The sequence below is a fragment of the Prunus persica genome, chromosome G8 (assembly GCF_000346465.2).
Source record: "Prunus persica cultivar Lovell chromosome G8, Prunus_persica_NCBIv2, whole genome shotgun sequence".
NCBI lineage: Eukaryota > Viridiplantae > Streptophyta > Magnoliopsida > Rosales > Rosaceae > Prunus > Prunus persica.
Genome location: NC_034016.1, coordinates 926,368 through 995,941, shown reverse-complemented (window position 1 = coordinate 995,941; position 69,574 = coordinate 926,368). Strand labels below are relative to the sequence as shown.

At 38.4% G+C, this 69,574-nt stretch overlaps 10 protein-coding genes and 1 pseudogene across 13 annotated transcripts; 5 read left to right on the top strand and 6 right to left on the bottom strand.

The window, feature by feature from the left end:
* Positions 14,651-17,815, bottom strand: LOC18766736 (putative disease resistance protein RGA3). Its single transcript, XM_020570170.1, has one exon. The coding sequence runs from the start codon at positions 17,813-17,815 to the stop codon at positions 14,651-14,653; it is 3,165 nt and encodes a 1,054-aa protein (XP_020425759.1).
* LOC109950616 lies at positions 20,137-22,228 on the top strand. The gene is made up of 2 exons (XM_020570169.1): positions 20,137-20,452; positions 20,574-22,228. The coding sequence occupies exons 1-2, from the start codon at positions 20,137-20,139 to the stop codon at positions 22,226-22,228; spliced, it is 1,971 nt and encodes a 656-aa protein (XP_020425758.1).
* LOC18766989 (probable disease resistance protein At4g27220) lies at positions 31,999-36,503 on the top strand. Its single transcript, XM_020570167.1, has one exon. The coding sequence runs from the start codon at positions 33,024-33,026 to the stop codon at positions 36,501-36,503; it is 3,480 nt and encodes a 1,159-aa protein (XP_020425756.1). The 5' UTR covers positions 31,999-33,023.
* On the bottom strand, positions 37,337-41,147 carry LOC18766212 (probable disease resistance protein At5g47250). Its single transcript, XM_007200857.2, has 2 exons — positions 41,045-41,147; positions 37,337-40,529 (listed from the first exon to the last, which is right to left on the bottom strand). Exon 2 carries the CDS (start codon positions 40,526-40,528, stop codon positions 37,529-37,531), a length of 3,000 nt encoding a protein of 999 aa, XP_007200919.2. The 5' UTR covers position 40,529; positions 41,045-41,147; the 3' UTR covers positions 37,337-37,528.
* LOC109950615 (protein DMR6-LIKE OXYGENASE 2-like) lies at positions 41,642-44,123 on the bottom strand. The gene is made up of 6 exons (XM_020570166.1): positions 44,102-44,123; positions 43,554-43,853; positions 43,156-43,509; positions 43,010-43,083; positions 42,300-42,942; positions 41,642-42,186 (listed from the first exon to the last, which is right to left on the bottom strand). The coding sequence occupies exons 1-5, from the start codon at positions 44,121-44,123 to the stop codon at positions 42,757-42,759; spliced, it is 936 nt and encodes a 311-aa protein (XP_020425755.1). The 3' UTR covers positions 41,642-42,186; positions 42,300-42,756.
* Positions 43,851-45,686, bottom strand: LOC109950614 (annotated as a pseudogene).
* LOC18767945 (protein MAK16 homolog) lies at positions 45,797-49,395 on the bottom strand. 3 transcript variants are annotated; one of them, XM_020570884.1, is made up of 9 exons: positions 48,995-49,395; positions 48,761-48,870; positions 47,906-48,024; positions 47,695-47,792; positions 47,415-47,502; positions 47,176-47,325; positions 46,919-47,030; positions 46,578-46,774; positions 45,797-46,234 (listed from the first exon to the last, which is right to left on the bottom strand). In XM_020570884.1, the coding sequence occupies exons 1-9, from the start codon at positions 49,054-49,056 to the stop codon at positions 46,190-46,192; spliced, it is 981 nt and encodes a 326-aa protein (XP_020426473.1). In that variant the 5' UTR covers positions 49,057-49,395; the 3' UTR covers positions 45,797-46,189. The 3 variants fall into 3 exon arrangements, with proteins under 3 accessions (XP_020426473.1, XP_020426474.1, XP_007199059.1); XM_020570885.1 differs by having other exon boundaries at positions 46,919-47,027; positions 48,995-49,394; XM_007198997.2 differs by having other exon boundaries at positions 46,578-46,708; positions 48,995-49,392.
* On the top strand, positions 57,841-60,216 carry LOC18766760. Its single transcript, XM_020570883.1, has 2 exons — positions 57,841-58,975; positions 59,790-60,216. Exons 1-2 carry the CDS (start codon positions 58,044-58,046, stop codon positions 59,848-59,850), a joined length of 993 nt encoding a protein of 330 aa, XP_020426472.1. The 5' UTR covers positions 57,841-58,043; the 3' UTR covers positions 59,851-60,216.
* On the top strand, positions 61,676-64,388 carry LOC18768081 (DEAD-box ATP-dependent RNA helicase 47A). 2 transcript variants are annotated; one of them, XM_020570881.1, is made up of 2 exons: positions 61,676-61,901; positions 62,427-64,388. In XM_020570881.1, the coding sequence occupies exon 2, from the start codon at positions 62,490-62,492 to the stop codon at positions 64,143-64,145; it is 1,656 nt and encodes a 551-aa protein (XP_020426470.1). In that variant the 5' UTR covers positions 61,676-61,901; positions 62,427-62,489; the 3' UTR covers positions 64,146-64,388. The 2 variants fall into 2 exon arrangements, with proteins under 2 accessions (XP_020426470.1, XP_020426471.1); XM_020570882.1 differs by having other exon boundaries at positions 61,714-61,901; positions 62,396-64,388.
* Positions 65,638-69,316, bottom strand: LOC18768415 (protein DMR6-LIKE OXYGENASE 1). Its single transcript, XM_020570886.1, has 5 exons — positions 68,860-69,316; positions 68,070-68,284; positions 67,278-67,516; positions 66,309-66,403; positions 65,638-65,896 (listed from the first exon to the last, which is right to left on the bottom strand). The coding sequence occupies exons 1-5, from the start codon at positions 69,034-69,036 to the stop codon at positions 65,648-65,650; spliced, it is 975 nt and encodes a 324-aa protein (XP_020426475.1). The 5' UTR covers positions 69,037-69,316; the 3' UTR covers positions 65,638-65,647.
* Positions 65,807-67,059, top strand: LOC109950775. The gene is made up of 2 exons (XM_020570887.1): positions 65,807-65,888; positions 66,323-67,059. Exon 2 carries the CDS (start codon positions 66,492-66,494, stop codon positions 66,990-66,992), a length of 501 nt encoding a protein of 166 aa, XP_020426476.1. The 5' UTR covers positions 65,807-65,888; positions 66,323-66,491; the 3' UTR covers positions 66,993-67,059.

The window sequence follows — 69,574 nt, the reverse complement described above, 5'->3', positions numbered from 1 at the left end:
AAACATAAAGCTCTGCCAAAATCGAACTTTGGTATCGATTTATAGCTCAGCCTAGCATCTGAAGTCACGAAGCAGTACGGACCGACCCAGGCGCGTCCAGTCCAGCCCAAACCAGAGCCTTCCATCCAAGCAGAAACGGAGTTCCGGCCATCTTTTAACCTTCCTAGCGTCGATATGCATATTTATTGTTTTGTAAAAGGCAGTTCTGCCTAAAACAGCCCAACTTCTATCGAATATTTCTGGCCAGAACAGCCATTTGATACTGAGATAAATTATGAAAGTCCTCACCAGTCTGAGGCAAGAAAAGAACTTACTTGGGAGATATTCCTCACCCAAATTCACAATCATTTGTTTTAGAAGTCAGTAACTTGGGGCGCAAGTTATCCACTCTAAAAAGAAGTCTGCTAGGATTTACATTGCTAGCAGTGGCACGCTCACACACCAAAGAAAGCTGACTTGTCGACCAAAAAATGGTCTCCAAGCCAGTGGGGAACTTCGCCTTTCCACCTCAGGAGTAAACACGAAAACGGGTGAACAATTTGGCACGCCCAGTGGGACTTCTCAGTATACATACTCTGACAGAATCATTCACAGATTTACAAATACCGGAAGCTCTGGCCAGAACCCGCACAAGATATGGAGAGAAACAAGATGGCTCTCAGGGAAGGCCTCGAGTCAGAAGAAAGTGATGCTAGGCAATCAGCCCACGGCAGTACAGGAAGTAGACATTCCAGGACTGGCTCCAAAAGGATGAATCAAATACAGGAGTCAGTACTCCGACAAGAAATCACAGTACAAAGGAGCCAGGACACTCTTAATAACATGACAGCCATGATGCAATGACAGGTTGACAGACAGTTCCGGAAGGACCGAGAATCCGCCATGGCCAGAATCCCAAACCCGGATGCTGTAGTCCAGCAGTTAGATCTCCCTTATGGCCCTCCGCCAGGACTAGCATGGCTATACCAGGAAAACCCCCTAGTTGCACAAATGGCTGGAGTACCAGACCACAGAGAAATTCAGGCTGGTCCGAGGGAAGGAGCCCTTCCTAATCAAGAACACGAAGCCCCAGCCCGACCAGATGACCTTGCACTAGCTCAGCAGAACCAGCCAGAACCTCAGCCCATTCCACCTCATGTGGCCCCGCATGATCAACCTTTGGCACTTCTGCCTGAACCACCAGCAGTATTGCCATATAGACCCAGAAGGATGGACCCTAATCCATTCTCTCCACCTGCAAGAGGAAGAAGAGGCAGAGGGGGAAATAACCTTTTTGCTAATCATGACAGGAATAGGCCGGGGGCAAACGGGAGGAATCACCCAGACATCGAAGAGCAGGAAGAGCGCAGGGAGGAAGCTCCACTCAGACCATACAGAGCAGAGCCTAGGATCGATTACGTCCAGCCAGAACAGGGACAAAATCTTCCCCCCGTCAATGCTTTGAATGACATAGGAGCATTGCAAAGAATGATAAGAGAAATCATGGAGCCCGAGGCTAGAAGAGGGGAAAGGCCTACTTACAGAAAGCCATACCCAGCCTATATCGATCAAATACCGCTGTCTCCAGGTTTCAAAGTACCAAACTTCACTTTGTTCAACGGGGAGGACCCCCATGCTTCCTCAGTTGAACATATAGGCAGGTTCTCCGTCCAATGCATAGCTATTGAGAACAACCCTCTGTTGAAATTAAGGCTTTTCGGCAATTCTCTCTCTGGACAAGCTTTTACCTGGTACACCAGCCTGCCAGCTAACTCTGTTCAAACATGGGAACAGATGGAAAATGTCTTCCATAACTACTATTACAGGATTCAGCCAGAAGTCACCATCAGTGATCTAGCTGCCCTCAAGCAAAGTGAAGATGAACCGGCCCAAGATTTCATAACCAGGTTCAGAAAGCTCAAAATGAAGTGCCGAATCCCTATGGAAGAAAGACACTTCATCCAGATGGCCCAAGTTGCCCTTAAAATCTCTCTCAGGAAGAGGTTCGACGGAATGTTGTTCGGAGACCTGGCAGAACTTGCTGATAAGGCATCCAAATATGAGGAGTTACTCAGGGAAGAACAGCAAAGGAGGAACTCCTCCAAAGGTACATACTACAAAACCCCTTCTTCTTCAGTCCACCTGATCGAGGTGGAATCACAAGAAGATGCAGAAGAATCAGAAGAGAAAGACGTTTCAGTGGCAGAAATGGCAAAACTAAAATATCTCATTAGTTGCAAAGCCCTTACAAAGCCACCTAAAGACCAAAAGCCACCACCATTCACAGGAGGATTCGTCCCCAACAAGCAAACGCAAAACAAGGTTTACTCTTTTGATTTGACCAAGGTTGATGCTTTGTTTGATGAAATGCTACTGCAGAAGGCAATAGAAACGCCTCACAGAATACCCAAGCCGGAAGAACTCAAGGGCAGACAGTACTGCAGGTGGCACAACTCTTGGAACCATTCTACCAATAGTTGTGTTGTTTCCAGGGACGTAATACAAGAAGGGATAACGGCAGGAAGGTTGAAACTAGCAGAAAAACCTCCATTGGTCACGACGGATCCTTTCCCTCAACCACAAGTCAATATGGTCCACTTGAATTGGCCAGAACAAAGGGAAACTGAGCCAATGACAGATGCTGGTTGTAACAGAGGCAGAAGAATCATAAGGGAAACCAGTTAAATACCAAGAGCGACCATCTCAGTTGGGTTGGTGCTCTGTAGCAGGTGAAAATGTGAAACAGAGTTAGAGGTGGTTCTAGACAGACAAAATCAGCCCACACCTAGTGTCTTCGACAGGATTGGAACCTCATCCCGAGACAAAACAAGGCAGAAGAGTTGTCTTTGGCCTACACAATACAGCGAAAGGAGGACGGAGCAACCCAGAAAGGAAATACCAGTCAAGACACCCGGAAATGAAAAGCCCTTGGCAACGATCATAGAGGGTAGATGGTACTCCGTAGGAAAAAGCGGTAGACCAACTCTGGAGCTAACCAGAACTCAGAAAAGAAGAATCCAAAGGCAATACTGCAGATATCTTAAGAGCCAGGATAATACGCAAGTACGTCCAAAAACCAATTCTGTCGGGAAAGGAAAAAATCCTGAAACATTTCCCCAGACAGAACAGAAAGCTTGCCAGTCAAGGGAACTGTTAAAAACAGAACCGCCAGCCAGATCTCCTATCCATCTAACCTCGTCATCCGGCAGTCATCCAGACACCATACAGGCACCAGAGAAATCCGGGTCTACCACGCTACATGGAGAAGACGACTATACTGAGGAATATGAAGAAGAGCAATTGGACTACGAACCATCTGCAGATGATCGGAATGAGCCCCTCGGCGTTGTAGAGCAGGATGACTGGACGGAAGAATACGGGGAAGAATTAATGGAATTTGGTGAAGAATTGGACGCAGAAACAGAAGCTTTTGGCGCTGAGTTGGAAGACCTGCTACAAGGTGATCTGGAAATTAACATGGTATTCATCCTACCAGGAAAATTCAGGGCCGCCGAGGGACAAGAAAGCACTTTGGAAGAAGATGTTTTCTCTCAGGAAAGCTTTGAATGTAGATTGACAGAAGCAAAGGAGCCACCAGAACGACAAGTAGACAACCCCAGGACAGGCGGAACAGCCAATAACCCAGCTACAGAGCAACTTTGTTTCTCCAAACCAACCAGAGAAATGGCAAATCACCTCAGGCCTTTGTTTATAACGGCAAATCTTGGAGGTATTCCTATTTCCAAGATCATGGTAGATGGAGGTGCAGCCATTAATCTATTACCCCACAGAATGCTGACCAAGATGGGCAGAACAGAGAAGGATTTGATTCCAACACGTTTGACCGTCACCAACTTCGCTGGGGGCATCACAAAAATTCATGGCATCTTAGACGTGGATGTCATAGTCGGAAGCAAAGAGTTGAAAATAGCATTCTTTGTGATAGACACTACTTCCACCACCTACAATGCACTACTTGGCAGGGATTGGATTCACCAGAGCCTTTGTATTCCTTCCACCCTCCACCAGTAGTTAGCACTATGGAATGAAGAAGGCTGCATAGAGATTATAGAGGCCGATCCACGGCTATTCCTGCCCTCTGCCATGTGCTTTGAAGCAAGGTATTATCATGATGACCTCGGTTATTTCACTTTCCTTGGAGTCAACCAGAACGGCCGCCCCTATGGTGTCGCGGCCCAAAGGCTCATTGAAGAAGGTTTAGCCAGTTCTCTAGAAGACTGGAATAGACCTTTTTGTGCTGAACTACCAGAACTCTGATGTTTAGTCTCAATCAACTGGACAAGGATCGAGCTGCAACAATCCGATCCATCACAAAAAGATTGTTGATATACTGGGAAGAAAGGAGGCTTTTCATACAGAATCCAGCCATCAATATGGCAGAATTCACCCATGAAAGCACAAAGGAACAAGAGGAGGAAATTTTACAGAAGGAAATATTAGATTTTGCACCAGCAGCACTGGATGACTCCCTGCCAGAAGTGGAGGATCCTCTACAGGAAATAAACTTAGGGACAGAAGAAGATCCAAAGCCTACTTTCATCAGCACACTTTTAAAGGAACCACTCAAGACTGAACTCATGGCGCTTTTGCAGGAATTCAGAGATTGTTTTGCCTGGCATTACCACGAGATGCCAGGATTGGACAGGCAGTTAGTGGAGCACAAGCTGCCAATTAAAGATGGCTACCTTCCGGTTAAACAGGCCAGAAGAAGAATGTCTATGGACACGGAACGAAAAGTCAAAGAAGAGATAGAAAGGCTGCTCAAGGCAGGATTCATCAGGCCAGCCGTCTATGCCGATTGGTTAGCAAATATTGTGCCTGTTCTCAAAAGAAAAACAAGGGCAGTTAGAATCTGCGTGGATTACAGAAATCTAAATGAGGCATCTCCCAAGGACGAATATCCTATGCCAATGGCGGACATGCTAGTGGATGAAGCTGCTCATAACCAGATGCTATCTTTCATGGACGGCAATGCAGGTTATAACCAGATTATGATGGCAGAACAAGACATCCACAAGACAGCCTTTATGTGCCCAGGACATATAGGTGCTTTCGAATATACTGTAATGCCTTTCGGTTTGAGAAATGCGGGGGCCACCTACCAAAGGGCAATGAATTCCATTTTTCATGATATGATAGGACATTCCTTGGAAGTATACATAGATGACGTGGTGATTAAATCCCCCGAGGAAGGAAACCACGTAGCAAGCCTGAGAAAGGCATTCTTAAGAATGAGGCAGCACAAACTAAAAATGAACCCCAAAAAATGTGTTTTTGGAGTCCAAGCAGGAAATTTCTTAGGATTCTTGGTCCACCAGAGAGGTATAGAGGTTGACAGAAATAAAGCAAAATTCATCATAGAAGCCCTACCACCTCGGAACAAGAAGGAACTTCAGAGTCTTCTAGGAAAAATTAATTTTCTAAGGAGATTCATATCCAATTCTGCGGGAAAAATCCAACCTTTTTCTTCCCTGTTAAGGCTGAAGCAGGAACAAACATTCAAATGGGAAGAACAGCACCAACAGGCTTTCCAGGAAATAAAGCATTACCTCTCAAATCCACCAGTTCTGTCCCCACCAAAAAGAGGCAGACCACTCAAGCTCTATGTATCTGCGTCAGAAGTATCCATTGGAAGTCTGCTAGTTCAAGATAACAAAGAAGGAAAGGAACAAGCAGTCTACTATCTAAGCAGAACATTAACAGAAGTGGAAAGAAGGTATTCCGCAATAGAAAGGCTTTGCCTGGCCTTGTATTTCACTGCTGTAAAACTCAGGCACTACATGCACATACTATCTACATCATTGCCAAGACAGACTTAATTAAATACATGCTAACAAGACCAATGCTGAGGGGCAGAATTGGGAAATGGACTTTGGCTTTGACAGAATTCACCTTCAGGTATGTCCCCCAGAAAGCTGTCAAAGGGCAAGCTGTGGCAGACTTCTTAGCAGATCACCCAGGAAAGGAAATTGAAAACATGGATTCTTTGGATATAGCAAATGCAGATCTGCTAACTAGAGCTCATGTTTGTCTTAACAATCCAATCTATTCGATTCATCTCACACCTTGGAAATTATTTTTGATGGATCAAAAACAGAAAAGGCTTCAGGAGCCGGGATTGTTCTGGAAGAACCATTGGGGGTCAGACATTGCTATTCCTTCCAGTTAGATTTCCAGTGCACCAACAACATGGCCGAGTATGAAGCTTTGATTATAGGGCTCGAGATGTTGGTAGAATTAGGAATCCAATCCGTGGAGATCTTGGGAGATTCCATGCTTGTCCTAAAACAGATTGCTGGAGAATACAAGTGTCTAAATCCTTCTCTGGCTGTATATCTAGTAGCAGCTAGAAATCTGGTGACAGAATTTAGAGAAGCTACTTGGGAACACATCCCAAGGGAGGAAAACTTTGCAGCCAATGAACTGGCTCAGGTGGCATCAGGCATACAAATGCTCGAAGACTGCGTCCAAAGGATCATCAAGATAGGAAGGAAAAGTCTACCATCTGTTTTGACTAGAGGAATGGAGATAGAATTCAATTCTGCCTTGATCACTGAAGATGATTGGAGGGAGCCTATCATGACTTATTTAAGATATCCCATTATGCCCTCTAAGAAAAGAGTCAGAATCATGGCTACAAACTACCTCATGTGGAATGAAGATTTGGTCCGAAAAAGTAAGGATGATGTGCTATTAAGGTGCCTCGGGAAGACAGAATATATGAAGGTCATGGGAGAAACCCATGAGGGGATCCGTGGAGCTCACCAAGGGGGAAGAAAGATGTGCTGGTTAATCAGAAGGTATGGCTACTTCTGGCCAACCATGATGAAGGATTGCATCAACTATTCCAAGGGATGTGAGGCCTGTCAAAGGCACGGCCCAATCCAGCAGGCTCTTTTGGTTCCCATGAATCCAGTGGTAAAACCATGGCCTTTTAGGGGATGGGCAATGGATCTCATTGGCAAAATCTATCCAGCCAGCAGCCAGCAGCACTGTTTTATTATTGTTGCCACAGACTATTTCACCAAGGGGGTAGAGGCCAGGCCAGTAAAAACCACAACATCTCAAGAGATCATCACCTTTATAGAAGAACAGATCATACAAAGGTTTGGCATTCCAGAATCAATCACAACTGATAGGGGTTCTTCTTTCATATCTAGGGATATGCTAGATATGGCAGAAACATTCAAATTCAAACTGCTTCAATCTACTCCTTACTATGCTCAAGCTAATGGACAGGTAGAATCAAGTAACAAGGTGATTATCAATATCATCAGAAAGATGCTGGAGAAGAATCCAAAGCAGTGGCATGAGAAGTTATCAGAGACTTTGTGGGCATACAGAACTTCAAAAAGAGAAGCAACTGGCATGACCCCTTATGCTCTAACCTACGGTCATGATGCAATTCTTCCCATGGAGATAGCAGTCCAGTCTCTTAGAATTGCTCACCAGCACGGTTTCACTGGAGAAGACTACTCTCAAGCCATGTTGCTGGAATTGGAAGAATTGGATGCAAGCAGGATTGACACCCTCAACAAACTCTTAGCAGGAAAACAGGCTGTATAGAGGGCCTACAACAAAAGAGTCAGAAACAAGAGTTTTGAATAGGGAGAGATAGTCTGGAAGGCAATTCTGCCCCTTGGAGCACACATAGCTAGATATGGGAAATGGTCACCTACATGGGAATGCCCTTTTATAATTAACCAGATCCTCGGAATGGGGGCATACAGGTTGCAGGACCGAGATGGAATTATTCATACTGCCCCAATCAATGGTAAATGGTTAAAGAAATTCTATCCAACCATGTGGGATTCGCAGGCTGTACAGACAGATCCCGGGCTAAAAAACGGAAAAGACTGGCGCGTAAATTAATGGCAAAAGCATTAAGTCTGAAACCGTTCCAGTTCCATAACGATTCAGACTTAGGGGGCATTGTTTGGGCCTAAATTTGGCACGCCAAAGTTCAAAAGACAGGCCCATGGTGAAATTACCTGCCCAGCCCAAAAAGCTTAAGGATAACAAAATTAGGATCCAGACAGATTGGGCTTCACGCCAAGATGTCGAAAACAAAGCCTCCAGCCCAAGAAAGACCAAACTGTCATTTGGGCTTCAAGGATCAACCCGTAATTTTTGTTGGGTTCAAACCCAAGGGATTAAAAACATACCCACGTGATTGCCTCAGCTTTGAAAAGTCAGCAATTTCAACTAAGTTAAAAATATGAGAGGGACATCTCTGAAACACTGCCAGCAGAAGATCAAAACCCATCTGTGTTCGGAGATTTTGCTCCAGAGTAATACACCATCTTCCGAGGAATTCACGGATCACACTTTCCAAGTTAGAACGGGAAACAAAGAGTTGTTCAGAAAATACAAAAGAAAACCAACCTCCATGAAATTTAGCCCACACAGACTGTGGCGTTGGTTGAAATAGAAAGCTGCCACCCAGGAAACCAGGGAAGGGACTGCTTTAGGAGGTGACTACTGAGAGCCTATCTGCCATGATTGATAAAAATCCCTTTTACTTTACATTATAGGAGATCTTTTTACCGCCCATTATTAAAATTAAAAAGAAACCACCTCCCCAAGAGGGTCTCTTATAAAAGCAGAAGTAGGCAAGGAAGGAAAGGACACTCAAATCATCAATCAATCAAAAAAAAACAAACAACAAGGAAACAACCAAAAGCTCACTTGGATTCCAAGAGAAACCAGCTTTAGATCAGAATTCCAAAGTTCAGACTTAGAAAATAAGTCTTCTAAAAACGAGATCTCTCTCGTTACAAATTTGGTTCAGCAAAAGCCAAGGCAAGCAGAATTTGAGTTTTCACAAACGTGGAGACCTCAGCGAACTTATGAAGAGTCCTGCTCAAGCAGAACAACGCTCGTAGTGCAATCCCTAGCCCACCAAACCCTCGAGAACAGCCACTTCTGCCCCTTCAAACTGAAGAAGCTGCAGTTCTGCCCACTCAAAGGCCTCACGAAGCGTGAAGTAAACATAAAGCTCTGCCAAAATCGAACTTTGGTATCGATTTATAGCTCAACCTAGCATCTGAAGTCACGAAGCAGTACGGACCGACCAAGGCGCGTCTAGTCCAGCCCAAACCAGAGCCTTCCATCCAAGCAGAAACGGAGTTCCGGCCATCTTTTAACCTTCCTAGCGTCGATATGCATATTTATTGTTTTGTAAAAGGCAGTTCTGCCTAAAACAGCCCAACTTCTATCGAATATTTCTGGCCAGAACAGCCATTTGATACTGAGATAAATTATGAAAGTCCTCACCAGTCTGAGGCAAGAAAAGAACTTACTTGGGAGATATTCCTCACCCAAATTCACAATCATTTGTTTTAGAAGTCAGTAACTTGGGGCGCAAGTTATCCACTCTAAAAAGAAGTCTGCTAGGATTTACATTGCTAGCAGTGGCACGCTCACACACCAAAGAAAGCTGACTTGTCGACCAACAAATGGTCTCCAAGCCAATGGGGAACTTCGCCCTTCCACCTCAGGAGTAAACACGAAAACGGGTGAACATCTTGTCATTTGACATATCAAGAAGTTTCTAGGTAAAGTGTTGAAGCAGAATAATGTAGCTTCTAGTATTGCTCGTTTATCTTGTTCAACAAGACTAAGACAATGACGAACAATGTGTTTTACAACTCGTTATGCATTAGATATTTATGCATCAACTTGAGGGCAGTGTTAACATAGATTGTAAATATTGAACCAGTTATTTGTTACTTAATACTTATTTTGTGTAGTCTATTTGGGCCTAATTAGGTTCGATTACTTTACTTAAGGTCCACTCCTTTTATCACCTAGTTGTAATTATTTTCTCATCCCTGTCACGGATGTTCGCATCAAAACACCTACTTTCATAAGCAAGGTTGGAGCCCAAGGGAGCTTTCAGACAAATCCTCATACAAAAATGTTTGGGAGTAATGAATTTGAGGTGCCTTGTACAAATACTCTTACAAAATCCGTATCTTGCAGCAGCCTTCCGAAAAACTGATATCTCATTTTCCCCATTTTTTCAATTCCAAGGTCTCTCGATATCACTCTTTACCAGGGACCTCTATAATTTTTCGTGCTCCCTCATGCTCGCTTGCAATGCAAGAAAAGCAGTGGGCAACACGTAAGTGAATTTTTCTTCCTTTTCTGCTCCCCTCTTTCTCTACAATTCTCTCTCTTGGCTCTTGCACTTGTGCCCCCATTAACTTTTTTTCTCTGGTTTCGGCCCTTTATCCTTTCGGGTTCCAGTTTTCCTTGAGTTGGTTTCAAGCATATTGGAGGGCTTTCCAGTGAAGCAATATATGCAGAGCACCTTTGGTAGTTGAATACCGGAACACGCTTGGACATGGAATAAAACCATTTGTGCTCTACAGTATCAGTGTCTTCTATTTGATGAGCTCTCACAACCTCCACAGCCAGGCTATCTTCAATCACTGCTATCTTGCAAGGTATGTGCATAAGGTAAAATTCCAAATATCGTTTGAGGTGCCTGTTAAGCGTTGCAAGTTGTTATTTTGAAACCAAATGCAAAACAGACGGGAATTTACACAGGCAGGCATGCATGCATGCATGCACATTGCACACAAACAAACACATACTTGAGAAACAGATAAACAAATGGAAAATTAGATGTTAATTGTTTGGGATTTCTTGATTGTTTCACCAATTCATAATCAAATATGATAAACAAGCATCCAACAAAGGAATTACCTATCAAGTACAACCCAGGCTGCATTACAAGCCATAAGCTCTTGCAAAATAACCTGCTTAACTGGACAACCAGCAATAACTTTGACTTTGATGCTCACCTGAATATAGGAAGGAAACTCGCTTAGTGAATAAAACAGAACAGCAAATAATGGGGAGATTGATAATATTATAACAGTGATGATGTGGAAACTGTGCATGAATACAATAACAGAAAGCAGAATTTGAGCATAAATTTTCTTGTTTTCTTTTTTTTTTTTCCCTTCGTAATGATAATTTACATTACTAATCTCGGAAAGAAAATAAAACCAAGAATCGGACACCTTCACAGCTACTAGGTTGATTCCAATCTTATAAGTAATAGAATATGTATGACAAGAAATAGACCCCAACCTTTCAGATGCTGCTACAACATTTATCTCAAATTGTTAGATATATTGTTCTACTATGTATTGCAAGACCTTCTATTGTGATGATAGATCCAAAAAAAAGCAAGACAAAAAAAAGCATCTATCTGCAATTGATGAAAGAAACTATGTCAAGAATCAAGACACATATCTTGTTGAACAATACTGAAAGCACGAATCAATTAAAAGAGTAATGCACACTCAGAATATATATGTTACGTACCCTTTGATCTTCACACTGTTGGGCACTTCGAAGAAGCATGTTAACATACCCGTCAACCTTCTTTCTAACCGCTTCCTCCACTGCACGAATGCTGGTTTCAATAGAATCCAGGCGTGGTTTTGCTTGATATCCCACTGTACATTACAACAAAGGAAAGAAAAGCATAGAGGGTAATGATCAGTAAGAAACAGACTCTTGTGTTTATGAGATTATGCCTGCAGTTAACTATAGTTATACACCAAATAATTGTCTGCTACATCTTCGACAAAATGAAAGTATGTGTATTCCTACATGTTTATTTAGAATAGTTGTGGCATACGTACAAAATGAGAAATCCCTTAGCCTATAAATGGCGGATGATTTATGGACACAGATTTATTTTGCTCAAATAAACCATAATTTGATAGATGAGATTTGAAGATGCATATGTAGGAGCAAAGGTGACAATGTTGTCTAGCCTATATTGACCTCCTGCTGCCTATGATAATTCGTTAACAAGATTGAGAAATTTGCAGAACAAGAAAAGTGAGCAGTTATCAGAAGGTGGAAATTAGTACAATTAGAGTTCCAACTCAAAACCAATTAATAATTAATCGAGAGCCTCATACATAAGATAATAGAAGATTTTACCAAACCCTATAAAGACTTCTGATAGGAGAAAACAAAACAAACCAAAAGGCACAATCCATCAAATACTTACATGGGTGAAGGACCTTGTCCAAGACTCCAAGAAAAACGATGGTATCGCCCCTACTTAAAATGTCACCCCACTTTCGGACACCATTGACAGTGAGCCTAAGCTCATGCAGACCGCGGTCCTTGGTAGCATCATAAGCAATGACAACAAGGGATGGTGTCCTAGGACGAGCCATGGACAACAGAGTCTTGGATCAATTTCGAATGATTTTTTTTATGTTTTGGTCATAAAAATGCTATATAAAGGAAACTTGATCAAATGGGCTTGTAGTAGAAATTTGAAGGAGCGCGGAGTTAAACCCATTGTAGATTATGATTGGTTGTCCAATGCTACGCTTTAGTGAGAATTCTGAAAAAAAACTTTTTTTCAAAGCTATATTTTCAAGCGCATCAGAAAGAGAAGATTCTCAATACCAAAAAATATATGCTAAGAGCTCCCTTAATTGTACCGATAAAATCAAGGGAAATTTGCCTCCTTCAATAGGGCCAATCAGATTATTACAAGGACTTGGCGACTGTATTGGCTTATGCTTTTTAACTGCAAGTGTTCGTTCTGCAAATTCAATGATTCTGAAACAATGGGGACAATGCTTGTATGTTATAATTTCTGTCTCAGTCATGTCCTGCTGTCTTGCCAAGAGCATGCAATAAATCTTGCACATAAAATTAAAAACATGACACATAAAACAAAAGCCATATTTTGGTGGCCTTGTGATTCACACAAAGGTCCCCAGGTCTTGAGTTCGAATGACAGCGTAAAAAAGAACATAGAAAAGAAAAAGCTAAAGAAGAAAACCAAAACCTATAATATATATCATGATCATTGGTTTTGCTGGAAAACAAAAACTGGAGGTGGAAATACTACTGTCACCTATGTGAGAATGTAAATATGAAAATGTCTCACACTGGAAAGTTGAGAAACCTAGCAAAGGCTTCTAAGGAGTTGGGCTACTCCCCCATTGCCAATTAGTTTTGGGGTGGAACCTCAACGTCCTTCAACTCGTACCCGATATAATTTAACACACCGAACAGATAATGAGTTATTATCAGTACACTTGTAGACATATGCAAAAATCTTTACCTTTTTCGCTGCTATACTTGTAAATTCAAGATAACTGTTGTTTTTTGGGAATTACGATCAAAATTAACAAAGGTAGAGATGAGTCATATTACTCAAGAGTTACTGTAAGAAACCGTTTCCTCTTTTTATCTTATACATTTTAAATTAATCTTATTCTTTTCGTTAATGGATCTTCATCACTGTCCATGCTAGTAGTCTTCTCTATATAGCTAGTCCCCTCGACGAGACGGCCAGTCATAGCTCAAAAACAGTATTATAAATGTGCCCGAAATGAAAAACATATAGAGAAGAAAGTTGATTTTAGGAGTGCTAAACTGATGAATTAGAATAGTTGAAGGAAAGTGTGTAAGATCAAATCCTTCTCATGCGAAAACTTGTTTACATAAAGGCATAATTAACACCCAATTAAGTCGACCCTATGAAAGATTATACTCAACCTTTGAAGTTCAAATTTGAAGCACAGACCATCAAAGAAAAGATAATTCTTGTGCTATCAGTGCTTATAGTTCTCCCCTTCCTAAATTTATGCAGTTTATGCAGTCACGCAAAATGTTAAAAAAGCGATTCTGATTGGAAAGTGAAAAGCTTAGGATTCAAAGGGGGAGTCCAACTTTATTCGCTCTCTCTCTATTATTATATAGGAGATGTATGGATACTTGTAGCTTACATATCAAAGGCCTTGTAATTCAGAAACATGAGTTTTAAATGTAGTGAAACTGTTCATAATTTATGCCAAGATGTCATTCTGTACAATTGCAGTTTCTGTGTTAATCAATGTCAATAAACACCGTACTGTGTCAGCATACATGGAAAACTTAAACAGAAAATTTGCTTTTTGCATAATATAAGGCAGCACAAGTGATCATTAAACTGCTATATGGAAGAACTTATTTGGTGGCAGGGGCAATATGCACATTGAATTGATGTTTAATGAACAAAAACGAATCAAAAACGTAGCTCTGCTTGATATATTTTTTGCTAAGTGTCGACTGTTTAAATTGTTTTGGGGGAAAATTTTTATTTTTACTTTGGTACTTTTCATAAGGTGCGGAGCACGGAATTCAAAAAGTACATGTAACTAAGAAGGGAAAATACATTCATTTACTACTAACGAAGGGACTAAAAGTAAGGATGATGGAGGTGATTATGACAAAGGTGATTCACTGCTCAAATCTGTCTCTGTTTCCTTCCTCTTAAACTTATGCTATGCCTTTTCTTCCTTGTATTATCTGTGATTGGTCTGACGTAAATGACAATGTAGTATTTTTCGCCTTTAACTCATCTTTTCCAATATAAGAAGAAGCAAAGAAACTACCTGTAAAAATTATTCAAATATAAATCAACTCAACAGAAAACTAATAAGCATGTGAACAGAAATAAGCACATGAAATCCAGAAAATCAGAACTACAGGGGAGAGGGAGATGGGAAAAGTCCATTAGTGTTACGAGATAATAAGGGGGCTTCAATGGGCAGACCTGCAGAAAGAGAAGTCATGAACTTTGTGGAATGTGTGCTTCTCTAGTATCAGACTCTCAGAAGATGTCTTCTTCAGCGATGAACTCTCCACTTTCGATCTCCACATATGGGACATGTTTTATATTATCCCAGTCGTCGCCTTTCTCCTTCTCCAGTCGTTTCTCTAATTGAGGGCACCTTCTGATGACCAACTTTTTGAGACTGACAGGTATATATGGTAATGAATGCAACGCGGGACAACGCTCAATGACCAACTCCTCAAGCAAACAAAGGTGTTGCATAATGTCTGGGATATAGGCCAATTTTTCACACCCCACAATATCAAACTTTTTGAGTGAAGCAAGGTACCTCAGCTCCATAGGCAAGGATTCCAATTTTTTACAGTATAGAATACTCAAATGTTCAAGAGAAGTAAATCCTCCCATGCCCTCAAACAGAGACTCCAGATTATCACAATCATACATGGTCAGTTGCGTGATACGGTTCAAGTTCTCCAGATCCCTGGGGAAAGACTTCAGTTGTGGCATTTCATTAATAGCAAGAGTGGAAAGTGACATGAGATGGACCAACGAGTCAAGTAGCAGTTCATTACTCTGCCACAAGGCTAAGTTTTTAAGATGCGGGATTGATGGTAAGCCAGTCAACTTGTTGCATCCTTTGACTGTTAGTGTGTCAAGACAAGGGAATGACACAGGTTTTCCAGCTATTTCGAAACCCTTCCATTCCAACAAATTCGGCATATCATAAAGCTCAAGTTGCGTCAATGCTGGGAATGCTACATCATTTGTATTAGCATTCCCATAAAACTCATAACCAATAATATGCACTGCAGGCATTCCTTTTATAAAGAGATCCCTAAGGAGAGGTAGCAGCCCGAGTGGCGGAAGTTGTAGACAACTGCAGTTGATCAGAGAAACCTTTACTAGATTGATGAGGGGACAACTTTCCATCCATGTTGGAAAAATTGAACCATTGTAACCAGATAAATCCAAAACTTCTAAAACTGGGGATGGCATCAGGCGTTCTAATACTTCAGCAGATAATTCAGCATCTACCAGATGAGCATTGCGACCCCATGATAAGCCCAAAGAGCGAAGCCTTAGCTTCTGAAACAGCTTTGCTTCTTGAACCTGCGCCAAATTACTCACATTCTCAAGATTCTTAATGTCTAGCCTACCTCTAAGGTTGAGCCCACCCAGCTCAGTTAGTTCAGCACAATCAGCCTTCTTACCCAATATGAATGCTGACACATTTTGAAGAAATCTTAATTTTCCAATCCCTGATGGCATGTGAGTCAAAGAACATGACCTAATAACCAGATGTCTGAGGTTCGTTAACTCACGGATAGCTTTGGGTAACTCCAGGAGATTGTAACACTCAGAGAGTTCTAAAGTCTGCAAATTTTTCAGGTTAGCTATGGACTCTGGTATTGATCTGATATATGTATGAGAGAGATCGAGGTATCTCAAATGTTTCAAAGTACCAATTGTAACTGGCAACTCATGGATGCCTCTTGCAGATAAATTTAGCACTCGTAGTCTTCGGAAATTTAGGAAAGCGATAGGGAGTATCTTGAACTTACCAGAGAAGGAAAACAATGACCGCAGTTTCTTAGCTACATGGATCATTTTTGGAGAAATCCCCAATTCATGAACTAAAGAGATACGACGAATGTGTTCTGAGATATGCAGTGAATTTTCATCTTCCAGGATTGAGCATTCAATCCCGGCAACATGCAAAGCAAGGTCATGCACTAAATTATGCATCCGGCACTCCACTATGTTACCATTTTCATCTATCATTGTGTCCTGAAAGAAAAACCGTTGCAACAATTCCACGAAAAAATCATCAGCAACGTCCTCCAACTCCTTCCTAATGGTACTTGACTCAACAAAACCTTCTGCAATCCACAGCCGGATCAATTTTTCCTTGTTGATTGCATAATCCTTTGGGAATACTGAACAATATGCAAAACATTGCTTGAGATGTGCTGGAAGATGATCGTAGCTCAGCTTCAAAACTGGTAAGACACAGTGTTCGAGTGAATCCCGTGCATCATTGTCCAGGATTGACAACCACTCGTGCACTTGTTTTTTGTAGGACAATAAGCTGCCCAGGGTCTTAACAGCGAGAGGCAGTCCCCCACACTTGCGAACAATTTCCATACCGATCTTTTCCAATTCAACATTTTTATCCACAGATCCAAATGCTAAACTTTTGAAAAAATCCCAACAGTCTGTGTCAGGTAAGGCTCTTAAGTAATACAGGCCAGCACCATCTGTCATGAAATTCGCAACTCTTGCATTGCGTGTAGTTAACATAACAGCAGATCCTGAATTACCTGCACTGAACCATCTCCTTAAGATCTCCCATTCGTGCAGATTTTCACACCACACATCATCAAGCACACACAAAAATCTCTTCCCCCGCAATTCCATAGTAACAGCGGTCTCTAATGCATCCATGTTGGAGAACTTCTGTGAGCTGTGAGTCGAAACATACAGGATCGCTTCAGCTATCCTCATGAGGTCAAAATCCTCACCCACGGTAACCCAAATCCTCAAATCAAAACTCATTTGTACTCTCTCTTCGTTGTACATGACTTGTGCAAGAGCTGTCTTTCCAATTCCTCCCATGCCTACAAGTGCGATCACACGAACTTGTTGTTGCTGATGCTCATGGTCGCCGTCCCATAATAGCATGTCTTGTATTTTCTCTTTGTCAACATCCCTTCCATAAACAGCAGATATTTCAGAGATGTAAGAAGAAGTTTGGACGTTCACATTGAGACCGGGGATCTTCTCTGTAGTTTGAGAAACAGTTGCAAGAAGGTGAAGTGCAGTCCCTCCTTTTAAGATTTCGTCAAATCTTGCTTGCAGATCCTTCATCCTGTGCTTGATTCTGTAGCGGTACACATCAGACATGAGGGAAAAGCAATTGGCTACCTTGGTCGTTGTGGTAGCCTTCTTCATGGCCAATAGCTCCCAATCATCAACCAGATCGTCGGCGTTGTAAGCCACTTCTTTCAGCTCCATTAACCACAGATGGATTGACTGGTTGTTGCCAAGAGGTTGTTCTTCCACTTGGCTAGCTAGTGCTCCCAACGAACCTAATGCATCCCGCATCTTTTTAAAGATGACGTCATAGCCAAGAGCTTCAGCAAGAGAATCCAACCGGTTAGACAGAACCTTGAGGAGAGGGGACACAACTGCATCCGCCATCGAAACAAAAAAGGGGGAAAAACAAACTCAAAACTCTCTTCAACAAGCTTTCACAGAGGGGATTCAGATGAACTACACACTCACAAAGTCATCAATACACATACATATATACACACGGATTTTCTATTTGTAGTGTTTCCCTATCACCAAAAGGCAGGATTCAAAGTTTTCTTCCAACTCCGTGGAGGGTAATACAAAGTTTTCGTAACACTAACCACACAATGCCAAGACAGCCCACTTAAAACAAAAGGCCAAATGTATGAATTTATAATCTCCATGTGCCAACAAATTCCAAAGTATAAACAAATATGAGAGATGCAGACAGACATAGAGACAGAGACAGTGAGGGAGAGAGACAGATAAACCTATGAGATTTTGGATATGTTGTGGCCGCTGTGATTATTCCTCCATTGGAATGGTGGTGAATAGTTCCCATAAGTTGAGGACTGTGTTATATGGATTCTCGAGGCACATGCAGCTGTCATGACACCTGAGAAGGGAAAGCGTGTAAAATCTCCAGAGAAATAATTGGGTTTAAATAAAGCTACCCCTGAAAAAAAATCCATGGTGTTTAAACAATATCCAACTTAGTTGAAAACAATGTCTTACCGAATGATGACAGTCTAATTTCACATTTTTTAATAATTGATCATTACTCTTCAATTAAGGAGGCCAAAACAATTGAAGATCATAATAGTATAGAACTCTAGTCTTCGATGGGAGAGGGGGTAAATGTTTCTATCTACTTGGGTGATCTAGGGCACTGGTTGAAAAGGGGTAAAAACTTGACATTGAAAGTTATGTTTTCATGCTTTCTTGGGCTCGTTTGGTGCCTAGGATTGGATTGGATAAGTGATAGATTCATATTTTGCATATATAATCTATCTTTATTTGCATTGTTTTCATGTGAAATTGGTTAGTTTAATGCGTTTGGTGAAGATTTTGTAGGAAATCATACCTAGCAAGGCTTTGGAGCAAATTGTGGGTATCGGCTGGACCCTTGAGAATACTTTCCTATTTTCCCTTTAAAACCCCAAAGCAAATTCCCTCTTTGACTAAGCCGCATGTTACTTCCTTTTGAGAATAGGTCTTAGTTTTTCTAATATTCCTATTTTTCCTTTCCTTCCTAAGAAAATATTATCTTCCTTATTTTTGGAGGAGTCCCTTGGCCTATAAATACAAAGCTTTAACCTAATAGCCAGGGCATCTTTTTCCACCATCGTCTTCTCTACCATATTTTTCCACCAACTTTCATTCAACCAGAGAAATATCAGAGGAAGCCAAGAATTTGCTGCTGCATTATTTGAGGAGCTTTTGAAGGTGTTCCTGTGAAGATTCTGAAGATCAAGTCCATCGGCCAAATTGGTTTTATGACAATAATTCTCTTGTTTATATTTTCTTCTGTCATGAACTAATTTCCCTTGCTAGGGCTACGATGTAGCCTAACCTTGAATACTTAATTTCTATCGTTATATTAATTTCTGATTATTATCTCATGTTGAGTATTTATTACTGTTCTTAATGATTTAAATATCTAGCTAGTATTTAATTGATGATCCAAGCGGAGACCGAGAGGAGATGTTTGGTGTTTGCTTCTTGTAACAAATACCATGACTTGAATGAGTGCCCGAGAGGGACTAACATGACTCATGCAGTTTTCTTGTAGGTTCTCATAGAACTTAATGGGTTCTTGGTTTTCTAAATCCGTTGCTCGAGAGAGAATGGATTGTTAATTGAGAATACTTTTGGTTGAGCCCGAGAGGGGATATCGAATGAATTAGGAGAAACCAACTGTCAACATGGATAGTAATTAGGGTTAATTGGCTATAAGAATTAAGTAGAATTGGTTATGGTGAAGTCGGATGCTCTAGTGTCTCATCATCTTAATTTTCTATTGTTAATTAAATTGTTATTTTTCATAATTATTTTAGTTTTCTTAAAATTAATCAATCTTCTTAATCAACTGTTCAAATAAACTTATGCATTAATCATAATTGGTAGTTAATAGGAAATTACAGTCTTCGTGGGAACGACACTCTACTTATTTCTATATTACTTGTATGGATTGTGCGCTTGCAATAATTTCACAAGAAGTTTTTGGCGCCGTTGCCGGGGACTGTTTTATTTTCTATTAATATCAATATATTTTAATTCTGAGTTTAATTTGAATTTCTTCTTTTTGTTTCAGGTACTTTGATCCGTATATGCACCGTTCTCGTACCCTAGAACTCACACCACTTGACCCAGAAATCGAACGGACGTTTCATAAGCGGAACAAAGGAAACAAAAAGCACACTTTGGTGGAACCACCATCCACACCTATGGCGGAGGAAGCAGAAAGAGGAGTGGGGGAATTTGGCCCCCCAGTGGCAACTCCCTCAGCGATCCGACGTCCTGCTATTGCAGCCAACAATTTTGAGATCAAACCAGCCATGATCACCATGCTGCAAAATTCATCCGTATTTTGTGGTCTACCGAATGAAGATCCCAACATCCATCTTGCAATATTTTTGGAGATTTGTGATACGTCCAAGTTCAATGGGGTAACTGACGATGCGATCCGTTTAAGGCTATTCCCCTTCTCTTTGAAGGATAAAGCCAAGCTTTGGTTACTGTCACAGCCACAAGACTCCATCCGTACTTGGGATGATTTATCTAAGAAATTCCTTGCTAAATTTTTCCCACCAGCAAAAAACTGCAAAATTTCGACAATATATTATGTCATTCGCTCAATATGATAAGGAACCTCTATATGAAGCCTGGGAACGATTCAAAGATTTATTGCGCAAGTGTCCTCACCATGAGCTACCAACCTGGATTCAAGTTCAGACTTTCTACAATGGGTTGAGTCAAACAAGCAGGACACTAGTTGATGCAGCTGCTGGAGGGGCTTTAATGACAAAAACGGCTACCGAAGCATTTGAATTATTGGAGACCATGGCATCCAACAACTACCAATGGCCGAGTGAGAGAATGAATTTGAAACCAGCTGGGGTCTTGGAAGTCGATGCTATGGCTTTGCTAACAGCACAAATTTCTAACCTTACTAAAAAAGTTGATTCTTTAAGTGTTAATGCTATAAACACTAGTACTAATTTTGGTTGTGAACTTTGTGCAGGCCCTCATCCAAGTTCAGAGTGTACCAAAGGGAACCCATTTGCGTCCGCTGAGCAAGTCAATCAGGTTGGAGAATTTAATCGACAACGGAATAATCCTTATTCCAATACATACAACCCCGGTTGGCGAAACCATCCAAATTTTTCATGGAGCAACACTCAGAATGTGCAGAGACCACCACCTGGTTTTCCGGCTGAAGAGAAGAAAATAAATTTGGAAGATACGCTTACTCAGTTGACTATGTCTACCACCCAATTCATGACTGAAACAAAAACCCAATTTCAGAATCAGCAAGCTTCTATTCAGAATTTGGAAGTGCAAGTTGGCCAATTAGCTAATGTTATAAGTGGAAGAAACCAAGGAGTATTTCCAAGCCAACCTGAAGTTAACCCGAAAAATCAAGAACAAGCAAAAGTAATCACTCTTCGTAAAGGGAAGCAAGTAAATACAGCAGTCGACTTGGAACAAGAAGCATTAGAGAAAGAAAAAGAAGCTAAGAAGTCTGCAGCGGAAATGGGGCATGCATCTTCACCACCAATCACCACCACAGAAAAATCCCAAGAAGAAGAAAATTCTATACCAATTCCTTCTCCTCAACTGAAGCCATATGTCCCACAAATCCCTTTTCCGCAGAGGTTGAGAAAAAATAAAGTTGATGAGCAGTTTGCAAAATTCTTGGAGATGTTCAGAAAGTTACAGATCAACATTCCTTTTGCTGAAGCTTTGGAACAAATGCCAAGTTATGCAAAATTCATGAAAGACATTCTCTCCAAGAAGAGGAAATTTGGAGAGCACGAGAAAATCCAATTGACAGAAGAGTGCAGCGCCATCCTACAACGGAAGCTTCCACCAAAACAAAAAGATAGAGGGAGTTTTAAAATTCCATGCACTATTGGAAATAATTTCTTTGAAAGAGCTTTATGTGATTTGGGTTCTAGCATTAACTTACTACCTTTATCTGTTGCTAAAAAGATTGGTATTGGTGAAATTAAACCCACTACTGTTTCTTTGCAGATGGCGGACAGGTCAATCACATACCCAGATGGAATTATAGAAGATGTTCTAGTAAAGGTTGATACACTCATATTTCCGGCGGATTTTCTGGTTTTGGATATGGAAGAAGATTCTGACACGCAGCTAATTTTGGGCCGCCCATTCTTGATTACTTCACGCACTCTGATTGACGTAGAAGAAGGGTTACTAACTTTGAGAGTTGGGAATGAAAAGCAACATTCAAAGTTTTTGAAGCAATTAAATTTCCAAGAGAAGCGGAGGATTGTTTTCACATGGAATTAATTGATGAAATTGCTTCAGACACATTTAAAAAGGAGAATCCGAGCCATCCATTGGAATCTACATTGGTCCATGCTGCTACCTCCCAAGATGACAACCCCATGGTTGCTGAATATGCCTTATATTTGGATGCATCACAACCATACCACCCAAGGCGAAGGAATCAGTTCGAACCACTAGGAGCGGCACCTCCTAAGGCTGCACCTTCGGTGATTGCTGCACCCACACTTACTCTGAAGCCATTGCCAACACATTTGAGGTATGCTTATTTGGGAAATTCTGAAACTTTACCAGTTATTATTGCTGCCAATTTGAGTGAAACTGAAGAAGAAAAAGTATTACGGGTTTTGAGAAAATATAAAACTGCAATTGGGTGGACAATCGCTGACATCAAGGGTATTAGCCCTTCTATGTGTATGCATCGAATACTAATGGAAGAGGAGCATAAGCCATCCGTGGAGCATCAACGTTGATTGAATCCCAACATGAAGGAAGTGGTTCGTGCAGAGGTATTAAAATTGCTTGATGCAGGTATTATTTACCATATATCTGACAGCAGTTGGGTGAGTCCTACACAGGTTGTGCCAAAGAAAGGAGGGATGACTGTAGTAAAAAATGAAAATAATGAGTTAGTTCCAACAAGAACTGTTACAGGATGGAGAGTCAGCATAGATTACAGGAAATTGAATTCTGCAACCAGAAAAGATCACTTCCCGCTGCCTTTTATTGATCAGATGCTAGAAAGACTTGCTGGGCATGCCTATTACTGTTTCCTAGACGGATACTCAGGATATAATCAAATTCCTATCGCGCCTGAAGACCAAGAAAAAACGACCTTCACATGTCCATTTGGAACTTTTGCCTATCGCCGTATGCCTTTTGGGTTATGTAACGCTCCTGCCACTTTTCAACGTTGCATGATGAGCATTTTCTCGGACATGGTGGAGCGATTTATTGAGGTATTTATGGATGATTTCTCTATTTTCGGTTCATCTTTTGATTCTTGTTTGGATAATTTGGCATTGGTGTTGGCAAGATGTGAAGAAACCAATTTAGTTCTCAATTGGGAAAAATGTCATTTTATGGTACAAGAAGGAATTGTGTTGGGGCATAAAATTTCAGCAAGAGGTATTGAGGTTGACCGTGCAAAAATTGAGACCATAGAAAAGCTGCCACCCCCTTCTACAGTGAAAGGAATTCGAAGCTTCCTGGGACATGCTGGGTTTTATCGTCGATTTATAAAGGATTTCTCAAAAATTACAAAGCCTCTTTGCAAGTTGTTATTGAAGGATTCTGAATTCAACTTTGATTCAGACTGTTTGGAGGCATTTAATTTATTGAAGACAAAACTCACCACTGCACCAGTCATTATGGCACCTGATTGGGAATTACCATTTGAGATTATGTGTGATGCAAGTGATTATGCTATTGGAGCCGTCTTGGGTCAAAGGAAGAATAAATTACTACACGTAATTCACTATGCAAGTCGTACATTGAATGATGCCCAACTGAACTATGCCACTACGGAAAAGGAATTGTTAGCAGTGGTATTCGCATTGGATAAATTTCGTTCTTACCTATTGGGTGCGAAGGTAATTGTGTATACAGATCATGCAGCTTTGAAATTTTTGCTTGCCAAGAAGGAAGCAAAACCAAGACTAATTCGATGGGTTTTATTACTTCAAGAGTTTGATATTGAAATTCGAGATAAAAAAGGGTCTGAGAATGTGGTGGCCGACCACCTCTCTCGGCAAGTCCGTGAGGATGAAGTTATAGACGATGTTGGGCCTATCCTAGAGACATTCCCGGATGAGCAATTATTTTCCATCTACTCTGAGAAAAAATTCATCACCCCCTGGTATGCAGATTTTGTAAATTACCTAGCTTGTGGTATTCTTCCCCCTAATATGTCTTTTTATCAGAAAAAGAAATTCCTATCATTGGTTAAACATTATTATTGGGATGATCCATATTTGTGGAAGCATGGTCCTGACCAAGTTATACGAAGATGTGTACCTGAGACAGAGATGGCTGACATATTATTGCATTGTCATACTTTGGCATGTGGAGGCCATTATGGTGCATCCAAGACTACAGCCAAGGTTCTACAATCTGGATTTTTCTGGCCTACTTTGTTTAAAGATGCTCAAGACTTTGTTGCAAGATGTGACCCTTGCCAACATACAGGAAATATCTCTAGTCGAAACCAAATGCCCTTGAATAATATTTTGGAGGTGGAATTGTTTGATGTTTGGGGTATTGACTTCATGGGTCCGTTTCCAGCATCATATGGGAATTTGTATATTTTGGTTGCAGTGGATTATGTATCCAAATGGGTCGAAGCAGCTGCCCTACCCACGAATGACGCCAAGGTTGTGGTCAGATTTCTACGAAAGAATATTTTTACAAGATTTGGGGTCCCTCGTGCAATTATTAGTGATGGAGGCACGCATTTTTGCAATCGTCAATTTAATTCCCTTCTTGCAAAATATGGCATCACCCATAAAGTATCTACTCCCTACCATCCGCAAACTAGTGGGCAAGTTGAAGTTTCAAATAGGGAATTGAAGAAAATCTTGGAAAAGACGGTGAGTGCCTCTAGGAAAGATTGGTCATTAAAATTGGATGATGCACTATGGGCTTATAGAACGGCGTTCAAAGCGCCAATTGGGATGTCACCATATAGACTTGTTTTTGGGAAAGCATGCCACCTTCCGGTGGAATTGGAGCATAAAGCGTTTTGGGCTATTAAAACGCTCAATTTTGACATGAGTTCAGCAGGGGAGAAGAGGAAGTTACAATTGAATGAGCTAGAGGAACTTCGAAATGAATCGTATGAGAATGCGAAAATTTACAAGGACCGTACAAAGAAGTGGCATGACAAGCACATCTTGAAGAAGGACTTTTATGTGGGTCAAAGCGTTCTCCTCTACAACTCACGGTTGAAACTTTTTCCTGGGAAACTTCGCTCTCGTTGGTCTGGGTCATTCACGGTGTTAACAGTGTATCCTTATGGGACAGTTGAAATCAAGAATGATCGTGACGGTACAACTTTCAAAGTTAATGGCCATCGACTCAAACCTTATGTGGCAGCTGCATTTCTTGAGGAGGAAACCACTGTCCTCCTCGATGACCCCAAGTAAACGCATCCTAAGGTCGGGCTATTGACTCTAAACTAAGCGCTTGTTGGGAGGCAACCCAACTAGGTACCTTCATTCCTTATCTTTTTAATTTTTATTTGTGTGTTTCCCTCATTCATTTCTTTTACTATTCTTTGTCCTTGCTTCTATTTCCTTTTTAAAACATTGAGGACAATGTTTCGTTTAGGTTTGAGGTGGGTAACATTCGTTTTTAATTTTAACATTTTTTTTATTAGTCGAGTCATGCAAAACATTGGTGTTTATGTTTCGGTAATACTGTTTTAATCTGTGATAGAATTGAAGATTTGGCCCGCGCTGCCTTCTTCAGTTTTTCGTGCTGAATCCAGCCATATAAGGCTCGTAATTTTCTGACTTTTCGTTTGGAAGTTATAGCTATTTTTCTGAACAGGGGTCTGGAACTCGAATATTTCTGCGATTATGTACTGTGATCTGTATTTAACGTCAGTTTTCATCTGTTTTTCTGGTATTTGTCTAAAGAAAAGTTGTGCATTTGTTTGTCTATTTTCTGAGCATATAGGGCTTGTCAAAATCTGTGCAATGCTTTGTGAGATAATTGTTGAAAATTGATCTGAGGTCGAAATTGAAAAGAAGCAGTTTTTCTGATGAAATGTAAATTCTAGTTAAAGCTATTATTTTTTCTTGCTAATAGAGATGCATATGCCATGTTTTGATCATGAATGCTTTACTAACGTGTTGCCATGAAGGGTTATTGCATTATAATCTTTGCACTTCACAATACCACATTCGTAATGTTTTGGTGGACAAGGTTATTGCTATGCTCGAATGACTATGGAATATTAGTGGAGACTGCATTTGTGAGATAATTGAGCCAAAAGCCATTCTTTGAGAGGGGTTTTATTGTTTCTACTCTTAAACACTCTTCAATTTTTATTTTTTTTTCTTAATTAGATTGCTCTCATTAGGTTTGTATTGGATACTAAAGAATTTTCTTATTTTTGTAGGTACGTCGCTTCCAAGTTGGATGGACCATAAGAGATGATGTTAGGCTATGCATGTTTTCACCCTCTAAAAGACTTTTCATCCTACCCTTTTGTGTGCATCATTAACTCCTTTGTAACCAAACACTTAGCCCTTCCTTCATCACCCCTACTATCTTTTAACCTATATAACCCGTTTCTAAGCCATACCTTACAGCTTAGGATGTGCCAAAGTGATGAAAATAAGAAGGTTGAGCTCTACACCAAAGAATTGGCGTGTACCGAGGTGTTTGTGCAAAATTGCAAGAAGAAAAAAAAAAGTATAAGAAAAGAGAAGAAAAGGAAATATTTTGCAAATCCAAAGAATAAAAGTTCAAAATCACTCCAAATGGAGTAGAAAATTGCACAATCCCTGGATGTTGAGTGGTATAAAAAGTTCAAAAAGAGCTGGCCGTATATGTGATCGTGAATAATGCTTTGGTATGTCCTAAGTTTTTGTTATTCCTTTCCTTTCTTTCTTAACCCGAACCGAGCCTTTCATTACAACCAAAGTAAAAGACCTAACTGATCTTTTGGGAAATCTTTCTTGGAGGTGAGGTATGTACTCTAATTCTTAGTATTCGATTCTTTTCATGAGACATTATTTTTAAAAATTGCCATTCTTCAAACTAAGCATATGTGTTAATATTTGATTTCCATTACATAACTTCATACACATATGTGACATTTGAGGGTAAGCCTAGGACTCTGAGCGAAAAATTATAGAGTGATATCCGGTGAGGATTAGAGTCAAGGCGAAATAATTCCATGGCGTTTGAGTGTGGCTGTCTTTAAGCTTTGATGTTATGAGTTTTGGTATTACACATTACACTATGATGCAATTTACTCAAGGTGGCATATCTTTAGTGATGCAAATGTGATTGGCATGCATTGGTTTTTATTAGCCTGTTTAAAGTGGTGTCTTTAGCTCTTTTGTTTTGTAGTAAAACGTTTGTGGGTATCGTGACTGGTAAACCCTCAGGAGACACAACTCCTCCGACTAGGGACACCTAGAGGTTTAACGGCTTGTGGCACATGCTAAGTGCCATCGAGTTTACCTGCAAAAGTGGTTCAGTTAGTTTTTGTTTTGTGTTTGTTTTAATTTCTAATTTTGCTCGAGGACTAGCAAAAGATAGGTTTGAGGTAGTTTGATAGATTCATATTTTGCATATATAATCTATCTTTATTTGCATTGTTTTCATGTGAAATTGGTTAGTTTAATGCGTTTGGTGAAGATTTTGTAGGAAATCATACCTAGCAAGGCTTTGGAGCAAATTGTGGGTATCGGCTGGACCCTTGAGAATACTTTCCTATTTTCCCTTTAAAACCCCAAAGCAAATTCCCTCTTTGACTAAGCCGCATGTTACTTCCTTTTGAGAATAGGTCTTAGTTTTTCTAATATTCCTATTTTTCCTTTCCTTCCTAAGAAAATATTATCTTCCTTATTTTTGGAGGAGTCCCTTGGCCTATAAATACAAAGCTTTAACCTATAGCCAGGGCATCTTTTTCCACCATCGTCTTCTCTACCATATTTTTCCACCAACTTTCATTCAACCAGAGAAATATCAGAGGAAGCCAAGAATTTGCTGCTGCATTATTTGAGGAGCTTTTGAAGGTGTTCCTGTGAAGATTCTGAAGATCAAGTCCATCGGCCAAATTGGTTTTATGACAATAATTCTCTTGTTTATATTTTCTTCTGTCATGAACTAATTTCCCTTGCTAGGGCTACGATGTAGCCTAACCTTGAATACTTAATTTCTATCGTTATATTAATTTCTGATTATTATCTTATGTTGAGTATTTGTTACTGTTCTTAATGATTTAAATATCTAGCTAATATTTAATTGATGATCCAAGCGGAGACCGAGAGGAGATGTTTGGTGTTTGCTTCTTGTAACAAATACCATGACTTGAATGAGTGCCCGAGAGGGACTAACATGACTCATGCAGTTTTCTTGTAGGTTCTCATAGAACTTAATGGGTTCTTGGTTTTCTAAATCCGTTGCTCGAGAGAGAATGGGTTGTTAATTGAGAATACTTTTGGTTGAGCCCGAGAGGGGATATCGAATGAATTAGGAGAAACCAACTGTCAACATGGATAGTAATTAGGGTTAATTGGCTACAAGAATTAAGTAGAATTGGTTATGGTGAAGTCGGATGCTCTAGTGTCTCATCATCTTAATTTTCTATTGTTAATTAAATTGTTATTTTTCATAATTGTTTTAGTTTTCTTAAAATTAATCAATCTTCTTAATCAACTGTTCAAATAAACTTATGCATTAATCATAATTGGTAGTTAATAGGAAATTACAGTCTTCGTGGGAACGACACTCTACTTATTTCTATATTACTTGTATGGATTGTGCGCTTGCAATAATTTCACAACAATAAGTCACTAAATCTAAGATATGTTGAAGGAAGAAATGAAGGTAGAGGTGAATGATTTTCCATGGTGGCGAGGATTAGGAGGGATTAGTTATAGAATATGATAATATTACACTAATACATATTTATTTCCCTTAACGTTTATCTGTTAAAGCAATTATAATGAGTAATTAAATAATCTTATGCATTTATATTTTTACTTGGTCAAATTGGTTTAATGCCATTTTATTAACTTTGATCAATGACTTCCTATGTAGGCTTGTGTGTTGTGAAAACCAACTCAATTTGCCTGCCAAGAAGTGAGCCACCCAAAGATAATATGCTAGTGGCCAATTAAAGAACTTCAACATATCCATGAAGCAATGATGATGAAGGAAGAAATGCAACTAGCACAAGAAGAAAAGAATTGAAAAGAATGCATGAAGTGCCACATCCATGCCAAAAGAAGAAAGGAAAAGAAGTATGGGATGGAAACAAACAAGAAGAAATTGAATTCACATGCTTGTAAGGTGTCATCCACTCCAAAGAAGCTCAAATTCAATGCATATTATCTAAAAAGAGGATGAAAGCCACAAGGAAAGGAAGAAAAAGAGAAAACAATTCAACAATGGAATTGATTCCAACCACACTAATATAGGCAAGATGAAGTAGGAGTTAGGTATTGCATTAAAATAGGAATGATGGTGTTGGAATCTATCATGATGTTTCTCCTTCTTAGCCCTATAAATAGAGAAGTCTTCAAGCTTCAAAAGACACACCAAGCTCACAACCTTCTCTTGAGCTCTCTCTCCTTCCTCCAATTCTTCTAGTTTTATTATCTTTAGTTTTATTTTATGGGAAACTAACTCCCTAGCTAAGGCTAGGGAGAAAGCTTTTAATATGAGTATGTATTTTTTATTAGTTTGATCCAAACTTAAGCTTTAATGTGAATTTATAGTTTTGTTCAAATGGAATTTGTAGTTTTTCTTTTTAATTAATTGATGAATGTTTGATATTCTATTTCATGGGTTCAATCATGTTTTTCCCATTGTGTAGTAAAAACTTTCATGCTTTTAAAAGATGAGATAATTACTAAGATTAATAGAATTTCGACGAAGATTATTTTTTGATAGTTTGTTGCCAATGGTACAAGGTATGCTTAGAATACTTCTCAGGGAAATTAAAAAGAGCTTTAATTATTTTGAACAACTACAGTGGAAAATATTTTGTGGATCAAATTATTAAGAGTTGCATATTCTTATGTTAAAAGTGGAACCCAATGCCTTAGTATTTTAATCAATTAAATTTTCTTTAAATCAAATCTTGATTAAATCTACTTCTTAATCACAATTGTTCTTTTTCATCTATGTTATTTTCTTTACACCGCTTTCTGTGAATACGACACTCGGACTTCCGAACTACACTACTATACGACACCTTCGCTTGGGTTTTGCAAAGTGGTACAAATCAGAATAATACTAGTCTTACCACATGATGTAGCAGCTGATGTGTACATATCACATCATGTAGTATAGAAATGTGGAATAAAAATATGGTAAGTGTAGCATTACTCTTAGTTATAAGGTGGTGCTATCCTACCTTCAACTTTGCATGAGTAATCGATCTTCTACCTTCAACTTGGTTAAAAATAAAAAATAAAAAATAAAAATCATTTCTTCTTGATGTAAGTTCTTGCTTGTCTTTGATCTTAAACACTAACCTTGGTCAGACATAGCTGTGGTGAAGGTATAGAAATCTTCTTCTCCTATGCAATCCTTTAACTCTCTCTCTAGATGGGGTGAGATATCAATATGAGTGTGTTTGACTGCTAGGAAAAGGATCTCTATATATATGCATTGTCTTAAGTATTTTTCCCATTGAAGAACACTTAAACAAATCCTGATTGCAATATGATAGAATGTTTTAATCCATGTAGAGCTAGGAATCCACAAAGTTATAGTTTTCTAATTAAACTACACTTTAAACTAGAACTGCAGATATACTCGAAGTCTATTTCTTGATTAATACTTAACTGCAACTTCTTATATGATTAGAAGACCATTCCAATACGGTTTAAGACGATGTAATGTCTTACACTTGAAACATGCTTTAAATATAGGGAGTGTCCAATCCAATACTAGCTAGTCATCAAACGATCAAATTACTTCGACTTACCTGGTGGCGGTGGAGCCGTCTAGCTCTTAATTAATTTCCTCGCAATTGTTGCCTCGTTTCTTGCGCTTTCATGTTTGTTTGTAGTTTCCTTAGTTTGCATTGCATGCCATTGCCCTTGCCGCCTTGAGCTGGAGCTTCTTTCCATCAGGCTTTTGCTTTTGTTGTGTCCCTGTTTGTCCCTTGTGTGGAGCTTTGGTTTCTTGGGCTGCCTATATCCATTGTTTTTTTTTTTTTTTTTTTGGTGCCAGATCCATTGTTTTTTTTTTGTTTTTGCCAGATCCATTGTTTTGTTTACTAAAGGGAATAAATAAATAAATAATTTGTCTGCTTGCATTTGACAACTCCTTTGACGATGCTCTAAGGTTGATGGATTGGGACTTTGTATCAAACCCCTATTTCAAACCTGACGCGCCAGTTGACCGTAGCCTAGGCGTGAACCTAATAATTTTTTTAACCCTTATTTTTGGTCATATTGGTGCCTCATCCTATCTCCCCTCTTCTCTTCTCAGGTCCAAAGTATATAAGTCATATGCTGCGGTTGGTTACAGATTCAGTACTTCTTTGATTTGAAGAGGAGGAAAGGCATCAAATTCACCGCTGCAAGCCTTCAACAACTTGGACAGAAGGTCTTCTCAGAACTACTTGGTACAATATCAGCAAACTGGGCAAGTGTTCGAGAGTTTCTGGTTATAGTCAAATTTCTGTCCAAATGGATTTCTTTATATTTATGTTTACTAATTTGATTTTAATGCATTGGTTTGATTAAAATTTGGATATAACTTGTATTAAAAAAAATTATATAACTTTGTGCTCCAGTTACTGTCTGCCATGCATACAACTGTTCTACTGTTAATTCATGAAAGTCCATGGTTTTTGTTTCTTTGTAGTGTTTTCTTTTTGTGGCAAAAAGTCAATTTGGGTTCCTGCAGTTTTTACATGTTGGTTTATGGGAGAAGAGGTTTAGGAAATGGTTGGTTTAGTGTTTAGGACAATAGCTTAACTTGGAATGGAAAACTTTTGAAAGAGTAACAAATTAAGTAGTTTTATTTGAATGAAGTAGGAAAGGTACAAAGCTTTGGATATAGGACAGCTGGTAGTTTTCAGCTTGATTACTTGAGTGGGCTGTAGGCATATTTATACAGATGCTAACCGACTATCTAAGTCGGCAATTTACTTGGACAAGCCAGTTGCACAGTAACTGACTTATCTAAAGCATTTTCAGCGACAAGTTAGTCCTATAATTCTAGAATTCTCTAGTTACAATTACAATAGATAATTATTAAGATGGTTCTAGTAAGAGTTAACCAACCTTTACTTAGTAATTCTCTCAATTATTCTAGAATTTTCTAGTTTTATCCCACAAGTGTGCATTAATGTTTTAACATTACAGATGCTCTGCAGAAGCTTCTAATAGGTTTTTGTTGCCTAGGATTTTGGGTTTAGGGTTTCTCTTTCAGTGGTGATTAATATCAGAAATGTTCTTTTTTTTTTCTTTCTTTTTTTTGGGTTTTAAGTTTCTTTAAAATTTCCCTTTACTTAAGGACATGTTCAAATTTCCGTCATATTTCATGACGGAGTAAGTTCGTGTCCCCGACGTGGAGGGGTATTTTGGCCGGAATCGGATGGAATTTGACAGTGTAATGTGGGTTTGAAACTACAGGATAAAATTGGCAGAATTGAAACTAGGCCGACCAAAAATTACTTCTTGCCTTTTTTTTAAGTGCAAAGTTAATTCAAGGTGCCAGATATACTGAGAAAAAATATTGCCGTTGTAAGCAGAAGTAAATTCAATAAACATGACAAGTAATCCTCAGTCCAAAGCTATAAACTTAGGTATTTATCAAAACAAGTTCTAGCTGATGGCTTTGATTATAAATTCGGATTGATTATGGATGAGTAAAAGGTATCATTTGCTATGAAGAATGAAATTTCGTAAGAAAATTTGAAAATTTGGTGTTATTCGTTTTATTTATTTATTAAACATGACTTTTTTGAGTAGCTTACTCCAGCAATTGTTTATTTCGAGTTTGTTTTTGCAAATTTGAGAGCCGTTGTCTTAACTATTCACCAATTAGTTATGATTTTAGTGGTATTTCTCTTCTCAATATTGAACAAGGTCCCATGTTCGAATTCCCCCCCTCTGTCATTGAAAAAAGAAAAAATAATAATTTATATGCTCCTTTCTTATATGTTCATTGTTCTATGTGGCAGTTGGTTTTTGAACTTCCATTTATAAGATTCCTTACTCTTTGTTCTGAACTTTCTCAGCTAGCTAACATGGAGTTTAAGAGGCTAAAACCAGCTACATATTTAGTTTATCGCTGTCAGCCAATTGGCAGGCTGAAACGGCTTGAAAGGAATTTCGAATTGCTTATACAAATAACTGAATGTTTGTATAGCATGAGGGATACCATCAACGAGGAGGTAACCAAAGAACTGATGTGGGGTAAGGCACCAACTTTGAAATGCAAAAAATGGCTTGAAAAGGTGGGAGAAATTGAAGATCAAGTGAATGACATGTTGAAGATACAGGAGACGAGTTCTGACCTTGTGATTCACTCGCACGTCGGTCTACATCAGCATCTGATGAGTATGCTCAATAAGATTACTGATCACTTGGAGAAATCTCCAGGTGCACATGGTTCAATGGCTTATGTACCTCCTGGACAGAGTAAAACAGTAACTAGTCCAATACTTCATGGTGAGGCATATGGACTGGTACCACCAGATAACAAGAATGTGAACTTGCAAAGGAGAGCAGAAGCAAAAGGAGAAGCAAATGTGGAGATTGAAATGTCACCAACACAAGGGAAGGAAGCCGTGAAGGGTAAAGAAATACAAGAAGGTAAATATTTGGAGACCCAAGCAACAGCAACAAGAGCTGCATCCATATTCTATAGAAAGAGCCTGCTGGGGTTTAAATTTGGGGGAGCAACCACTGAAATAGGTAACCCACAAACAGAGAACAAACGGCTTCAGGCGGGGGCTATATTGAAAAAAGATTTTAAGAAATCAAGCAAGACTATCAATCAGATAGAAGTTGATAATAATATTCCTTTGCAAAATGATGGACGTGAGGCACTGCTTGAATGGGGAGTTCATAGCATATCAATTGAGCGGATGCTGCACGAGATCTTGGGATGCATGAATAGTGTCACAATTGGTAGAATTGCCATTTATGGAATGGGTGGGATTGGCAAGACTACTGTGCTGAAAGCCTTGGCCAATCATGTTGAAAGAAAAAGCACGTTTGATAAGGTCATTTTGGTGACTGTCTCAAAACATTGGAGCACAAGAAAGATTCAAAATGAAATTTTAAGACAGTTATCAATGTGCGTACCAGATTCTGAAACTGATTCCAGGGTTGCAGAAAAATTACTTCAAGTTTTAAATAGCAGGAAGTTTTTGCTTCTTCTGGACGATGTTTGGGAGTGTTTAGATTTAAAAGCAGTGGGCATTCCTGATTTGAGCTCAGAAAATGGTTTTAAGATGATACTGGCTACCAGAATACGGGCTGTTTGCATTGAAATGGTTGTGAACAGGGTTATTGAAATGGAAACTCTCTCTAGAGAAGAAGCTTGGGAGTTGTTCTGTGAGCAGGTGGGTGCAGTCGTTCATTTTCCATCTGTCCAACCTTATGCCCGAGCCATTGTTGAGGAGTGTGGGGGTTTGCCGTTATTGATCATTGTCACCGGAAGAGCCCTGACAGGTGTAAATGATGCTTTAGTGTGGAAGCATGCATTGAGCGAACTTTTATTACCCAGCACAAATGCTGTATATGACACTGAAGCTGTTATGCAACGAATGAAATTCAGTTATGACAGATTGAGGGATTGTGACATAAAGAGTTGCTTCCTTTATTGCGCTTTTCTTTCAGAAGATCAGGAGGTTAATATTTATGAGCTGGTGAAATATTATATCCAAGAAGGTTTGATTTCTGGGAATTGGGATGATGCATGTAAGAGGGGACATGAGATAGTTGACATTCTTGTAGGTGCCTCCCTATTGCAGAGTACCAAGGGCGGTCTGTCCATCAAAATGCATGCTATGGTTAGAGATTTAGCATCAATGATCATATTATCAAAGGCAGAACGTTTGCAGTTTCTGCTAAGACCTTATTTATTGTACAGGCCACTTGAAAGCCCCGAAAGTAATAGATTGTTGATTGATGAAGGTTGTCAGTTCTTGTCGAAAAGTGGTGCAGGTCTGAGGGAGTCGCTACCAGTGGAGAAATGGGAACAAGCCAAGATGATCGCTTTGATGGATAATGAGTTATCCAGTCTACCTGAAAATCCATGCTGCCCTGATCTTTTAATTTTGTTCCTTCAAAGGAACAGATGTCTAAGAGTGATCCCAGCAGCCTTTTTTGATCGCATGCCTTCTCTCGAAGTGTTGAACCTATCTAACACCAGAATAAAGTTCTTGCCACAGTCAATCTCGAATCTGAAAAGGCTTAAAATTCTTATTTTACGCAGTTGTGAGCGCTTAGTTGTGCTCCCATCGGAGGTTGGATCACTTGGAGACCTTGAGGTGCTCGATCTCCGAGGCACTGAAGTTGACAAATTACCTGATGAGATAGGTAGTTTGACTTCTCTAAGACACTTGGAAGTATCCTTTTATGGATCTATCAGCCCCAGTGAGTATGCTAAGTTGCCCCATCAATTGATTTCACCTGGAATAATATCAAAGCTCATTTCTTTGGAGACATTAAGTATTGATGTATACCCTGGAGATCAGAGGTGGAAGAAAAGCTTGGAATCCATCACAAGAGAGGTTTGTAGCTTGACAAAGTTGACTTCTCTCTGTTTCAGTTTCCCAGAAGTGGAGCTTCTACAACTCTTTATCCAAACCTGTACCAGATGGAAAAACCAACTCTTAACTATGTTCAAATTTGTGGTTGGTGATGATGTCAAGCGTATCGTGTCTCGGGTCCCAAACTTTGTGGTGCATGATTATAATCAGCAGGGCCAATGCTTGAGATTTGTTAACGGTGAGAAGGTGCCTGATGTGGTTGTTGAAGTATTAGCTCGTGCTGTTGCCTTCTATTTGGATCATCACCTTAGCATTCGCAGCTTATCCGAGTTTGGGGTTAGTAATATGAGCAGGCTGAAATTATGTATATTGAGTGAATGTCCTCAAATTCACTCAATCATTGATTGCACAGAACCAACTAATCATGCATTTCCCTCTTTGGAGTATTTGAGTGTTCATTACTTGCCCAACTTGGAGAATATTTGGGAGGGCGTTAGACCTTTACCGTTTGGAAGTTTCACTAAGCTTAGAATTCTGCTGGTGTATGCATGTCCAAAGCTGAAAAATGTTTTTACAACAAGCATGCTATCATGTGTCTCTAATCTGGAAGAGTTGTTGGTTGAAGATTGCCCAGCCATTGAAGTGATCACACTTGAGGATGAGAGCATGGATTCTGGAACTGTTAGACTCTTGAGATTGAAAAGGTTGACACTAAACCATCTTCCTCGATTGGCTAACATTTCGGAAGGTGCTTGGCCCTCTTTAGAGTATATTAGCTTGTATGGCTGCCCTAATTGGAAGACCATTGCTATGAACTCAAAAGTTGAGGTAAACTGTAAAGAAGATTAAAGCAGAGAAGCAATGGTGCATTTCGATTATGATTGCTCTGGATCTTAAAGCTCACTTCGCCTGTCTCCAAAGGATGCATTCCAGTGGTATTATGGTTCTGGATCTTAAAGCTCATTTCACCCTTGTCCATAGTTGATGTATATAGAACAAAGCCTTTCATACTGTCAAATAAAATTCAAAATTGTTGAATTTAATGCACATTTTTAAATCAACAATGTTAATTGGGAAGAAAATTATGCAATGGCTTGGAGAAGTTCATTAGCCTTCCATGCAATCAATGACATTATGACAGTGGTAAGTGAATTGGATAACACTGAAACCTGTTTGAGACCAAACGGCAATTGCGAGAGAGGCTCAAGATATTTGAAGCACTTCCATTCTTCAATGCAAGACTACCATTCCCTAATACCAGATAGTCTCAAAGGCTTTGCCTTAATTTTGTTTTGGATTTAAGAAAGTTAACCTGTCGGGGAACCAAAAGGAAAACAAGGACATGCAATGCAAAGTACTCATACAGTGGTGTTGCTCACTTAACAGCCATATATTCCAGTTAACCTGAATGCTGCATCTGATGCACAGTTTCCACATGATGGATCAAACTATCTTCAAACAGTAAACAATTTCTGCTTTACTGTGATAGCCACAACCACAAAGACAAAAATCATTCCAGCATAATGTGGATTATCACTTGTTTTTAAAAGCAAGAGCAGATAGCATGCCAATGAGAATCTAAATCATCACCATGAAATGGGAAATATCTGACAGTAAAGTCAATCAGACCACAAGAGCTTGTACTCGTCCTGACCGACAACATGAAGAGTTCTCTCATTCATCATTGAACACAATAAATATTATTCAAACATTAACCAGCAGATTGTTGTGAAGATTACATGTTAATGCAGATTATAATCAACAAACAACAGAGAGAGAGAAAAAAAGTACAAGATTACAAAACAAACATACAAGTTCTTCACTTGACTTTATTTGAAGTAGTTCAGCTTATTTGATTGGTTGTGAGAGAGAGGTCATTGGTGATAAACAGAAACAAACATACGTTGAAAATGATCTTTAATTGCAGGGTCACTTGGCCAGTTCAACTCATTCTTCCAGTCACTGGTGCATCTGATCCATCTCAATTTAATTGCGTTTGCCATGGTGGATGGTAAATCCTTTAGCATCACACACTCCCTGATCTCTATTGTCTCCAAAGAGGGCCACTCCCATGAGACTTCGCTCCAAATAGTACAGAGTTTCGGTAAGTTCCGGAGTTCTATAGTCTTCAATTTAGGGAGTGCCGCTGATACATCACTTCCAGTTTCAATTATCTCTTTCATCTCAAGACAGTGCTCAACTTCCAAATGTTGTAGCTGAACGAGTTGTTGGACAATCCCATGTGCCTTTGAGAATAGATTTTCTAGACTTGGACAATCTTTTAGTATCAGTTTCGTTAGCCTGGATAGGCTTTCAGGGCTCACCAAGCCCTTCCATATATGCACCAACTTTGGAATATTTATTATGTGTAGCTGTTTTAGGAATTGAAACGCCACACCTCCTATCATGTCACCATCAATGATGCTTTCCATTTCATTGCATTCTTCAACCTTGCAAATTTCCAGTCCTCCCAACCTATCGGCTCCAAAGAGTGATAAGTTTGTCACATTTTGATGACCAATCAGCTCAAAACTGTAAGCATGTTGTAGTATCTGCAAAACGGTATCAGGAACACTTCCACCTCCAGAGAATCTCAAATGTTTTTCAGTTGAGCATTCTGAGATATCAAATTCAGAAGGATTGTTAGTTTGGTGATGACCCACGATGATGTTGAATGATCTGAAATTGTTGCCCTGCATGTTCTCCCGATTCCATGATACACTCTGGCATATGAACGGTCTTAAGCAATCCTCACCAGGAAAGTAGAAACAAAGAGTCGTTAATTCTTCCAACCCAACTAATTCCTCCACAATTGCACCTACAATATTATTCCATTCTGTGTTATGGTGGTCAATGCCAATGCTTAGTTCTTCTAACGAAATGAGCTTTGAAACAGTGTCAGGATGAATGACCACCACTGGATTCCCTTGAAAGTGGTTGTGACTGCTAACATTCTGTTCAAATGAAACTCTCAAGCACTTGAGATTAGTGAGCTCCTGAATCTCTTTAGGGAGATTTCGAATCTTGGTGCGCCTTATATCAAATATTTCAAGACTTCGGAGTTTTCCTATATCAGCTGGAATATTTTCTAACTCACCACAATCATTTAGATAGAGCCCTCTAAGTTTTATCAAGCTAGATATAGATGATGGCAGTGACATGATTCTTGTATCATGCAAATCTAGAACTCGTAATTTTTGCATGCATGCAAAGAATGACACAGGAATTTGCATCAAGCTCTTGTTTTTTTGGAGTAACAATGTCAGAATTCCAGAACATTGAGGTTGCTCAGGTAGGGAAGAAAGTTGATGTTGAATCAATGAGACCCTTTCTGCACATGTCCATTGTTCCTCTGTAATATTTGCACCTTCCTTCACTAATATGCTGTGACTCCCTGCATTACACTTCGCAATACGTAGTGCAACACGCTGAAAATGCTCAAACATCTTGTAATGACGTGCCTTTATTCCTCTATCCAAAAGACCAGCGTTTACAAATTCATCTAGGACAGTGTGACCTCTGTCGCGTGTTTCCCCTAGCCTTGCAAAACTAATTAACTGTTCTGCCCTCCAACACTCAGTTATGTAGTCTCGATGAACTTCATAACCAACAGGGAAAAGTGCCCAGTACAACAAGCACAGCTGCTTACTCTCATCTAGATCATTGTATGGAAGTTTAAAAAACTGGTAGACTTCTTCCAATTCTCGACTTTGTTGCTTACTGGGGGCTTGCAACTCTAACAGTGTATCTCGCCACCTTGCTGAATCATTCACTTTTGCTAACTTTTGAGCTATCAAGTTGATCATGTGTGGCATTCCACCACACTCCTTGACTATTAAAGGTGCTAATCGAATGATTTCTTGCTTTTTCATAACATCAGCACTCACTTTCCTGTTAAATAACTTTTGGGCATCCTCCTTTGACAACTTCTCTATTTTGATATCCTCATCCGTCGGTCCACAGAAGTTTCCGTTGTCTCTTGAAGTACATGCGAACACAACCTTTCCGCAATTATGGTCATCATGAATTCCAACCTCCCTCAGATTAATCTTTGAAGAAACTTGGTCAAGAAACAATAGATAGCTCTTGTTCTCCAGCTCTTCAGATATCTTTGCTGCTCTTTTGCCTGTGCTGGACTTTTCGTCAACCGGTAGGCCTAACTGATCCTCGAGCACCCTTTGTATCTTTTCCACGCATTCCGTGTTGTCCATAGTAACCCAAAAGATAACTTCAAATTGACTTGTTTGACCAACTTTATCATGCAAATTTTCCATCACTGTTGTTTTTCCAACTCCAGGCGGTCCCCATATGCAAACTCTCTTAAACTCATCTTGTTTCAGCAAGTCTTGAACAATTTCGACATGCCTATTAAGTGATGGAAGATCATCTATTTTCTGGGCATGCCTATTTCTAAATCTATCAGGTGGTGTCGGTGCGCACTCAGTCATTACTGGGTTCTCAAGCTTTATTTGATCTCTCAGGGAAACTAACTCTTTTGTCTCCTTCACTACATCTCTTCCAAGCCTTAGCAGAGAAGGAAAAGGACAGAGTCCACACAGATATTTGTTGATGCGTCTGTACTTTGTCTTCAGATGTTGGATTTTGTCTTTCTTTTCATCGACCTGTTGAAACCAATTTCTGCATTCATTTGTGATATGCATTCGACCAAGATTTGCAGCCAGCACATTTTGCACATCTGCCTTTCTATTCTGCAGACGCATTTCTTCATTCTCAAGCTTCTTGAAATTCTTCCCCAAGTTTCTCACATAATCATATTTGTGTTTCAAATAGGTGAACATCCACACGCCACATTTAGCAGCTGGCTCAACTGTTTGCCCCACAGCTTGTGCACCTGCTGTCACCTCAAAAGCCATCCTTTTCGAATATGAAAACGAAACGCATATCAATGAAAACTGTTCATTCACTATATTTTGACAATACATGTTACAATCAAATACAAAATGACTATTACTGGTGCGATATTGCAGATTTTTCTATTGATGCAAGATTCAATGAAAGCTTGTTACTTTCTTTCATACCTAATAATGTTAAGATATTATTGACAAATGGATGTGGACTGATCAACACTTGCCCTCAACATGCATATGCTAAAATGCCCAGAAAAAACAATAATCTATGTCCATAATTCCAATAAAATCCTCGAGGTTCCATTTGGATGAAAGAATTTCGATATGATATTTTAGAGTAAATTGCTTAATTATTAAAAAAAATTTATGGTCAATATAATGCACATGGAAAAACTCAAACTCAAACCCAAATTCATAAATCTAAGTTCTTTCATCTAAGCACAAGTTTTATGAACAAAATTACGAGGCATATCAACAATATTTACACTACTGTTGGATATGAACGTGTAAAAATAAGCACACCTGGAAAGGAAATCTGCTTGGTTGGTCCTCTGAACGTTGTGGTTGCTAGGTAATGGGTTCTCTTCTCTGCTGCACCTCAAGTCAAGACTCAAGAGTATATGAAACTGTCTCTTCTCGTTTTCAACGGAAATGGAATTTTTCACTCTAACCAATGTCAACGACAGGACAACCTAGTGCTGCAGGGCCCACAAGTCTCTGTTTGGTTTTTTCTTTTTGGTTTTAATTAATTAATTAATTTTTATTATAGTAAAAAATTCATTTTTAATAAATTTGATTTATTTTATCAAAATCTAGAGTGAAGGGGTAAAAGTTTCCAGAGAAGAAATGAAAATAACTTTTGGCTTCTTTGTAACCAGCATATGTTGGTTCTGCAACTTGCATTGAATCTAGGAATCAATGCTATGCATATTCCCAAATTAGTTGTACCTTAACCTTGATCTAATCACCCACAATTAAGATAAACCACTATCATTAGAGACAGAATGAGATGATAAAAAAATATGCAGTATGAGTTTAGATAATCCTATGAGGAAATGAGGAAGCAATTTCCATAATAAGCCATCAGAAGAAATAAGAGTTACACTCAATGCTTTACAATAAGCAACAGAAATAAGAGTTCATCTCAGCTTACCCCATAACAAATGCTGTTTATACTTGCAAATGTTCATCGTAAAATTCTTTCAACAGATAGATCATAAAACAGTATTTCAATTCAAGAAACCTATTTGAATATGGCTGCTTCGAAAAGCTTCTCCTTTTCCTCTTTCTGCATTATTTGAAGTTAAAAAAATATATATTAATAAGAGACACGGTGACTTTCCAACTTGCTGGCACAGAAAATTGGCACATCAGAGTTGGGGAAAGGGTGTCCGCCCCGCTCACCATTAGCAGTCATTGCCTGTTGCTGTCCATTTTATAGAAAGAAAATGGACTTACTTGATTGACTGAAGGAGGAATGGTAGCAAAAGAGAGTCAAGTTTCAATCTTTTTGCTGGAGAAATTGCTGACTCCAATTGATTTGGTGAGGCCAAGTCTCTGAGATTCTTCCATGGCTGCCCACACACCCTTGAAGTCCATTGGCATCAGGTCAACTGATGGGCTAGTGGATGAGATACAGGTCAAGGTACTCCAATGGAAGATTTCTGCACACATAATCATATAATCAAACAAAACCAGTCACCCCAAAATTCCAATTGCTTGAAAGAAAAGAAAAACCAAACTAGATTGTGAGATTGTGAGATTTTGAGACTCGCACAAGTGATTTGTTGAGGGCAGCACAAGTGGAGGAGCCAAGCACCACCTCTGGGATTTGGGCTGGAGAAGCAGCATTTGCCATCTTTAGTTTCTTATCTTTGGAAATTAGCTCAAGGTTTTTTTATCAAGTATTCAAGTCTAGTTTTTATTTTTCACCAAGTGAAGGTGCTTTAAAACTGCTAAATTTCAGTCAATTCTTGGCTTATTATTATTAGACAAGAGAATGGTCAATTGAACTCTCCTCCTACGAGGCTGTGAATTGACTCATGGTCTTGAAATACATCAACCAGATCATTGATTCATGGCCATTATCAATTGTGCAACTCCAAAAGTGTTTAAAATCGATGCTCAAAGAATAAACATTGTGAAAAGGTCCATTGATTCATGGCCATTATCAATTGTGCAACTCAAAAGCTTCCTTGACCAATCTTCTTTTTCCTTCTTGCTTGTAGAATTCTTCAAAAAAACTCTGCATACTTATAACTCCGGTACAATGGAGGGTGTTCCTCGTCAATCAAATCCTCAGTTGGACCAATCACCGTGTCCTTGCTAGGTCCGTAGAACATTGCTATTGACAACCTTGGCTCAACTTTGTTGGTCACTGCCCTGTGGTGCACGCTCTTATACCTTCCATTACTCAAAACCTACGTACAAGATACACAAATTCAAATCAAATTTCAATGAAAGTCATTTTTGGTCCCTATAGTTTACTCCTCTACGTGAGGTGCACGTGGAGGTGACTTCGTGAAAGAAATTGACGGAAATTATGACTTCTCCTTGAATTGCTACAATTATGAAACTACAAGAGCACAATTGACCAAATTTAAACAACATGGATGAAAGTGGAAATCAGTCACCTAGATTGATGACAGAGGCACTTGGGAGAGGATCAACAGCAACCCATTTCTCATCTTTGATCAGTACTTGAAGGCCAGTCACTCCCTCTGTTTGCCTAAGTATTGTGAGGGCATTGAGATCAGTATGGACAGATAGTCCAAGTGTGAGCTCAGGGTCAGGACATGGTGGATAGTAGTTTCCTTGTGCTTTTTGAGTAGGATTCTCACCCAATTTCTTCTGTAAGCAGTCCTCCTCTGGGCCAAGCCCTTGGGATATCAATCCCAAAAGCCTTTTCACCAATGCACCAATCTCCTTTTCACATTCAGCAAAAACCTCACTAAAACCAAAAACCCAAACATAAAAATGGGCACAAACTACAAAATAAGCTCAAGTGTTAAAGTTTATAAGAAAAGAGTACCGGTATTGGGGAGGATTTCAGGCAAAGAATTGAGAGGTTGCCAGAGATGAGAGAAGGTTTCACTCCACATAGTGACCTTTTGATGTTGATCACCTTCAAGCTTGAGGTAGTAGTTGAAAAGCTTTATTGGCTTGGAGTGATCTGTGGTAAAGTATTGTGCTCTTTCTTTGGCAGGCAATTTGAAGAACTGGGTCATGGCAGCCATCATTATATAACATAACTCCTCAGGCACTCCATGGTTGATGATCTGGAAAAATCCATACTCTTCACAAGCTTGTGAGAGCTCGAATCTGGTTGTTTCTTAGATCAAGCTCCCTGAGATTGGTTTGATCGCCAATTGATTCAGGAAGCTCTGTCAAGTCACTGAAGTTGCTGGACAGGTTGAGCACCTCATGAGTCGTCAATCTCCCAATTGCATATGGCAGCCCACGAAGCTCATTGAAATGAACATCTAGATATCTGTGACCTCATTTCACAGATGGATGGAGGAAGGGAACGGATTTTATTCAAGTGGATTGAGAGCCTTTCGAGATTCAGTAGCCCATAACCAATATTTGTTGGCAAACACATCAGGTTGTTAAAGCTTGCATCTAGCTCCACCAGTATATTGAGTCGAAAAAGTTGTTTTGAAAACAGTCACAAAGTGAGAATTGCAGGAAAGGAAGGAAACATTACTCACCAAGAACAGAACACATGAAGAACAGATGGGACAAGTCGAAAAAGAAAATTTGAGACGTTACCTACAACGAGCAATGCTTTTAGGAAGGGCATCCAGCTTGTTTCCTGACACATTGAGGACCCTCAGGTTAAGCAACAATCCGACGGAGTTGGGCAAGGAAACTAAAAGATAACACAAAACATGGAGCTGCTTGAGTTTCTCAAGTCCTGCTATTGAATCTGGAATGGACTGTTTTGCCAAACAAATAAACCTGTTATGTAAAAAGTTACCAGGAACTACATCAATGAAATGCAATCATAAGTTACTACCTAGAGATCAATTATGCCAAGGAAAGTGTTAATTCTATCAATCTGCTGCAAGCATTGGTTGGTTAGTTGGATTTCACTCTAAATATAGAAAACCAATTGTGTGTGGACTTGTAAGCTATATTAATATTTCATATAGGATTGGCTAAATGCTTGATCTGGGACAGCATTAAATAGACTAAAGCTATTGGTATGTCTAAATTCACTATGAAGCTATTGGCATATGTCAAATTCAAAAAGTGAACTGATTCTCTGAAAGTTGTATGCTTTTCTTTCTCTAAGATAAACAAGAGAGAGAGAGAGAGAGAGAGAGAGAGAGAGAGAGAGAGAGAGATGAGAGTGGAAACCAGTAGCTGATTGTTTGATAGGTTGTGAGAGACCAACCCATGAAGCTTCCCGAAGGCACCTCAGATGACTCCCAGAAAGCTCTACTCTTTTAACAGCTACCCCACTCTCTGCCTCCAAAATCCTAACCACTTCCTCATTCAGTTTGTTCACCTCACCCTCCTCCTTTTCTAAATCAACCACGGCCGAGCCATATGCCTCAGCAAGCCTCACTTCCGCATCCCTCAACTGTTCCTCATAGGCCTCGTGCATCTCCTCCAACCTCACCACTGCCTTGTATATTTCCAACTCTTTCTCTGCCGCTTCTCTTGCGTGCGAGTAGTTCTGGGTTTCTTGGAAGGCACTACCACTACTGTTTTGGAGCTTAAACTAGATTGCAGCGATCTTGGCACGTGCCACAGTGGACGGGTCGGGTGGAGGACGGAGGGCCCAGAGCAGGGAGAGGGTCTGAGAGAGGGTGGTGGGGATGAGGTGGGTCATGGAGGTAAGGACTTTGGGGTGGTTCAGGTGGGGAAGCTGAGTCAACAGTTTCTTGGGGTGAGAGTGGTGGATTGGATTCAGGATCAAAAGGTTCTTGGAATATTCATTTCTTTCAGACTATACAAGCAGAAGATGATAGACAAATAGATAGTTCGAGAGAGAGGCAGAAATACATAGTGTTGGAGAAAGAGGAGAGAACTGGAAAGTACTAGGGACCTGTGGGCTCAAACCGGGCGGCTGCTCAGCTGCTGGTTTTCTTCCGATACAAAGAAGGGGTTTAACTGTTGGAAACCTTGACGACTTGTTGGATCTTGAACAACCCATAGACTGTAGAACCTTCTAATTTAGAACTATGTTTTTAAAATTACATTGGGAAGGCAATGACAGGAGAAGTTCTCATTAACGTCATCCAAATGAAAAGAGAAGAAACAGAAATAAAATCCAAAACAAAAGCAAATTTAATTATATAAGGAAAAAGCTGGGATCCTTCCAACAGACTATTGTTTTTCTTTGTTATAGAAGACGTTTACAATACAGAAAACCAAGAACTAACTAACAATGCCCCTTGGCCTACAATCAACCCACAGACCAAAGCCAGCTCCAATTCAAAGCTAGCAATACAATGGTTTCCCAACACTAAAAACAACGAATTAACTTTCTACAGTTATTTTAAAAAATTGTTCAGCTATCAAAATCTTTCAAAATTTGGTCACCAAGTTTCTTCCTTGTGCAACAAGCTTTTAGGAAAATCGACGGCCAACCTCACAAGAAGAAGAGCGTTGCAACCATCTCTTTTCCAGATCAAATAATGAAATAAGCAAAAGTTCTCAGTGGACTGCCTTTTGCCTAACACCAGAATCTTCATGCTCAACCTGATAAATAAGGAATAGATTCAGATTCGAGGGATGAGTTACATATCACAACAGACGTGTAGATATAGCAAGTTATTTCTAGTGATTTCACAATTATTTTAAAAGGGGTATTATTTACATTAAGTGTACTGATATACTAATCAATTACAACTACAAGGAAGATAAGATCGATGCAGCTTGGATTTAACATATGATATGGTCTAATACCAACCCCTTAGTCCTAAGGATAGGAAAGATAGTTTCTAGTTACAGTGATATATCAATGCTTTTCACACAAGACAAGCGAGAAAACTATGCCAAACCAACTAAAGATCTCAAGACTGAAGATGTAAGTAGCCATTACCTCAACAAGTACCCTCGGCTTCTTCTTCAATTTGGCAGCAGGTTCATCTTTCTCAAATCTTCTAGAAGCAAAAGCAGATTCCTTTCTCTCTCTCTTGCGAGTAACTGCTTCTGCCTCTTCCTCACTTCCAACTGCATCATTAAGATCCTTCATTGAGTCCATTTGATACGCACAAGCACACAAACTCTTCCCCATAACTTTATACAACGGTTGGAACAAAGCATTATAAACCTTTTTCTTTAGTCACAGCTGACTAGAAAATTAGTGTCTGTTATGCAAATTTTGTGTGGACTATGCATGCATTCATTTCATATTCTGTTAAGACTAAAATTTAGCTTTACCATTATCATCATCTGCATGAGAATTGTCAATTGAAAAACCAGCAAAATCTTCAATATCATCTTCCTCTTCAAGTTCATCATAACCTTCAACATATTCTATCTCAGGTTCCTGCTTATTCCAACCACAAAGTATTTAGATTATGAAAGTATACAATTTGAAGTAAGCATACCATGAAATACTTCACATTTCAAAATACTAATAATTGAGATATTAGATCATCCAAAAAGAAGGAAATGATAAACTTGAACAAGAATACCTCCTCCTCTTCTTCTCTCTCAGTATCCAACTGCATTTCTTCCCCTTCAAGAACTTTTTGGTATTTATCAAAGGGGTAATTATATATATCTTTATATGCATCACCATAAACTCCTTTCTTGAGGCGTTCTAATAGTTCTCTCTCAATGCTCTGCAGAAGGACAGTAAATCTTTATGAGAGCTAGCAATAATACTGATCAAGTCCAGTACATTTATAATGTATGGCAGTTAAGTTAAAACCTTATCCAACACAGCGGCTTTTTCAGCCTTTTCCTCTCTTCTAGCCTCTCTCTTTTTCTCTTTCCTTGGTGTCGTCATTATTTTCTCCCTGGTAAACACAATAAATTGCATCAATACAATGGCTCAATACAACTTTTAATATCAACATTAAAAAGGTAAGAAGTCAGTTCTCTGGAGTCACTTTTCGGACAATTTTTTATTATTTTAAAAACATAATTATTTGATGAAGTGGACATTTATCAAATGGACACGAAGCATTACACAATGATATGATATGGACCTTGTTTTCAAAGCAAGCTTCCTCATGCGTATCCTCATCTGGGTCATTTTAGTAAGCCGTTGCTTTGTTTTGTGCGCGAGAAACTTAGGCCAGTACATCTGCCAATTCAGGAAGGTCATGCTGATTAATCACTTCAAGAACCTCTAACTCTATGAAAACTAACATACAATTAATCAGAAACAGTTAAAAAGAGTGTTCAGATTTTCAATACCAGATGTTTGTCAATAATTTCAAGTGCTTTCTCATAATTCCTGGGTAACTTAACTCTTTCCCACAATTTGTTTGGCATATGAGCTCTTTCTATAGTTTTCATATAAAGATAGAAGACTCCTGCAGGACACAAACATAGCATAGGAAAACATTATATGCATTGCTGCTAGTATAGAAACAAATTCATTGGTATCAGCATAAGTAGAAATTTTAAGTAAACTTACACTCTTAGGAAATCAACAAGACTATAAGCTTTTCAGATATATGTTAGAAAACCATAGGTTTCAAAGGAGATTGGAGATTGTTTGTTCTCTTATATTGTACTTATAAGATGTCGTACATTAAGTGCTCTTAGTTTTGCAGAGGGAAAGTTGCGCGCAGCATTTTCTAGATGCTTCTTTTTTACATACAGTATATCGTGTTCAAAGATGGCATCTCCATGGATGAAAGGCAGAAGGTTTATGTATGTGAACGGAAGCAGCCAAGAGGCTTTTGTGTTGATCAAGGAGAAAGTTATATGGGTGCCTAGCCTATTCATAATAGATTAAAAAAATTGGCCCTGAGCTAAAAGGGTTATGAAGAATCTGCTAAGATAATTGACTTTGGTTTAAATGCAGGCCTCTATCCTAATTTCTACTAAAGAATACCCTCCATAAAATTATATTTTTGTTATTGACCCCGAAAATCAAAATTTGTAGCTCTACCTAAATTCCCACAACGTCTGATCAAGTGTCAACTTAATATTAAGCAAATCACCTTGTTAAAGCAGGAAATGACCCTAACATCCAGTCATTCTTTGACATCTTCATAGCAGAGTAAAGAGAACCATTCACGAAGCAAAATGAGAAACAAGTACCATCATGGTCGCGAATGGTGGCATAGCGACTATTAGCCAGAGGGCACGAGCTTCGGTTACAAATCCCAGTGACGTTATATGGGTTTCTACAGAATATCCCAGTTTCAATTCTGACAAAAACAGGAACAAAAAAACAATTAACACTCAAAAATAGTAAAAAATAAAAAATAAAAAACAGGTAAAAAATAAAAATTTACAGACAAAAAGGGATATTAGAGAAAGAAAATGCCATACTTGGACATGAAGCTGCAGTGTTTGTGCCTGATAACCTGCCATATGACCTCGTCGTTCTGCATATTTACTCAAACACTTTCGATTTCGATTTTCGCTGAGCGGTTGACCGCAACGGACCGAGTATATTACAAATAAATAAATAAAATTGAAAACTCCATAGAAATTGCAGAGGCAAAGAGTGACAGAAAGAGAATAGGGTTTTGCTAAAAAATGACAGAGAAGAGGGAGGGAGGGAGGGAGAGAGAGAGAGAGAGATTCAGGCTATTGGGATTCGCCTTTTCCCGGGAGGATTGCCAATATATAAATTTCTAAGATTCCGATTCTGGAAGGATTTTCACATTAAGTTAGGTGATTATGTCAAAAGTGAACATAGGATGAGTAATACAAATGTTGATAGAGAACAAGAAGAAACGGCGCTTTGATTTATTATTATTTTTGGGTCAAAACGGCGCTTTGATTTGATGTGCTGGGGAAGAAATAAAAAATTAGGGGTATGAAAAAAGACCAGCAAGCTTTGGGCTTGCCATCAAGTTTTGGGGCAATGGCCCAATATCTTCTTTTATTTTGAACTATGAAATGGCCCACCACCCAAACTCATTTTGGCCCCTACCCATAGGGGTGGGCATCTTAAACCGAAATACCGAAACTGTACCTTAATCGCACCGTATCATACTAATTTCATACTGTTTCATTAGTTATGGGGAGATTTTCGGTACCATACCATACCGTACCAATAGAGTATGGTGTGGTAGCGGTATCAAGATTTTGATACCGGTCAATACCGTACCGTACCGAATAGTATAATTTTATGTTTTTGTCATTTATGTTTAGATTGTGTTTGTATTTTTGTAAGCCATAAGACATAATTTTAACTATTTTAGTTTGTAAGCCATAAGGCATGAGTTTTAACCATTTGTATTTGATGAATCTGTTGATAGATAAATATTGATTTGGTTGATTTGGATATTGAATATGTTGATGGATATTGAATATGTTGATTAGGATTTGGATATTAAATAGGTTGATTAGGATTTGGATATTGAATATGTTGAATCTTTGAATTTGTAGCTTAGGCATCACTTATTTTGGTGTTGAATATTGAATTGTTCTATTTTTTAGTTGTATCATTTTGGTACCGAAATGGTATAGATACCGCTTTGGCACGGTACGGTACGGTACAAACTTTGGCAAATCATAATCTCATACCATACCATACAGATTTAAATTTCTGATATCGGTAGCGGTACGGGTTCAATACCGTACTATACCGTACTATGCCCACCCCTACCTACCCATCACCATATCTTCTATTCTATCTATCTACTATAGGGGCATGTTTGGTATGCCTCACTGGACTGAACTGTGTTAAATAACACTTGAAACCCATGTTTGGTAAAAGAAGGTACTAAGTTAAATGAGATTGTACAGGACAATAGTAAAAAAAACACTTCACTCGTTATTCTAATATAGCGAGGCTGAAAAGGGGTTCACAAAATAACACCCTGCCTGTATAGAACACGTGAGTCCAAGCGCTTCTTTCTCTCTCATTTCCTTTAGCATCTCATCTCATCTCTCTCTCTCTCTCTCTCTCTCTCTCTCTCTCTCTCTCTCTCTTATATTTCCTAACAAGGCAAGATTTTTGGCCTTCTCTGGAGATGACCCATTTATGTTTTCGATCCTTGACTCGGCGGTAGCCTACTTGAACGGCGTCGTATCCGTCTGTGACTGGGACTACTTTGTCGCTGGGTTGGAAGAAGCTCATCATGCCGAGCTTTGTGGCCATAACTTCTATGCCAACCTCCATGCTCATGGTCACTCCGATTGGTTTCTTCTTCGTGGATTTTGCGATGGGTAGAAATAGGTGGTGGTTGTGGGTTGGTGGGGTGAGAAATGAATAGCAGCATCTTGAGGAGAAGAATGAGACATTAGGAAGAAGGGAAGAAGATGATGAAGCTGAAATTGAAAATATTGACATCCATGCTCTCAAATGCATAGCATGAGTTGTTCAATTTCACACTTCAGATTTGAAGAGAGATTTCATATCCTTTTAGAATTGGGTTTGGGAAAGGTTGCAATCTATAGATATTTGGGACTACCTAAGCTGAAACTCTTTATTTTTTATTTTTTATTGCAAATACCCAAGCTAAACCTTAGGCTTTAAAAAGAGGGATTTTTTTTCTTCTAATTTTCTTTGGTAATTTGTATTTATATTTATACATCACAACAACCCCATTACAATTTTTGGTATCAATTTTGTTCGTGTATATTTTTTTCTTCTTGCCTGAGTAATTAGAAATAATTTTTAAAAAAATTATTTTTTAGTCCGACACAGAACCAAACATAGGTCATTACTATTTTTACAATCCAGCTTCTTAGTCTGATGAAACACTAAACGTAGATCAATATATAATCCAGCTTAGACCAATTCGAGCTAATCCAAGACAGTCCCAGGATTTAGTCCAGTTTATGACAGTCCGCCATACCACACGACCCCTAGGAGTATTTCTGTGGTACAATGACTGCACCCGTCAGACAAAAAAAAATAATAATAATAACTCCACCCGTGCAGTCACTCACATGGGAGTCACGTGCTATTTTTTTAAAACAAGTGAAACCTGCTGTGATGGTCAACCAATTAAAATCAACCAAAACAATTCACGTGTGATCTCTTCTTGAAGTTTTCTTCTTCAAACTCGTCTTTTTCGTCTTCTTCAAACTCCTCTTCTGCAAGGGAGACTTTGGAAAAACCCCAAAGGAGAGAGAAATTTTTTAAAAGAAGCCAAAATGGACAAAATTGTCCTTCTTTATTTTTGGATTTCCTAAGGCACCCTTTACATTTGCATATCTTTGATTTGAAAGTTGAGGGTTTGGATTTTGCGCATATTTTTGGGTTTAGCATTTCGGGTTGATAATTGGAATTGGAATTGGGTTTTTCCAGTCATTGGTGGGTTGTCGGCACTCCTCTCTTCTGCAATCAGCACTCCCCTCGTTTTGAAGGCAAGTGTGAACTATCTTAGTTTCATGCAATTTCAAAGTGTGGTCATGACTTGGGGCGAGACATGGGTAATTTCAGGCTCTCTCAATGTTTTTGAGACCTTGGGTTTCTTAACATAATTACACATCTTTTTATAAAACTTCAAAGTGCCTTTCATATTTTTCTTCCCTCCCTTGTCCACTATTATTACTACCCATACTCTCTTTTTGTCTTATTTTGATTTTGATTGTAGTAATAAACTACCATTTGAATTTTGTTAGTGTGTATCTATATATATAAAGCAAAAGGCAGAGAATGGTGAAACATTCAAAATACCAGAAAATGCCCTTGGTTAATGCAAACATTAAGAATTGAAATTATTAATTAAATGAGGATAATATGGTAAATTCACAATTTTTCGTATTAAAAAAATTATAATTAAAAGAAAATTCAGATAATGTGTCCTATTTTTATGGAACACAAATATCCATTATCTTTTTTAATTCTAAAATAAATTTAAATTTTTTTTAAAAAAAACCTCTCGTATGCGCGTGCAGAAAGGCTAGTATTTAACTAAGTATATGCAATATCTTTTGCATATACTGTAATAAACTACCACTTGCAGATTCGCATTTTCTTCTTCTTTCTCTACTGTAATAAATGGGTTAAGAGGAAAAGGAAGATGGGGATTGGGGGAGAAAGGGGTTAGAAGGAACCAAATTGCCGATATAAATTAGTTCGATGCTAATTGTGAAAAGTTTGTTCTTGGTTTATGGCAATTTGGATGAAATTGCCTCAAATCTAATGAGAGTATATATATTTATATATATATATATATATATAACCCAATAACGCTGCGGTTATATTATTTTTTTATTTAAAATTTTTAATTTTTTTAAAAGAAATATTAATAAAACCGAGTATAGCCTGTCGGCTGTACTATTTTTCAAAAAAAAAAAAAGGGCATAGCCGCACGGCTATACTATTTATATATATTTAAAAAAAGGACCCGCTTAGTAAAGCCGGGCGGCTATAGTAGGAAAAAACCACGTATGGCCGCCCGGCTATACTATTTTTTAAAAGTAATTAGAAAAAGAAAAACCCAGTAAAGCCGGACGGCTATACTATTTTTTTAAATAAAAAAATCGAGTATAGCCGCACGGCTGTACTATTTTTGAAAAAAAATAAAAAAAGGGGTATCGCCACCCGGCTATACTATTTATATATATTAAAAAAAGGACCTACTTAGCGCAAGGCGCCACGTGTCAAACAGTAAAGCCGCGCGGCTATACTATTTTTTTAAAAAGGGGGGAAAACATAGTATAGCCGACGACTGTACTATTCTTTTAAATAAAAAACCGAGGTATATTGCTCTTGCTTTTCTTGAGTTTGAATCGTGGTTGCCCATTTTTCTCAAGTTGATGAATAGAAGGGAAATGCTCAAATTCCTCAATGATGATTTGAATTTAATCTACATATCAATGCTCTTGGAATATCTTTTCATGGTTATTGTAAAAAGTTTTGTTCTTGGTTCATGACAATCAACCACATTTTCTATGTTTGAAACTAAAGGGTAAAAATTAATGAAAGACAATAGCAGCGATCCTGAAACTGAAAGTTACCCCTGCCCATGATCCATCAGCTTTCTTCAAGATCACTTCCATCATAGCCACTTGGTATATAGTGCTTGGTGTAGACTTATCTGTAAAGTGCTGTCTTTGATTTGGATTTGTATATGATTGTTGCTTCAATTTTTTATTTTTGGAATTTTGACATGGAAGGCATGATGCTTGTGGTTTGTAGGTTGTTGGGTACCTTAACAGCAAGCAGGAGGCACTGTTCAAAAGAATGATTTGGGAAGCAATGAACAAGGACTATGATAAGGTAATGCCTTTGGAAATTCATAAATTTTATCATATGTGTGTTCACAAGGATTCGGTGCAATGGTAGGGGCTTTCTTAGTTTCTGTTTGTTCCATGGTTTCTTTTTATTTGTTGTCTATATTTTTGGCTTTTGAGTCTTTAGATTGAAAATCATTGAGGTTATGTAGTTAATCATGATTATCAGCCCCTGCATTATTTGCCTCTTCATTCTCCTTAGCTCTGTGATTGTGCGGGAATTCTGCACTTTTAAAACTGACCTCTTTTCTTGTATTTGAGTTTATGTTTGCTGCATGTCATATGTGCGTTGTGATCTGAAGCATAGGCTTGGAAGTCTCATCCAGCTTAGAGTTCTTGCCTGGTTCTGAGCTGTTATTGGAGTCACACACTGCATAACTGTGTTGAAAATTTTCACTTCAATCTTATTTGCATTTGACTTATTTTTTGTTCTTTCGACTATCTGTGTATGTTTTACTGCCAGCATTGAGTCTTATGTATTGATCTCTATATGCAACTATAAAATTGGCAGAGAAAGAGTAGAAAACGAGCCAGAATGGCCAAGAAAGCTGCTCCAGCTGAAAAGCCAGAAAAGGCTGTCAAAGTTTCTGCTGTGATGGATACTAAGAATGTAAGTTAATAAACTGGTTTATGGGATTTTTGGTGCTTAAATTTTCCGGCAATGTTGATTGTCCTCCTTATAATTTATTTAACAGATACTAATGTGACATTTTGTTCTTGCAGAGGCTGAGTTCAAAAATCAACTATGATGCTTTGGATAAATCAAATGAAGAGCTTGTAAACATCTTTTATATGTCTTATTTTAGAATCAATTTTGCTTCATTCATGCTTTGCAAATCTCATATTATGTTCTGTCAACATCCAAGGTCTAGTTAACTGATGCACAGACTACAAGTGACTAAAAGCGAATCAAATCTAATGGCACGTTTAATTTCGATTGTCAAATATGATGTTACTTGTTCAATATATTTTTTGTTTTCTTAATGTCTGGTTAGTGTGCAGACATCAAATCCCTGTTTAATGGAATAAAGGTATATACAAGTGTCACAAACCATGGCATAGGAAAATCTTTCATCCTTTTACACGGTTAATAGTTTTTTTTTGCCATGCAATGTAGTTCCTAGTTAGAAATCCTAGTAGGTTTTAGAGAATAGAGTTGTCTTTCTGCGAGTAATTGCTAGAACCTTTTCTAATTTTTTTTTTCCCCATGTGTAAAATCAGGGTTATGCACCTGCATTCGAAGAAGGCACAAAGTCTAATTGTGGTAGTCATGGTGATATGCAACTGTCAAATGACAAGAACAGTTTTGAAGGCAGCCATGATGATGATTTTGAGCGTGAAAGTAATGGATATAGTGAAAGAGGCTGAAGCCAGACAAGGCCATGATGATGATGATACATATGTTGCAAATGACGAATATAATGGATGCAACTACGATAACGAATACAATTACGATGATGAATGTGATTTTGATGAATTATGACTCAAATAGTCAATTCTTTTTTCATGATTCAGTTGTATCATGTTACGATCAAAAGTTAAGCAATTAAAACTTCTGGTTTTTTATAACTTTTTTGAATTGGTATCAGTCTGAGGAGAGATGCAATTGAGCATTGCTTGCATGTCAAAACTATGTGAACTATAATCATGAGCACAAATTTGTAAATTGAAACACTGAATGGTTGGTTCCAAGCTGTTCACACTTTATTTAGTGTAGAGAGAAGCACCAGTTTGACAACAATATTTCCCCAACATTGACAACACCAAAAGACTTCTCAATATTATATACGAGTCTGATGAAAATTTGATCAGTCGCCAGCATCCTAGGTTTTCTTGTGGACGATCTCTAGTGCGTGAGTCTGGATCTCTTTTCATTTCTCACAGTCACATGTGACTCACGTGATGTTCAATAAAAAAAGGCTGGACAAGTCATCAAGTCATTCAATCTCAGCCATTGATGTTTAAAATCCAATTTCAGCCCTTGAATTTTAAAATCCAATTTCAGCCCTTGGATAAGTGAGTGCACCGGTACCATCAATGTACCACAGAATTTTCGGATAGGTAGATACATATAAAACTGAAATATTCAGAAATTCCAAAAATGCCCTTGCTTTATTAAAAACACAAAAACAAATATTTCAATATAAATGGGGTAAACGGTCAAATGAAGCCATTAAACATAATTAAAAGATTTTTAGAAAGAAAAAAAAATTAAAACACGTTGAAAACCATTACCCTCACGATGGAAATTTCAAAACTCACTACCATCTCCAACACCACCACCTCACCTCCACCTCCACCACCATCTCCACCACTACAACCACCACTACCATCACCACCACTACAACCACCACTACCATCACCACCACCACCAATACCCCCCTTTCCCACCACCACATGGTTAGCACATAATACTTTTAACATCATGTGCATTTTAGTCATTATCCCCTGTTACAATAGTTTTGTATTAAAATTTGCCAAATGATTTTGACATTATTTTTTATATTAACAACACTTTAAAAATATTATAAACATGAAACTGCTTTGCTTCATCAACTGAGAAATCAATTGGCTCTATCACTCACCTATTCATGCTTTAAGTAGACACCAAATGCACTCAAAGGAGGGTTTTTGCTTTAGCAAATGCTTTTGTTTTGCAAGGGACAGATTTCACAGTAATTTGTAAAAGTATGTAACGTGTTAGTTAGGACTGTTGCTAATTGCTTGTAGCCTCGTGACCCTACATTATACTCCCAGCTTATCCCAACCCTACTTTTCAAAAAAGCTTGTACTTTTGGCAATTAGCTTTGGCTACTTCAGATCCACCTGCACTTGTGTTTTACGCTTTACAATGCCCCTTGGCTACATTATAATTCCGTAACTTTAAATTTAAATACATGAATTTCTTTTATTTGGGGCAATGGAAATATTTAATGAACCAAAAAAAGTGCTGCAAAGTGGCAGTAGACTAGCACCTTAACTCTGAATTTCCCCCAAAAAAAAAAAAAAAGACTAGCGGCTATAAATATTTTGAATCATTAATTACACGAATTTTTGATAGTTGTTTAACATATGCACTATAAAATATGAGTGAGGATTTAAGTATTTACCATTTACATAAGGTACTAGGTTCGATTCTCCCTCTTCAATATCGCTTATAGTAATAATAATAATAATAATAATAATAATAAATTTACAACCAAAACTCGTCATTAATGGCAATTAAACTTGTAAATTCCCTTTGGAAGCAAGAAGAAAAGAGAGAGATTAATATATTTCTATGAAGGTTGGCCCAAGGTGGAAGTTAACAAAAATCTCGAAACGTGTAAAGCCTATTCAATCAAAGGACCTCCAATAGTTGCTATAATGAGACAACATGATTGATAGGCAGATAGCGTGAGCTTTTTTTGGTACTGACCTTCTTTCTTTTTATAAAGCCAACACTAAAATAAAGTGCAATTAATCAAGCAGTAATAAACTTCACTTTAGGATATATAGCCGTTGCAAGATATGATATAGTAGTAGCACAGCCAAACCCCAAAAAGTCAAGAAAATGTAAAAAAGAAATAGGCATGAGACATGCTAGTCTTTTTTATTTTTATTTTATTTAAATAACGGGTTAATAAACTCATACAATATACCAATACACTCCACAACGAAGCTATATTATAATTAGATATCAAATTCATCGCAAATAAATATCTTCATTGAGTCAATCGTGAAACCTCCTCTAACTAACGAAGATACTAATTTTTTCACTCCACCTAAAAATAAAGATGAAAAGGAATTAAAAGCCTATTAATTAGTATCTACGCTCCTCCTCAAAAGACAAAAAAGAGTAGAAGAAAAAAGAATACAGAGAAAATTAGAGGGGAGAGATGGGCCCCACATCCAACCAGATCAGCCCCATCTAGAACCCCTTGACTTTTTAAAACCCAATTTCTTTTCATGAGCTCAACCTTCCCACTCTCATGACATCTCCATTAAAAACTTGGCTGCCAAGAAAATGACAAAGACACAAAAAGAAAAAAAGGGTCGGTGATGATAACGCCTGGCACCCACCCACCTGGCAATCTCTGCTTCAAACACACCACTTCCACAACAAACCTCACACAAAACCAGTTTCCCTCTCTTCTTCCATTACTTACCCCTCAAATTTTCCCAGGAAACAAACACTATGTTTGATCTCAACGCAAATCCACATGAACACCCTTTCCTGTTCAACAGTGGTACAGAGAAAATCACAAGTGACACAAGCCATGATACTTGGCAGGCCGTGAACTATGCCTCCCGGGCTCAGAAAACAGCTCAGAATTATGCAAACTACAGGAGCTGGAACAGCATGGGAGCTCGGATAAACGAGGGAGCTTCTACTGATGATGACGAATACGACTCCCGTGTTTGCTCGCCGCCGTTGTGGGAAACGGCAAGTCGTGTGAACAACTACCGGAGCTTGTCCCCTGCTTCTAGAACGCAAGCGATTGCCAGAGGGCAGAGGGAGATGATGGAGATGGTGAAGAACATGCCCGAGTCGTGTTATGAGCTTTCGTTGAAAGATCTGGTGGAGCATAAGAAGCCAATGGTGGATGAAGAAGATGATCGAGATCAAAATGAAGAAGAAGATGATAAAAGTACTCAAGTTTTGGTTAGGAGGGGAAATCTAAATGACGAAGGGAATTATAAGAAGAAAAAGAGTGAGAAGAAGAAATTGGTTATGAGAAGTGGGAGTATAGATAGTGGGGGGTTTCTTTTGAAGATGGTTTTCCCAATTTCTTTGGGGCTCAATAAGAAAAACATGAACAAGATCAACAGCAGCAACAACAACAACAACAACAAGATGAAGAAGAGTGACAGTGTGGTGGTGGGTGCAAATAGCAATAATTCAACAAGTGCAAAGGTGTCTCCAAAGCCTCAGGGGCAGGGGCATGGGCAGGGGGTGGATGGATCTGTGAAGGGGGGTGTGGAGAGTGAGTGGTGGAAGATGAAGAGGCTTTCTGTTTCTGAAAGGAGTGAAAGTGGTGTTTCTAGTATTAACAGTGGAAGCATGAAAAGCAGTGGCAGCAGCAGCATTAGCAGTTCTAGCACCAGAAGCATCAGCAGCAGCAGCAGGTATGTATTAATTCACTCTCAGTTTTCATTTCATTAATTGTTTTTGTCTATTTCTTCCGTTCATATCAATTTTTCATTAGGCTAAACAAATATTGCATATCAAGTCATTATAGGATGAAACAGGGAGATTTTAGTTTCATGGATTTCAGGAAAGAAATAAAAAAGAAATCCTGAAAAAAAAAACCTAGAGTTCTGTTTTTCAGTAATGGAGGTCAAAGTCTCTTGTGAAGGAACAGAGAAAGAGCAAAAGGAAAAGCATACAAACGTGTGAAACTGATCAAGTTGAATGTAATTCACATTCTTCTTGCTGACCTAAAACCCAAAAACAAAGGGAAAAAATTCACATTCTAGAAACTGATTTTCCAACTGTCATGACTAAAATCGAAAGTTAGGACTGTATGATGCAAAAGCAATGCAAGTTGGGGGTTTTTCCAAATTTGGCACCATTAGAAAATTGTTAGGAAGTTTACAACATCATTTTTGTATTAAGAACTTCTAGATATTTGTCAACATACAAGTGGTAGGTAACATATCAATTTTAGAAAATGGACCCCAACAGGGTCTAGCTTTAGTGGAAAAGAATCTCGACTTGCAAGCTAATGGTCTCAAGTTCAAATTCCCATGACACCTTGATAGTGTGTGTGCGAAAACGAAACTTCCTCCCTTTTGTAGTTTAGACTTTATTCAGAAAAATATGTACATAAAATGGACATCTGGAGTCATCTAACCAGTGACACATTGTGCACCTATCTCAGTATCCTTTTTATTTTTAATGGTTTGATTTAAGAATTAGTTTATGGGTGCAATATTGCAGGCGCAAGAAGGGTGGCTGCTGGTCATTTATCATGCTCAAGAAGAATAAAAGGCGGGATTGATTGAAGGAGTTGCCTTCTAGATATAAAAAGCTGGAGATTAATATTAATTAAATGTTTGTGTAATTATCTCTCAAATAAAAAAATGCTTAGGTATACATATAATAGAATATTGCAGACGAAATTTTCCGTTGCTTATGTATAGTCTTGCAGTTTTTGAAAGAGATGGTAAATCTTTTTTCTTTCTTTTTTTATTTATTATTTTATAAAATCATTTCCTGTTTTATTGGATTATATAATTCAACATCTGCTTGCTGAGAGCTGAGTGTTGCTTCCAGTTATACAACTGCTTGGACGGTCTGTAATGAATTCTATCTAATATGGTTTACTGATGATGAGTGTCATAATGGAAAAATTGACTTATGGAAATACGTGGCTTCAAATGTGTTGACTATTCTGATACTAATTGTTAAGAATCCACGTGTAGCTCGTTTGTTTGTATATAACGTAATGTGACTCTGATAGGGAGAGGATGGTTTTCTTGAATTTGAAGATGCCAGACTTCTAAGCATGGAATGACGAAATATTATATGTATATGTAAAAGATATGGAAAACAGAGTAATGATTTCATTTTGAATCTTTGTATGTGGGCTGTTCTCAACAACTTTACAGAAGTTGATGTCTATCACAAATATTATTTGCCATTTTTTTATTTATTTATTTTTTTAGTCAAGGGTACATTCTCATGCTTCAATATACTATATTATTCCCTGTCACAATTATTATTTTTATTATATATGTCTATTTTGGCTGAGATCAGCTTGTTCTAGAACCTCCAAATTTAGTAGAGTGGGTTGGCCTATTTTCCACTTTGCTCCCTGTTCTTTTAATTTTTTACAATTCTAGTCCTCTACTTTTCTTTAAGTGGCGATGAAGTCCAACAAATGTCAAATTATTAGGAAAAAAGACAAAAGTATCTTCACCTATAGTAGCTGCACATTGTCACACTGAATATCATCAATTAATTAACCAAGATTACGATTTGGACTTGATTGCCAGCCAATTGAGGGTCAATTTTTTAAATTATAGCCTTAAATTCCCAAAACTCATCTCCAAAAGTGAGCTACACAAAGAGCTACAAAAAAAAGTAAGTGTTACACAAAGGGCCAATTCTTAAATTGAGGGCCACATGTGACCCTTTGGTTAGCCTGGGCTAATTATTTGGATGGAGCCCAGCCGACGTCACCTAGCTGTTAGGTGATGTTAGTCAGTTTTCATTTTTTAAATTTTTTTTTATATAATTTTCAATTTTTTTATAATTCGAAAAAAATGATTTTTTTATAAAAAAAAAATTCCTTTTTTTTTTGGGTATAAATACTTACCTCATTCTTACATAATTTCTCACAACATCTTCATCATTTTACATATTATCAATCCTCAATTTCATCCTTTTACATAATTTCTCACAATCTCTTCATTTTCTTACAAACTATCTTTATCTTTTTTATATTTAAATTAATTTTTATGTTGTTTTTAGAACAAGAAAAAATCTAATCATAAATCTATAGGGCTAATCACGTGCCGACACGTGGATGTCAAAAATCACATCCCAAAATATTTTTCTCTTCTTAAATGTATTTTAAAGAGGATATAAATAGTAGTTTAATTAAATTAACTAATAAATTTACATAATATACTAAAAATTATTAAAGTATTAAATTTAACCATTTGTTACTAGAAACGGTTAAAATATAACATGACACTTTTTCTTATAAAATTATTTTTAGAGGGCTAAATGTAGCCTTCCCCACCTGGAGATGGCTTAAAAGATTTGTGTGAGTGACAAAATATTTCTTAATCAACCCAAAAGCTTTGTTTATTTTCGTGTTTCTTTTAAGACCCAGTAGCCCAAAACCCACCCCCAGCCGCCCAAGCCCATCCTTATCTCCTTGAACCCAGTAGCTCTCTCCTCCCGCAGTCCCCCCCTTCTAAACCTCGCGTGGGTCTTCTTCAGTAAAACCTGTGGTCTGCATCAAATTCTTCTGCCCTGCCTATCTTATTCTTCTTCAGTTTTTCTTAGGTTGCTTCAACTCTGATGACTTAACCCTGAAAGGTATTTCTTCATTTCCGTTTTCTTTTTCTAGTTTAGGGTTTAATTTCTAATGGGATATTATATCATAATGTTTGCTCTGTTCTGTTGAGAAATGTCACATTCACTGGAATCCAGTCAGTTTTTCTGTGTTGCTGAGCTTCTTTTGTTTGTTTGTTTGTTTTTTCTGCAGCTGTAAATATAATTTATGTGTTTTTGGCTTTGTGTTCGTGTGTCTGTATATATAATCTTATGTGTTCTTGTGTTTGTGTGTAGTCTCTTGTGTTTATGTGTAATCTTATGTGTTCTTGTCTCTGTTGAAGCTTACTGATATTACATTTGGTCATGAAGTTTCTTATTTTGATGCTGTTTATTTTCTAACTAGTAGAAGATTATTAATCCATTATTAGGGTGAATTTGCTATTTCTTAGAATGTCAGATCGAGTGTATGGATTTCTATTTTTCTGATAGCTATTTAGTTAATTATCTGTTCATGTGGTTCCATCCTTATCATCCAGTTCTTGTTTCTTCTCGAATCTGAATTTGCAGCCTTAGTTCAATCAGATGGTATTTAATTAGTAATTACTTGTTGGGACTTGGGACCTCCTAAAGATGCCGGCATTGATCTCTCCAAAGTTGCTCCTTTTTGGAGAGTCTCTATCCTTCCATAAGTTTCCACATGTTTCTAGGAATGCTTGGTTCCATAGAAGTGTTTGTAGTCTGAGTCTTGCAAGCCTCGGCTTAAAAAATGATCATGAAACAGTAGAGACTGGGAAAATCAACGAAGCCAAGCTGCTGAATTCTCTTACAGAAGTCCCCAAAAGTAAAGCCAAGGGGGTTAGAAGCCATGTAGTCAAGGCAGCTGGGCAACACAGATCGCTTGAAATAGATTCGACTATCTTTAATGCTAAATCATTTTTTGAGCTTGGGCTTCCACCTTTGTTGATAGAGAGGTTAGAGAAGGAAGGCTTCAAGACTCCAACTGATGTTCAAGCCACTGCAATTCCAACAATTCTTAAAGATCATGATGTTGTGATTCAATCTTACACAGGCTCAGGAAAAACATTGGCTTATCTTCTTCCCATCCTCTCTGAAGTTGGCCCGCTAAAGACGAGAACATCTGATGGTGATGGTGATGGTGAACCTGGGAAGAAAACAGACATAGAAGCAGTAATTGTGGCTCCTTCGAGGGAGCTGGGTATGCAAATTGTGAGAGAGTTTGAGAAGATATTAGGACCTGCAAACAAAAAAGTAGTTCAGCAGCTTGTAGGGGGTGCAAATCGATCAAGACAGGAAGAAGCACTGAGGAAAAATAAACCTTGCATTGTTGTTGGTACCCCGGGAAGGATTTCGGAGATTAGTGCAGCTGGGAAGCTTCACACCCACGGCTGCCGTTTCTTGGTCTTAGATGAGGTTGATCAACTGCTTTCATTTAATTTTCGGGAGGACATGCACCGGATATTGGAACATGTTGGGAGGAAATCCAGTGGAGACTCGCATGGACCAAAAGGCTCCCTTGCCAAGCGGGCTGAGCGTCAGACTGTTCTGGTTTCTGCCACAGTACCATTTTCAGTGATACGGGCAGCCAGGAGCTGGGGGCACGATCCACTTCTCATCCAAGCCAAAAAAGTCATTTCCATTGAATCAATTTCTCCATCTGGACCCATTAATTTGTCAGGACAGTCGACCAGTTCTGATCCATCCTCAAATGTGCAGACTCAGGCTGCAATACAGAGCCTACCTCCATCTCTAAAACACTACTACTGCGTTACAAAGTTACAACACAAGGTTGACACGTTGAGAAGATGTGTTCATGCTCTTGATGCCAAGTCCGTTATTGTCTTCATGAACCACACTAAGCAACTAAAAGATACCGTCTTCAAGCTGGAGGCTCGTGGAATGATAGCAGCAGAGCTACATGGGGATCTTGGTAAACTTGGTAGGACAACAACTCTGAAAAAGTTCAAGAATGGGGAGGTTAGAATTCTGGTGACTAATGAACTTTCAGCGAGGGGTTTGGATGTGGCAGAATGTGATCTTGTAGTCAATCTGGACTTACCCACTGACTCTATTCATTATGCGCATCGAGCTGGTCGGACTGGTCGGCTTGGCAGGAAGGGTACTGTCGTAACAATATGTGAAGAGTCAGAAGTTTTTGTTGTGAAGAAGCTGCAGAGGCAGCTTAGCGTTCCAATTGCAACTTGTGAGTTCACAGAGGGCAAGTTTGTTATCACCGAAGAAGAGAAGGCTCTACCAGCTCTGAGGTGATGATACTTTACTGCCTATACTTATTGCAGTGTTGCAACTTTTGGAAATTGCAATTAGTTATTTCACTAATATAATTCCTCATAGAAAAGTTTATTAATATAGTTATGTTTTTTAGCATACTGTGAGAACAATGAGGGGTTGGTGCAATCAATGAACTAAATGATCCAAATTGTTTGCTCTCTTTTGTTAAGGTTATTTGAAAAGCATCAAATACTATTCAAAATGCCACATGGTTTTCGTATACAGTCCTTGGTCATAATGAAATTTTGATTTTCAATTATATTACGTGGGTGTATTGAAACTAAAAAGATGGTGGTATGTATTTGAATACATGACATTCTTGGAATGATTGGTCATACCACACATCATCTCCTTATTATTATCTATTTTATAATGTAAGTATTCCATTGGTTAATTGTTCACAAGATATTTAGCACAACTGATATGCATTTTGCAGCATCATTTAAGCTCCCCATCCATACTGATTTCAGTTCTTTTTGTGTTGAATAGGGTTTAGGGTTCTAATACACTGCCATTTCATGGTCCCAAATAAAAGAAATTAGTTTTTTGAAAGCTACTGAAATATGCTATACCAAGGGGCAGCCCAAGTGCATATCTGAAATAGCTTGTAAGTAGCCATTTAACTTTGGTCATCCGTAAGCTCCAAAAATTCAAGCTTTTTCTGAGAATTTGGGTGGGGATAAGCTGAATGCATGCTTTGGGTCCACGAGGCCAATAGCAATTAGAAAGCTTCCTAACTAGGGCTGGGCATTTCCATGTGGCCAAACCGGGCCAGCCCTAGGCCCTAACTACACCCTTTCACATAAGTTGTTCTCTTCCTTGCCCCATGCGGGGACAGTCAGAAAAAACCCTTAATTTGGTTTAGTACAAAGCCACGAAAAGCAGCACAAATTAAACCCTTCATCTGGTTTTAGGTGGAGTCTTATTTGAAATAGGGAAAAGGTGCTCCAGCACCATTACAAACAAACAGAGATCTTAATATAACAACTTAGTATACTCCTTATAGGATAGAAAAACTTGTGTGAAATAGAGATAATACTGTCTTGCTATCCCAAAGGAATCACAGATTGCCACATGCAAAACAGTGCTATCCTCGTTTCAGACAAATGTTACTCCTTATAGGGACCTTTATTTTTGTCTTAAAGGGAAAATTAACCCTCCTCATGGCTAGCTCCCAGGGGGGCTCTTATCACAAATTTTTTGTGTGGATCAAATAGGAATAATTTCATTCATCACTATCACCAAATAAACGACAAAAGCTTACAAACGAACGGAGAGCATTAATGTGGCCTCATTAAAACCTTGCCATAAAAAACCCCAAATGGAGGAAAATCCGGTCAAGGAAAAAGAGTACCCCAAATGGAGCCCTTATTACTTGAATACATGGTCTTAATACTTTTTTTTTTCTAAATAGAAATACAATTATTATTATTATTTTTTTTATTTATTTATTGAAAAGAAGCAGCTTCATTTGGTGTTAGCTAGAGCAGAGCCTCATTGATCAAGTTTGCTTTTGCTTCGATCACATGGTACCGAGAATTGGATTCCAAGTATTCTTTGTAAGTCATTTGACGATAAGAGGGTGGGTTGTGGTCGTCTACAAACTCTGGTTCAGGCTTCACAATTGCGTCCAATGATGGTCCAAAGAAGAAGGGTAAACTCAACCTTTCCACTTCTGTGTTTAAAGCCACCCGATGCAACAAGCTCTTGTACTTCCCATTGGTAAGAATCTGCAAACCACAAATTAATTACAAATTAAATATGGCATAGGAATTTTAACAAACGAAACAAATAGGAGCTGTTTTTAAAGGTTAAAATGGAAAATATTCAACTTTTATAAGTGACGGACTGAATTTTGTCACATGTACTTCAAGTCATCCAATATAACTTATTTAAGTATCTCGCTTAGTCTGTATACACGTATATGATTAATTAGTTTTCGGTTATACATATATGATTAATTAGTTTTGGGTTAAACACCGCTAGCATAGAGAAAGTTGCTGACAATATTGAAGTATAGCATTTTCCTTAAACCTAGTATTAAAGATATATAATGTGCAAAAGAGAAAAAAACTTGGCAAGATGATTAGATTTTTGTGGAGAAGAATTGAAAATTTGAGAAATGTATTGAAATGCACCAACCTCTATATGGTCAGCAACAAGGACACCAATGGAACTAGGAGGAAAATCTGCATTGAGCCACTTCCCTTGGTGCTTTATCTGAAGCCCCCCACCCAGGGACGGATCCACAGAGGAGCAAGGGTGGTCAATTGACCCCTGCAACTCCAGAATCCGCCACTAGAGGAAGAAAAATTGACCCCTGCAATGGCTGGATGGCTGGGCAATTCATGCCCGCCATCTGTTCGAGGAAATGCCTCAAAGGGTTGCAGCAACTTCAACTTCAGCGCAGCAAGAAGGAGTGCACGCAGAGCGCTTCCTTTTTTTCGTCCAAAAGTCCCTCTTCCTAAAGTGGATATCAGCTGGATATCAGCTTCTTGCTCTTTGCAAAGGGTGGTTTGGGAGAACAGTGTCATTGGGAAAATCAAAGCTTTGCCATCGAATTTTACCATGTGCATCTTTCAGAACAAGGTTGCCAGAATTCAAAAGCTCTGCTCTCTCAACATCAAGACTACTGGAGTTGGTGCTGGTCTGCCAGACAGTTGCGCCATCCACATCGGTCTCAAGACCAATGAGCCATCTTTTCGAAGCGAAACTCTGGCGCCAAGGCTATTGACAGTTTTGTCTCTGTTAGCCATCCAAACAACTGTTCTGCTTTTAGAGTTTGTGAACCCACATGTGAAAGACTCATCTGGGGAAGTTACTTGATTTAATGTGTTTTCTCAATTGTTTTCTCAATGAATTATATATGAATGATAATTTATCGTTTTATTTTTATGGGATGAATATTGATGTTTTTCTTGATTAGTTGTTGAGGTTTTTTATTTTATTTTTTTCCAAGGAGGTTTAATTTTGGTTAGTTACCTTTAGTTTGAATAAAGGATTTCTTAATAATAAAAATATTTATGGGTATATTTTGTATAGAATTTTTTTAACCTTTTAAAAGTTGACCCCCGGAGGAAAAATTCCTGGATCCGTCCCTGCCCCCACCCACGTTTTGTGCGATGAGCACAAGCAAACCAGGGTCTCGATGAGGAAACTGCCCAATCTGATTCTTATCATCCAAGCAACGCGACAAAGATTGATAGAAATTTGGTCCCAAAATATTGTAGCCAGATTCCAACTTCATTTTCTTTTCCATGTAGCATTCTTCAAGCCCCAGAGATTTTGAGATCCCTCTAAGCAATTGGATGCCCATCTCTCTCATTATCTCACTATACTTTTGCAAAACCCTGCTTTCATCATGTATAAACACCAAAAATTGTTATTGCATGTTAGGTAATTAAGTTTAAACATAGATTAAAGTATCAGAACTATTTGTTGTACCATTTTTGAAAGAATAAAGTTATTGTCTTAATTACCAAGATAAGTATCATCAAAGACTACGCATCACATCAACTAGATACAAACATCTTTTATGTAACCTAATTTTTCTAAATACGACTATTAGTTTTATAATAATTAAATTTGTTAAAGCAGATGAAATCGATCTGTAAGTGAAGTAATAATCTATATGTAAAATAAAGTTTAGAAAAGCAGGTGTCAACGAGATCTAGCTAAATGGAAAAGAGCCTTATTTTGCAAATTAATGATCTCAGATTCAAACTTCTATGGTGTCTTGCATTTAAGAAACTATTAATATATTTTAATGACTAAAATTAAAAGTATGTAACTAATTCTTATCATAAAATACTTATTCGAGAACCTCCCATTTTTGTTGTGGGAAAGTGAATTAATTACTTCATGCATAGCCAATGATTGCGTTTAATATAGAAGGTGGTTTACATGCGATCGTCAGGCATTGTTGGGCAGTGGAAAGTGGGATGTGTCCTCATGTGGAGAAGCTCTCTTTTGGTTACGCCGCCCAATATGAATCTGATTCTATCCGTGGGATCATTTCTCGCATACCGTCGCTTCTCCTCGTCCGTCCGATGGAAAAATCTGGAAAGCCAACTGGTTACACTACCTATCAGGCTATCTGGGATCCCATGATTTGTCACCTGCCAAATCATCAAGGCCACTACCACTCAAACTTGACAAAGAAATATTATACGTGCCAGATACTGCAATATATTCATTTTTATAATTAAGAAACAAGTTATTTATTTATTTATTAAAAAAAAATTAGTGAACTATAGATAATCAAAATCTTCTAGATTTGGATGATTTTTCTTTTGGGGAATAACCTTTGAAGGAGGAACATTGTTGAATGACTCCAACAATGAGATCCATTTTTTCTACTCATCAAAAGGGATCTTTGTAAGGAGATAATATACGTGCATATACATACATAAAAGTGCCCTTATTTTGAGAAAAATGCACGCGTATTTTATTTAGGGCTACTCAACGATGTAGTTCAATGATCAGAATCGTCAATGTGCAAAAATAAAAAATAAAAAAAATCGTAGTTTGTTTGATAAAACTGAAACGTAAGAACATCATTAATGTTCATAATACAACATATGTATGTAATAAATCATGTGGTCAAGCTAATGCAGTCTAAAAACGTGATCAATTAGCAATTTTAGTGGAGTGAAAAGTAGAGACAAATGGAAGGAGGAAGAGGTAGGTATACAGTGAAGAAGCCATAGTTGAGGCAAGCTTGATTGAGGTCATTGATAGCTTGAGAGCTTTTGAGAGAAACATTGGAGATGAGCATGGAGTAGTCAATGACTGGAGTTTGAACATCACATGACTCATGGCCAAAACAAGTTTGAGTAAGCAGTTGTGGAGTTGCTTCAGTTCCAGTCATTGTGTGTGTTGTGAGAAAAGGAGATAGAGAGAGAGGCTAGTTGAGACTAAATGAGACTGACAAACTCAGAAGAAAAAAAGCTTAATGCATGCAAATATCAGAACCCAAAGCCACCATATTTATAGCCAGAAACACTCCAGCCACACTTCCACTCGTGTCATCACATCCTATTCTATGCTTTCGTTTGCTTCACTATTAATCAACATCAAGAAATTTTAATATCTGTTTCTTCTTATAAAAAAAATAAATAAATAAAAAAATTTGGTATATACTGTTTTATTTATATATTTTTTGTGTCTGTTTTCTTTCCTATGTGTAAAAAAAAATATATTAATAGTAAAAGTAAAATTTTGGTGAATTCAACAGTGTAGTACTATAGATAGAAAAGTGTAGTGGCAACGAGAAGCATGCTCAAGTAAAAAAAAAAAATCATATGATTTTAACTACCCAAAAAAAGTTGTCATGGACTTGTATCTGAAGCTCCCAAGTTCACTACAATTGGATTATATCAAAATTAGCATCCAATCGAATTGAATCC

What these genes read in the sequence shown, in the direction of transcription:
- LOC18766736 (XM_020570170.1), bottom strand. Translation starts at nt 17,815, where the DNA reads ATGGCGGATGCAGTTGTGTCCCCTCTCCTCAAGGTTCTGTCTAACCGG.
- LOC109950616 (XM_020570169.1), top strand. Translation starts at nt 20,137, where the DNA reads ATGGCGGAGGAAGCAGAAAGAGGAGTGGGGGAATTTGGCCCCCCAGTG. An exon ending in ACAGCCACAAGACTCCATCC is followed by an intron (nt 20,453 to 20,573) that starts GTACTTGGGATG and finishes CTCTATATGAAG; the next exon opens with CCTGGGAACGATTCAAAGAT.
- LOC18766989 (XM_020570167.1), top strand. Translation starts at nt 33,024, where the DNA reads ATGTTCGAATTCCCCCCCTCTGTCATTGAAAAAAGAAAAAATAATAAT.
- LOC18766212 (XM_007200857.2), bottom strand. Translation starts at nt 40,528, where the DNA reads ATGGCTTTTGAGGTGACAGCAGGTGCACAAGCTGTGGGGCAAACAGTT.
- LOC109950615 (XM_020570166.1), bottom strand. Translation starts at nt 44,123, where the DNA reads ATGTGTTTGCCAACAAATATTG. An exon ending in GTGTTTGCCAACAAATATTG is followed by an intron (nt 43,854 to 44,101) that starts GTTATGGGCTAC and finishes GCTTGATCTAAG; the next exon opens with AAACAACCAGATTCGAGCTC. An exon ending in TGCCTCTGTCATCAATCTAG is followed by an intron (nt 43,084 to 43,155) that starts GTGACTGATTTC and finishes TCATAATTGTAG; the next exon opens with CAATTCAAGGAGAAGTCATA.
- LOC18767945 (XM_020570884.1), bottom strand. Translation starts at nt 49,056, where the DNA reads ATGCAGAACGACGAGGTCATATGGCAGGTTATCAGGCACAAACACTGC. An exon ending in CACTGCAGCTTCATGTCCAA is followed by an intron (nt 48,871 to 48,994) that starts GTATGGCATTTT and finishes TGTTTTTGTCAG; the next exon opens with AATTGAAACTGGGATATTCT. An exon ending in CACCATTCGCGACCATGATG is followed by an intron (nt 48,025 to 48,760) that starts GTACTTGTTTCT and finishes TGTGTCCTGCAG; the next exon opens with GAGTCTTCTATCTTTATATG.
- LOC18766760 (XM_020570883.1), top strand. Translation starts at nt 58,044, where the DNA reads ATGTTTGATCTCAACGCAAATCCACATGAACACCCTTTCCTGTTCAAC. An exon ending in AGCATCAGCAGCAGCAGCAG is followed by an intron (nt 58,976 to 59,789) that starts GTATGTATTAAT and finishes GCAATATTGCAG; the next exon opens with GCGCAAGAAGGGTGGCTGCT.
- LOC18768081 (XM_020570881.1), top strand. Translation starts at nt 62,490, where the DNA reads ATGCCGGCATTGATCTCTCCAAAGTTGCTCCTTTTTGGAGAGTCTCTA.
- LOC109950775 (XM_020570887.1), top strand. Translation starts at nt 66,492, where the DNA reads ATGGCTGGATGGCTGGGCAATTCATGCCCGCCATCTGTTCGAGGAAAT.
- LOC18768415 (XM_020570886.1), bottom strand. Translation starts at nt 69,036, where the DNA reads ATGACTGGAACTGAAGCAACTCCACAACTGCTTACTCAAACTTGTTTT. An exon ending in ACAATGCCTGACGATCGCAT is followed by an intron (nt 67,517 to 68,069) that starts GTAAACCACCTT and finishes TGATGAAAGCAG; the next exon opens with GGTTTTGCAAAAGTATAGTG. An exon ending in TGTGCTCATCGCACAAAACG is followed by an intron (nt 66,404 to 67,277) that starts TGGGTGGGGGCA and finishes TGGATCCGTCCC; the next exon opens with TGGGTGGGGGGCTTCAGATA.